Source organism: Doryrhamphus excisus, linkage group LG12 (genome assembly GCF_037039965.1).
Source record: "Doryrhamphus excisus strain RoL-2023G ecotype Guam linkage group LG12, RoL_Dexc_Guam_v1.1, whole genome shotgun sequence".
In the NCBI taxonomy this organism is placed as follows: domain Eukaryota; kingdom Metazoa; phylum Chordata; class Actinopteri; order Syngnathiformes; family Syngnathidae; genus Doryrhamphus; species Doryrhamphus excisus.
The window spans coordinates 9,780,701-9,842,670 of NC_136368.1; the positions used below are offsets into that span (position 1 = coordinate 9,780,701).

A 61,970-nucleotide genomic window follows, 5' to 3' on the forward strand; every position below is an offset into this window, starting at 1 on the left:
ATTTACTATGTTGTTTGCCCTCACGAGGGTCGCAGCGGTATGACAGCTGACTTTGGGCTAGAGGATTGGGTACACCCTGGACTAGTTGCCAGCCAATCACAGAGCACATAAGGACAAACAACTATTCACACTCACATATGGGCAATACCAAGTATTTATCTTGTCTATTACGAATGTTTCTGTCAGTTTTTACTGAATAAGCCTTTCACAAAATCTCTTGCAGACTTGGAGAATGGATGGGATCCTACTTCCTTTCAGACATGCTGAATTTAGCAAACGTAAACGTGGCATGTGATGTTCTTTAGTGTAACTTTGTTAAGCAAAATCAAATTAAACCATTACAAATTTACCGCTAGATGCAAGTTCACTTACATTTGCAAAATAGATCAAATGAATGTGCAGCAGTTGCAAGTTAGAATTGATGAGTGGAATGGGGGAAGGGAAGCCCAAGTGCTGTGGTTGAGGAGAAAAGTATGCATCTGCCTTTGCGTGAGTGAGGCTTTTGCAGAAACATGCACACACATGCAGACATACACTTATTTCTAGATGTGCGTTATCAAGGTTACACAGTGCCTGTGTGAGATGTCGATATGTGACCAAATCACACAAGGTCACATTTGAGGAGAGAAAGTGCACACTCAGCTTTGGGGGTTGAGTGATGAGTCAGTTTGAGGTTTACAAGATGCAGGTGCTTACGGAAGGTGCTCAAAAGCAGAAACTGGTTTGAAAAGACTAATTGGGTCTTACCTGGTGCTTCTGCCGTGTCATGGGAGTTTGACGCAAGTGAGCCATGTTTCTCTGTCGAGAAACTATGCTGCTTGTCGTCATTAGTGTCGTGAGGTTGGGGAGATTCAGGGTATACCAATCACAGGGCAGATGTAGACAACCATTCACGCTCACTTTCATTTAGCAGCTCCAATTATGGTGAATGAATAAATTAGTCAAATGCTTCCATCTAATACACTAGACTTAATATTTTTAAGCTTATTTATATGGGCTCTAATTTCATAGACCTGCCGCAGGTGCGCCGCAACTTTGCATATTCCGTGGTTAGCAGCTAGGAGACCCAAGTTCAATTCCACCGAGTTTGCATGTTCTCCCCGTGCATGCGTGGGTTTTCTCCGGTACTCCGGTTTGCTCCCACATTCCAAAAACATGCTAGGTTAATTGGCGACTCGAAATTGTCCATAAGTATGAATGTGTGAATTGTGTGAGTGTGAATGGTTGTTTGTTTATATGTGCCCTGTGATTGGCTGGCGACCAGTCCAGGGTGTACCCTGCCTCTTGCCTAAAGACAGCTGGGATAGGCTCCAGTACCCCTGCAACCCTCATGAGGATAAGCGGTAGAAAATGAATGAATGAATATTCACAATCCCTGATGAGTTCCCTCTTTATGTGTTTGCAATTCAAATTAATGACCTCCCATGCCCGTCTTTAAACTCAAACGTCGTTTTTTTATTTCTGTATTTGCCTGCTCCAAGATTAAAACTTCAACTCTGACATTTGGTGTAAAAGTGCAGGTGGTGCAGGTGTGAGGCAAATACATTATTTGGCTTCTCGCAAGAGTATAACATATTTTGATATGCTAAAGAACAATACTTACAGAAGCATGCACATCGATACTATAACCTACAATGGGCCCATACATACAAGTATTCTGCCAAGGAAAGGTTTAAAATTATGCCATAGATGGCAGACACTGCAGGTTTTCTTTCTTTCACAGGGTTTTGATGATCAACGCCTCATCAATGGAATCACCCGACGTCTCAGACCTCCACGGTCTGACACATGGTTTACAGCAACCAGACAAGTTAAGCTTTAAGAAGCAGTGCTCACTTTGTCCTTGGCCAGCTGTCAGTAAATTCACTTTGGAAACATGATTTCAGAACACACAATTATTTCAGCTCTAAGATGTGGAGCTTGAAAAGTGGAACTCATAAGGGAAAGAAGAAATTGATAAGGTGTAATTTGTGATGCCCAATTGGAAGTTTTTTGAACAGCTGATGTTAATTGTATTAATAACAACCTAATGTAGGCCAGTATAGACATCTGACAAATAAAAAAAGCTAAGTAATGAAAACCAGACCGATCATGTGAATTGCTAAGTATGCTACAGTGATGACATCTTGAGCAGTTTAAAACAAATAATTTACAAATAATTATCCTTTCAATAAAGCACTTTGGTATGACATTTATCAATTTAATGATGTCTTAAGTTTTACCACAAACAGTAATCGTGATTCTGGAGTAAACCACTGAAAATGATTGGATCAGGAGTGCTTAGTTTTCTCCATTGATGCACAAAACTTGTCTCTTCTCCTCTACATACATTCATATGCAAAAGTTGAGAGCTTCAGCTTTATTCAAATTTATTGTGTTAGTTTTCGAATCCCAGTTCCCAAGTCTGATCCCCATTTACAATAACATTACTGACACCTAATGACCTGTGTAGAATGAGTCTTTTGAATGCCATATACTGTATTAGTATTGCAGTTTGTTTAGTTATTTGTACGCTTGAAAATGCTTAATTTGGCAATAGAATAAATAACTTTTTTTAAATGCATTTTTTTTACTAATGGGCTGTATCCAACAACAAAACAGCATGGTTTATTAATGAATACATTTGATTTGACTTAACTTGTCAGCTTAGATGTGTGAGACAAAAGTGCAGAGATGCAACGAAACAGCTGAACCATGACTTGAGACTTTAGTTGCCACTGCAGTTGCTACAACAGTACATGGTGATGATGGTGAATTCCAGGTACATATATGCGGCTGACTGATGGCTTGATTGCTGGCAGATGTTGAAGCTCAATAGAAGACCAGATAAAGATAGGTCTCACATAAAAGCAAATAACAGCCTAACAGAAAAGAGCGGCAAGGAGATAGATGAAAAGGGGAGATGGGAGAAAACAGGTGAAATGGTAGTGGACGTGACAGTAGTGTAACATTCAGCTGTCTAAGTCTGTTTTAACACAGCAGATGTTTTTTAAATGCAGGCGACAAGTTTAAGAACTTAGTAGCAATGTAGTATATGTTGCTTTTGAAGAAAAAAAAAAACAAACGTATGACATGTTTTCTGCAGGAAAATAGCCAATGGTAACTGTGTGTGTGGTTTTTAAATTCACCAATTAGGAGAGGATGCAGCGCTTTAATTATGGAACTAATGTCCTAAATCCGTTCTGAAAGACTGCAGAAATTCCTCTTCCAAAAATTTTAAACTGGTATTGAACTCTCTTTGTATTTATACAATTCTGTGACATTTGATATAATATTTCATATTATCACATGATAATGTGACCTCAATGTTAGACTTTGAAAAGTCCCGCTTTCAACTGTTGTGAATGGTCAGTAGTTCACAACAGTCTGTAACATAGAATGACTTTCTCCCATGACGTCCCAAAGCTTTGTGTCTTATTTTCTGCTCCTTATGTGTGGCTTGTTGTTCCGGCAAGTTGGTTCCACATTGCCACACCATTGGTCTTACACAAATCCCGCATCACATTGTTCAGCCATTTAGAAGTATTCGTGTGGGTTGTGGTCAGCTGCCTCGGCCTTGTCCTCTCTATTTGAGAACATTGCAATCATAAATCTTATGTATTGTAGTGTCGAATGAAAAAAAAATAGCTGGGACACTTTAAAGGCCCTGTCATTTGTTGTGTGGTGAATATAAATGTCACATCCCCCTTTTTGACGCACATCCCTACACTGTAAACCTATGAATCACTGTCAGTTTCTCTTGCCCTTATAAGTGTTGTTTGGGTAAAAAGAATTTAGGCCTTGACAGTTCACATTTCAACAAAGGCTGACACTGACCTCAGGGCCCTTTTTTACACAAGTGCAACCACAAATGCAAATGGATGTCAGACTGTTTGAAGACTGTCAGCCCCTGGTCCCCTCCCTTCTTTCTGACACCCATTCCTGTACCCTATACAGTGCAACCTTGGTTAGCGTGTTTTTCAGTTAATATTAACTTGCTAAGGCAAAGGAAAAGGGATCTATTCAGAAAATTAAGCGAATATACACACAGATGGCACAAGACAAAAACGAATACCCAAACACAGGGAGACTCGACCAACTGAATTAAATACACACATTAGGTGTGTCTCCAGGTGTGCATAAACAGGGAAGCAAAATCAGTGGAAACAAGGTAGCACACAACAGGAAGTGTAACAAAATAGGGGCATGAAAAGTGGAATTCAGACAAGAACAACATCTGAATGGGACGCTAACGAAGGTGATACCACCCAAACGACCATTGGTGGAGAGCAGAGGCTCATCTCCATTGTATCCTAACAATCGTCATTTGACTACTAAAGAGACAACCATTCCTGTCTGGACCTGCCTCCTCCTTTTAGAGGATAAATAGACTGGATCTTGCACCAGGCTCTCAGACAAGAGCTGACCTATCTCGTCTGACTGGTGTGAGTCCATGCATGCTCAAGACTAGATGTCTTGAGCATGAAATGATGATACCTACTTGAATGGGAGGCAAAACGTCTTCTCGAACAACCTCAACAGTCCAGTTGCGAATGATTGAACAAGAATACAATGACCTGGATGAATGACTAATATATCTGACTATATTCACAGACATTAACAGATAAAGTGAAGAAAATGCAAGTGTGAAAGGGCCTCTATTATGCATATTCCACTTTTCTGACCTATAAATGTAGTTAGAATGTTGCATTCTTCACATTACATGTTAGCGATGCTGTAGAAAATGCTGAATACGAAAGACTTACCATAACTTACCATAACCTAAATAATAAATAATAAATAACCTCTTTTCTTGAGAAACGTTGGACTGTACAGTCTGTACAGTCTCCACTTCAGGGTCATATTAAAAAGGTAAATCAACTCCTATAAAATTGGCAACACAAACCGGAAGTGGGTGAAATCGCAGTTTATTATCAGCTCTTATACGGTTTAACTCATAGTTAAAGGTTAGCTGCACAAACCCGAAGCGTTTCTATGATCTCGGCAGTGTGACCAACCACAGCAGAGTGGGCGTGCCTGGAGACGGATGGAATACAGATCGTTTCCACGGAACCACAAAATCCAGAGAAATACAGCAGAATAGGTACAGATTCAGGAAGAACTATAGGAGTGATATAGGAGTCCACCCAAAAAATTCACAATAGGTCCCCTATAACACAGGGAGTGACAAAAATGTTCACACAAAACACACTTTTATAGTTTTCAAATATAGTTTTTCATGTAGAAAAAACATTGAACTAGATATAAATGATGAGTGAAAGGGACAAATGAACATTTAAGGTTACTTTTACCTTAACTGAAGATGTGCCACACCATATTGTACGATAACTGAAAAATATATGCAAAACAAGGCAACACATCCAGTAAACATATAAGTACATGCTCATCTAAAGTGTTTCTACCCATATAGCCCATGGATATGGTGTGAGGGAGAGATGCCATAGAAAGAGGTTTGCACAAGTGAGAGGTTCAGTGGTTTGGTGTTTTGAACAAACTCTGCAAGGCTGCAAAGCATACTGGTGTTTCTCCAGCTACCACTTCCAAATGTAATATTTCTGGTCCATTGTATTTGGTATGCAACAGTCCTTGAACTCACACTTGTCACCATGACTTTCTTACACTCCTTGCCCTCTTACAGTAAAAGTGTATCTTTTAAGGTTTATCATTGCGATGGTGCCTATAGGAAAATAAGTTTAAAAACAAGAAGGGTTGTCAAATACAAATACCGATCAAATACAGATACTTGCACTGATATTGTTACAATAGATATTGGGATCGATCCGCCTATCCCTAATGGAAAACAGTGTGTGTATTTAAACACAGATCTAAGATGTTAGAAATGAAAACTTGCATGCTTCCCAGAAAAGTAATGTTATGAGAACTTCGTCTTCCTTTCCTGCATTTTTTCCAAGTTACAATTCCCAATCTTAGCATGGGATGTTATGCCTTTAACTTGAATTTATATTTAGCACAGATTCCAAAAGGGAAAGCGTTGTGAGAAAAGTTGAGATGACGTGAAGGAAAGACAACATGGTTCCTTACTGTGCTTCAGTGGGATGAAAATGCATGCAATCCTAAAACAATAGTTAGAAGCAGTCAGCTTCATTTAGCGTGATAAAGAAAAACACTGTCTCAGAAAATGTTGGTGGGTGAGTAGGTGATAGAAAATGTTGTTTCTAAGGAGGAGCAGGAATACATTTACACATTATTTTTTCTGTTGTTTTGCATCTTTACATTTAAGATAAATTACCAGATTTTTTTCAGTGGTTTACTTTTGTTAATACGAAGGGGTTGGTGTCCCTGCGTTGTTTCAAATGTACTGCATGTGTGAATATGCATGGAATTGATGCAAGGGCCACTGATATTTTGTAAAGTAACACATGTACATGTGTGATGAAAGTATATATATATATATATTACAAGGAAAACATGAATTTCTACTTGTGAAAAGGAGGTGAAGAAGCGTGTGCAGGCAGGATGGAACGGGTGGAGAAAAGTGTGAAAAGGTGTGATGTGTGATAGAAAAGTTTCAGCTAAAATGAAAGGAAATGTATACAAAACTGTAGTGAGACCAGCCATGTTGTTTGGTCAAGAGACAGTGCCACTGAGGAAAAGACAGGAAGCAGAACTGGAGGTAGCAGAGATGAGGATGCTGAGGTTCTCATTGGGAGTGACCTAGACGGATAGGATCAGGAACAAGTACATCAGCGGGACATTACATGTTAGAGACCTTGGAAATAAAGTCAGAGAGGCCAGACTGAAATGGTTTGGACATGTTCAGAGCAAAGATAGTGAAAATATTGGTAGAAGGATGCTGTGTTTAGAGCTGCCAGGTAGGAGGCGTAGAGGTAGACCAAAGAGGAGGTTTATGAATGTAGTGAAGGAGGACATGAGGGCCGTTGGTGTGAGAGAGACAGATGCAGTAGACAGGGTTGGATGGAGATGGCTGATTTGCTGTGGCGACCCCTGAAGGGAAAAGCCAAAAGAGAAAGAAAAAGGAGAAAGAGCGCATTAGTATGAACGCACTTTTCCTCTTCTTTTCCCCATTTCCGTAGTTGTTTTTTTTCTTTTTCAAATATTTAAACCTTCTTGAATAATTTTTGTAATTTTGTTTTCTGTAAGATATGAGTCAATTTTTCAAAATATTTGTGTTGGTTATTCCACTACAAAGAAAGAAATAAGAGCTTGTGAAGTACCATTTTAGTATCCATTTTACAATAACCTGCTGAAAAGTTTTGTTGTGAGGTCATTAACCTCAAGATGCTGTGCTGAAACTGCAGTGTACAGCAATTCCAATGCTTGACTCCCAAGTGTAAAGGCAAGTGTATCAATGTGAATGATGTTCCATGGTGTTGAAAAGCAGCAAGCATATCCAGTTAGGACTCTGCGGATATACTTTTTTCTTACAGATTACATTTGGATAATCCTTGTTAAACATTACTGCTTTCATCATATCACCCAAATATGACCAATAAAAATCCTGAGGAACTCTAGCAAACCACTACTGTGAAAAGTGCCAGAAACATGCTGAAGTTGTTTACCAAGATGATCTCAGCCATAAAGAATATTGACTTAATCCACAAGGCAGTCATTCGCATGTCATCCCATCTTAATACATGACGATTATGAGATTAGCATCAGTGTGACATTACCTCAGGGTACCTGATGAAATGCCCACTCCCGACACATTGAACATTTAGAGATACCCATTGCCAAAACATATGGTTATTGTTGGCAGGCACGGGATGCTGTGTCTTGGGTTCCCACCACCTCCGTACAGTGCGGATGTTGGATGTTTCTTTTTGGTTTGTTTTTGGGATGGGCAGATACAGAAGCCAGTAAATCAAACTGAATCGAACATAAAAATCTTCAGCAAGGCATCCAGAAACCACATTGGTTTTGGGGGTGCAACAATTGTATCAACAGACAAAGGCTTGGTTCACATTGCAGTGTATGATGCCCAATTAGGACTTTTCGCTAAACATTGATCGTCGTTTGTAATACCAAAAAGATGTGACTTGTCAATGTGAAGGCAAAGCGGAAATGATGTGCATTTATAAGCTTATAACTCTGTAGTTGTATGCTAACAAACACAGTTGCAAAAGTCTCTGCTTTTCTTATTGATCATGACTTTAAAACAACACAAACTGGAGCCAAAGAAAGTTGCGTAGGTGAAAATCCCGACTGAATTCAAGAAATAACTCATGGCAATACACAGAAGTGGAGTGTCTCATAACCATCTTTGTCAACAATCAAGTCTTCAACCAAGGTAAAAGTGACGTTAAATATTCATTTGGGATGTCTATGCATCTAGAAGAGTTCTTACAATTGTAGAAAGCTCTATGTGTTAACATCACAAGGGGTTAATAGGACTTGCTTTGCTTCTTATGGGAAACATGTATTTGGGTTTGAGTCGGACCATTTGAAACAGATTAATAATGCCAACTGAAGTTTCACTGTACCTGTAGTTTTTGCCAGACACTGTGATAGCCAGTATAAACAACAAAAGAATAATATTAAATATGTACCATGTCTGGGTTACAAACCAGGGTTGCCTGTGTGGAGCAACAGCGTGATAAGTAACATCTGCTCACCAGAGATGTCATCTCCCTCTTCCTCAGTCAGCCATTGTGGGTGAAACTTATCTCGCTGAATAGTGTCACTTTGATAAACCAAATGGGACTGGGGGTCCGCCTTTTTGCCTTGGTTAACCAATCAGAACTGGGGGGTCTGCAAGCTGGCCCTGAGAGGTGAATCAGGTGTCTGATTGCCTAAAAAGAACAAAACAAAAAAACAGCCTCACTGCTAATGGTGTCTACTGTGTGTGATAGTGACCAAGATTATATTGATATGTAAAAATCTGAATGGACAAAAAAAATCAAACATACACATACAATACTGGAAGCACTGCAGCCAAACATGTGACAAAACAAATAGATTGTTGGTAATAAAACAATTTAATAGAAAAAAATACTACAATTTAAGTTTGAAATGTGGATGAGTGCTTCTGGTAATGGTCAGGTCAGCAAAGAAGACTGCAAACCACTAATGTACTGCATAGGCAGTATCAGAAGTGGCAAGATCTGATCCAAATTGTCTATTTGGCAGAAATTTAAACAAACATGGAAAATCATGAGTTCTACCTCATACTGAGATACTTGCTGTTAATGTGTTAGCCTTGGCGGAGTACTACGCTGTCTGGGTGCTCCCATTTCTTAGTTGTTTTTTTTTCATCTTTAGTACATGATGCTCAAATCAGGTTATTTGGCAGATATGTGACTTTTCAACGTGATGCTGCAACTCACCCACTGAAGGAAACATATTAAAACATTATTTTTAATTTATATTTTTGAGAAGGGGAACCTCTGGATCATATGGAGGTGAAAACGAATGCCTGGTTAGAAAGGCTAGTTGGAGAGTGCAAATGTGAAACACTTGCATAAACACAGTGCAAGGATGAACATATTATTTTTTTCACTTAGACTTTAAGAAATCAGCCAAAATGTAATTTTTCTATTTTTTTTTTCAATTTTTCTACCTGATACCATATGGATATGGTATGGTATGCTATGGTATGGTGTGGTATGGGTGGCATACAGCGCTGCTGGTAACTCAGTGGTCGAAGGGATTTGTCATCTCTGCAACAATGTAGCATTTGAGGGATAACAATGGTAAAAATAAATACACATGCTGAGTTCACTCACCGTGTTCTTCTGCCTCATCTTTGGACACTGCATTATTCTTCTCCATAGTCTCCAAGTTGCTTTGCAGTTATTCTCAGGCTCCTCATTTCTCTCCATACCATTGCCAACACAAAACATAAGAACCTTGCTCTCCTCCATTGTTAATTTTTTTTTGTCTTGTTATGACTGATACAATTTAATATGGCATTGTTTTCACGGTTTCCCAGGGTACAATTTAGAAGTGGAAAATCAGTGAAAAACCACTTGCCTCCAACTTCTCATAAAATGACTGGACTTATTTTATTGACCCTAAATTCAAAACAGGTTTCTTAGCCTTTTACTGCTAAAAGTTCCCAAGCAATTTATTACAGTATTTATCTTAATCTAAGCAAACGCTCTTGACAGGCAAGGCAGCAATGAAGCATCCTCCCATCACTCCTCGTCATCATCATCAATACATTGACTGGAAAGGACACTCATGACAAGAGCCCCACTATTGCTACCGGAGTTTTGAACTATTTTGGCCTCTTTTTGACCAGATTTCTCACGATATTACAGTTTGAAGAATCTATTGTTTTGGCAAATGAAAGACAAAAATGCAACACAAATACTGCATGACAGGGGTGTAATGATTCATGGTTGCCGATACGATTCAGGGACAATATTGGTTCATTTGGAAAGATATGATCCAAAACAATCAGTAATTTTAAATCAAGTCAGTAACTTTTAGCCAAAAATTCAACCAGTGTGACTATGAAATAAATACCTGGATAATGGAGAGTACAGGTGAAGTTTCCTGGATTCATGTTTTTTGTAAGGGAATCAGGTATAAATTTTCCATATAGACCTGGATCCCAGAATATCACACCGGACTCCCTCTCCAGGGTTTATGGTCAGGAACTCTTTTTTTTTTTCCTATTGATTTTTAATGTAAGACAATGCAAGGCCAAACCGCATGGTCTGACATCATGACATCCCAAGATCGATACTCTACCAAAGCTTAAGTTATTATTGTAGATGTAAAAATTGGTAACAGAATCCACAAGCAGTTTTCCACCAGATTCAGGCTAAAATGAGATGTTTCATGCTTTCAGGTATCCACTACTCAAGGACCCTATTGATTTCTTTCATACACATTGATTTATTTGTATACACATTATGTACTATGGTTCAATATGCAAAAACCCTTCTTTTTTTTAAACTACGAGTAAGAGGACTAAGAGGACTGATTTGAAATGTCAAATTATGTCTGCAACCTCCCCTGGAGCAATTTCAACATCTTTTTCTAACAGCCTGCACAATTGTTTTTGTAAAACTATTGATTTTAAAAGAATTTCTGTCTCAAAATATCTGTCCAAAATCCTGCCAGAAGCAGTTGGGGTTTTTTTTTTTGGCCTGTTTTTGGCCATTGGGGCAGATAGGATTGTTGATCTAAATGCCTTTACATGCTAAACAGATTTGCTCTGTGTCAGGAAAGGTGTAAGCTACAACTTCCCTGTACCGTGAAATTTTATTTGCCAATATTTGATGTTTTTTTATGCGGATTTGGAGCGACGGGACCGGAGCAAGAAGAAACGCAGAAAAGAAGAAGTGAAACTGGGATGGGGGGTCACTAGAGAGAGAGACAAAAACAGCAGCGACAACAATTCCCATAACAACAACAGTGACAAACAGGACTGTATCAGTTAAATGTCAATGATGGCTAAGGGTCACAATGGAGATGATATCACTGAAATGAAACAGTCGAACTTTCCAGTGGCAATAGTAACAATGAAGACATGAACAGTGATCGTAAACAGAATTACAGCCATACAGTTGCAGTAATTAAAATCTCACTGCTTGACAACATTATTACTGTAATAATAGCATACCAATAGCATATAGACATCAGGGATAAGATGGTAGATTGTGTAGAGAAGCACCCATGTGCTGTGAGTGCCCATATGGAGGTGTGTACTTCTGTATATATATTCATATATGTGTGTGTAAGTGTGCTCATGTGTGTGAATGTGTAATTGTCACTGAGAATGACAAAAGGAGAGAGACTGCCTTCTACCACCCAGTAAACTCCGCCCCGCACAGCCAGGTCAAGCCCCCACTGCCAGAGATCCACCGGCCCCGTGGTTGCGGGCAAAGCCAGGGCCGACTACCTAAGACTCACCCCCGAAGCATCCCCCCGAAGAGACCAGCAAGAGGCCATGGAGGAGCAATCCCAACCGGCAACAGGGCACCAGCAGGACGGAGGAGAGCCACACTCCTGAGACCGGCGGGAGACCATACCCCACTAGGGCAGAAGGGCATCGAGGGCCACACACCTGCGGGCTCAAGGGCGCCCCCGCCACTTCCCCATGGAGGACCAGGCGGCAAAGATGGAATGCCCTGCCAGACCCCCGCAGAGCCCACCCCCCATATATCTACTATATAGCTATACACACACACACGCTCACGCACACACACACACACACACACATATATATATATATATATATATATATATATATAGGTTCAATGAAGATAGCAAACAATGAGGGGGAGAGTGGACAACCTTGCCTAGTACCTCTTTGTAAAGTGAATTCTGGAGAGATCAGATTATTGGTTCGAACGGAGGCCTTCAGGGTGCTATATAATATTTGGATCCACGTTCTAAATGACTCTCCAAAGCCAAATTTCTGTAGGGTTGCTAAGAAAAAATTTCCAGTTAACTCTGTCGAATGCTTTTTCAGCGTCTAGTGAGACGATTGTGGTTTCCAAATTATGGATGATAGAGTGATCAATCAGATTGGTTAAGCGGCGTACATTGCTAACTGAGTGTCTCCCCTTGATAAATCCTGATTGATCGGGATGTATTATATGAGGGGTAACTTTTTCCAGTCTTCTAGCTAATACTTTGCATATTATTTTAAGATTCGCATTAATAAGTGAAATTGGACGATAACTGGAAGGTAATGTTGGGTCCTTTTCTGGTTTTAGCAGGAGACTGATTGTAGCAGAGTTCATATATGGGGGTAGGCGTGCATTTTCTTTTATTTCCTGAACCATTTTAAAAATTACTGGAGCTAGCAATGACCAGAATGTTTTATAAAATTCGGCAGGGAACCCGTCCGGTCCTGGTGCCTTGTTATTTGGCATTTGCTGTAGAGCATCATAAAGATCTGTTAGGGAAATGGGTAAGTCCAGGGTTGTCACCTGATTTTTTTTTTCTAATTTTGGTAATTCTATGGTGCTAAGAAATGTTTCAATGTCTGAACCAGAAGGGTTAATCTGAGGTGTGTATATTTTTTTAAGTTCCTAAAAACTGAATTAATTTCCTCCGGAAGGTGAGTGACGTTACCTTCTGAGTTTCTAATGGAGGTGATAGAGCTTATTTCTTTTTAAGTTTTAGTTGGTTAGCTAAGTATTTTCCAGATTTGTTGGCATGTTCAAACTTCTCCAAACGTAGTCTTTGTAATTGGAACTGAATTTTCTTATCAGTAATTTCTTTTAAATCTAATTTCAATTTTCTAAGATTATTCAGAGTACTCTCATCTTGTGAATCTGCATAAGCGGTTTCAAGGAGTTAGATTTTTTTCTCCAATTCCAATAATCTTTCTTTCTTTTTCTTATATGATGAATACTACTTTTGCTGTCTCCCAGAGAACACAAGCCGAGGTTTCCGGTTGGTCATTCAAATCTAAAAACATTGTCCACTCTCTCTCAAAGTGTTTTAGAAAGTCTGGGTCTTTAAGCAATGATGTATTAAATCTCCAGCATTTAGTAGGTGTACTTGTGGTTTGGTTAGTGAGAAAGAGAGAGACTGGTGCGTGATCACTAATAATGATAGGGTGTATGTGAATATTTGATATGTCTGATGAGATTGAGCTACTTGTTAAGAAGGAGTCAATTTGAGAGTAAGTGTGGTGCACTGGTGAGAAATACGTATATTCTCTGTGAGTAGGGTGATAAGAGCGCCAAGCATCACAAAGACCAAAATCTGTCATAAATTTCTTCAGTGTTGTTGTTGATTGAGAATCACGATGATTAAATACTACGTTGAAGTCCCCTCCCAAGATCAAGCTTGAATCCAGGTGTGCAGAGAGAGAAGAAAAAAAGATGAGAAAAAAAGAGGGGTCATCAACATCAGGGGCAATGCAAAATTTTACATTGTCCACAGATATGTTAATTATTATATATCTACCTTCTATGTCTGTAATATTGTTGTGCAGTGTAAAAGTGACCCTCCTGCTAATTAAAATGGCTACGCCCCTCTGTTTGGAGTTGTAATTTGCTAAGTATATGTGTGGAAACTGTGGTGAGTGAAATGTATGGGCAGCTGCTTTGGAGATGTGAGTCTCTTGCAATAAGACAATGTCTGCTTGGATATTCTTTAGATTGTTAAAATATTTTCTTTTTTTCTCAAGACTCGACTCCCCTGACATTCCAAGTGACAAATTGCAATGAGGACATCCTAGACTAGCTTATGGTGATGTGTGTGTATAGATGTGCAAGTGTGAAGTATACGTATGTACCTGAAGGTAATGTAAGCATATACATTTAACTATATGCTTAAATTGCACATAGGCATATTATAATGTAGTCCTCCTGATCTGACTAGTGAAGGTGGCAGTGATGTAGGATTATGTGTCAGATATACAGTACGAGCCACCTGTGTGCATGCATGTGTGTCTTTATGTACAATGTTTGTATTTGCCGGTTTGTGATTATGTGAGTGTGTGTGAACTGTATAGACATGTTGGTGCAGAAAACAGACAAGTGACAAACAGGAATATAAGTGAGTGAAAGAGGGGAAAGACAGTGAGAAAGTGTGCGAGACAGGGAGGAAAGGAATGAAGTGACATGCAAGGGAGAGAAATGGGGGGTAATTTGAAAGCAGAGTGCAGGCGTTAACAAGTGATGAGCGCGTTATGATATACGAACCTTCATCATGTTGCTGTGAAAATGTAGGATGTTACCTTACCTTACCAAGCATATTCAGTTACCATGTTAGAATTATTTGTCCACTGTGATGACAGCTCGGCACCCCTCGTTGATGAACTTTTTTCGGCTAGGGAACAGGCGACGGCGTCTGTCGAGGATCTCCCTTGGAAACTGGTCGTTCACGCTGAACTCCGTCCCCTTCAGCTCACGGCCTCAGCATTTCACCTCCTCCTTCTGCTTGAAGTGGTCAAATTTTGCCACGATGGGTCTCGGCCTTCTATTTTCTGGCTTCTTGGCTCCCAGGCGGTGGACGCGGTGGAAGGTGATGTCCCCGATGTCAGCTGGGAGCTTGAGCCGTTGCGCTATGAAGGTCCTTACGGATTCTTCCGGGTCTTCCTCAGGTTTCTCCGGAAATCCTGCAAAAACGAGGTTGTCACTCATGCTGTGAGCCTGAAGGTCCAAGATCGTTTCCTTCATGAACTTGTTTTCCTGGCGGAGTTGTGAAACTCCGTCGGTGAGGGACTTCACCGATTCGCGGAGGGTTGCGTTCTCCGTCACCAAGGTGATTATTTGTTTTTGGCTGAAGTCCAGAGACTCACGGATGGCCTGAAATTCTTTATGAAGTACCTCGACAAGAGCCAGGCGGCCGTCCAAGCAAATCAGCCTCTTGTCGATGGAATCGAGGATGTCCTTGATGTCTGTGTCTGGTGGCGACGTCGCCCCAGGGGAGTCCTCTGGATGGCTACGCTTGGGTAGTGTCTTGGGTGACTTGCCCATGACGATACTATCGAAGCACCCGTCGATGTACTTCTCCAGATCTTCCAGGTTTTTTTTTGTGAACTGTAACTTTTCCAGCAGTATAATATGTTGGTTTATATCTAGAGATACTTTGCGGATGATTAAATAGTTAAGGTCGTTTGGGAGTGCTGTATTCCGCTTGTCTGACTTGCGTGCGTCACGTACCCTCTCGCGAGATTACAGCATCACGCACTCTCACTGGTGGAACTCGACGAACATACCGTGTATTCCATCATACCTGTAGCCCATGTTGTTGCACCCCTCCAGTAGAAGGTGGAGAAAGGACACGCCCAAGTACTTGAGGACGATTCTCCTGACAAGCTCTTTGGCCTTGCAGACACACAGATAGACATACTGCAGTGGGGAGACCCCTCGAACGTTGAACTTAGTAACTACTGTATTTTTCCATTCCATTCTCCTCCACTTATCTGGGTCCGGCTCACTAGGGCAGCAGTCTCAGAAGGGAAGCTCAGACTGCCCGGTCCCCGGCCACCTCTTCCAGCTCCACCCGGAGGACACCAAGGCGTTCCCAGGCCAGCTAAGAGACCGTCTGGGCATGCCCAGAACACCCCACCATGGAGGCGTCTGGGAGACCTCTTCGCAACGGCGTAGAGCTGGTCCAGTGTTCCATGACCGGGATGAAAACCGCATTGAACCTCTTGTAGCAGAGGTTCAACCACCGGTCGTACCTTTCTCTCCAGCATCGAGGACTGTGATCCCACTATAGTTGGAACCTTATTGTAAAGTGAGACCAAATGCGTTACATTTTAGGCTCTTTTATAACGTTGCATGTACTTGTTCTAGCAGGTGCAGATGTGTGTCTCTGTCAAGGCACCCTATGACCTCTGAATGGCATATTTTCCCATCATCATGTGTGATTTACTGCAATGCTTTTTTACTGTGTCAGTTTTGAGATTCCCACTTCAAAAACCAGCAAATAAGGCAGCAACTCAGATGGTTCTCATAACATTGTTGTGGCTCCCCTTGAACTCTGTCACCATTGTCCCAAACATTACCATAATTTTCCTTCATTTTGACCACAATGACAACACTAAAATCCATCTCAATTGATATTGATCTAAAACAGCCTGAGTGTACAAAATTGTAGCACCTGTAGAAAGTATACTCACATCAGAAAAGAAGAATGTGAGCAAGACACAAACATTGAGTAACCAATTTATTGCAAACAAGCATTAAATTAAAATAGAGGGTCTCAGTGGTAGTCCCCAAACAATATTTCACCGCACCTGAACTGTTTAAACATCACTCCTTTGGGTGGACCATTAGATGATCACCCGATGAATAACGTATTTCAGTTTAATAGTTTGTTTGCTATAAATTGTTCATCAAAATAATTTTTTGTTTTCTCCCATTCCGTTTTTGCAATTTGAACGTCTACTTTGAACATCCTTTAGATCAGTGAAAAATGTAAATTCTTGCAATTTTTCGACTGGTCCCAAAAGATTGATCAGGATTATTGTATTTTCAGGACTATTAGTCACACTTTTTTTAGTAGGTTGGCTGTTCCTGCGACTTATACTCCAGAGCGACTTATAAATGAAAAAAACTATTGATGTTACATAAACACTGGACACCTTTTCTGTTCATGTTTATTTTTTGTGTAGCTGAATAACCATTGTGTTAGCATATCTTACACCTGTTCAGCCTGTTCTCTAGTCTTTAACTCTATTCTCTATTCTCTATTGTTATTGTTAGAACTTGCCTTCCAAGAGGACGTAATGTCTGTTATGGTCAAATAGTTTGTAAAATAAATTACCCGCAAAAAATGCGTCTTATGTATGTTTTTTTTCTACCTAACTATGCATTTTTGGCCGAGTGCGGAGCGGCTTATAGTCTTGAAAGTACAGTATATTTTGGGTGGCTATCAGAAATGTAAACAAATTTTATATACTTTCTATAAAAAAGTTTACCTGCTGTAAAATGTTCCTTTATACGCATTTTCACTTGTGATTATGATTAATTGCAAATTTCAATAAAATAACAATTACCAGATCTAACAAAGGAACAAACTGAAGAGATTTTTAGAGCAAGGGGAAGTGTGCTTCTTTATCCACCCATTCATGAACACATTCTTAATGTTCCCCTTCTCCCATGTAAGAGGGGAAGGATGGATTGGAGTAACGACTGTATATACATTAAAAGTTATATTATACTAGCAGGAGATTTGAAGCTTTTGAAGTGCTCTCTTGTTTATTAAAGAAAATGGCAATCATTGCCAGAGACTCCTTGTTAACTGGTTTTCAAAATGAATGCCTTTATGTTTTGGTTTTGACCCACTGCATGATTTACTATATAATTACACACTCTGCCAAAGCTTCTGTGTCCTCTTGGGCCTATTTGGGATTTATCATGGCATTGCAGTCAAGACCAGAGCCTTGACCAAATCAAAATTTGAAACCACTCTCTAATCAAAGAGCTACGAGACGCACATTCAGAGGGAAATTTTTGCCTGCAGCTTGCTATGTATCTTTATCCCTATTAACAAATGGGATGTAATTTCATTTAAAGCTTAACCATACATTTCTTTTTTACATGTAAGCTGCCACAAAGCTCAAAAACCTGTACGTTTACATAAAATGTGTCCCATCAATGTAGTTGGCAGTGATTTTTAGAGGAAAAACCTTAATATATTGCAGTAAAATAACCGCTGCGGCTGATGGCATCTAAGTAGTAATTTAGAAAAATGAAGGAACCACATGTTGCCATATGGTAAATTACAGAATATACTTTTTCATTCTTTTAGGGGGATTTTTTAAATAAAATGTTTTATGGTGGGCTACATTTATTGCATTTGTTAACTTTTCTCTCTTGGCATGTTCACCCCAATAAAAACACAACAGAGACTGGTATGCAAGGAAACCCACACTCGCATTTAAATGTGAGTGATTGGGGATGACCTCGAGTTGACATGCAGCAAAAGAAGAAATTGAATCATACTCCTCTGAAGCATCAAGTCCAATTTTGCGGTCCATGACTAAACAACAACCACACTTAACTGCCAAAGGCGAATGCTGGTTTTGCATTTACCACCACTCAAGTCATGGTAAGTTCAAACGTCAACATATCATTCGCAACTGCCATGAACCACATGGTCAATCGTGACTTAGCTATATGGAACGCATGGTGCTAAATGCAGCATTTTTTTTCTTTCTTTCCAGAGACTATTCTCTGTTCAAGACAGATACATAAGTAATTCATGATGAGCACAAATAAAGTAATCTAACCTCGTCGCCCAATGATTCGGCTTTTAGAAGATTTCAGGTGACCATATTACTCCTTCAGAGGGCATCAGTTATCCATTTGGTCCAGTCAGCCTCACTTTCTGTTTGGTCCTGAACCAGTGTCTCCCAAATGAGTCAAGAGCAGTGATGGGAATAACAGCGTTACTAATGCTGTTACTTTTTTCAGTAACGGGTTATCTAACTAATTACTCTTACTGTCAGCATAACGCCGTTACCATTTTCGACACCCTGTTACTGCACGTTACTGAAGCTGCCTAAAAATATGTCACCGACTTCATAACTAATCTGCAACACTGTGAGAGTGTTGCAGAGTGACAAGGGAGGGGATGAGATAACCACATAAGCAATGAGGATTGGCTAAGGTTTAAAAGATTGTGTCTTCAGCCAATCAGAGAACTTGGTTGGGCGGGTGTTTAGAGCACATCCAAAGTGCCGGTAGTAGATACAGCATAGCAAGAGATGGCGAGTGAGGAGGACTCTAGTGAGAAGACAGTGTTTGCCAAAGGGAAGTACAGACACTACTTTAACCTTGTTGAGGTCAAAGGTAAAAATGTACACCTCGAATGTACATTATGTCCCCGAAAAAAACTTTGTCCACGTCTTGTGTGAGAAACTCAAACCTTCAGAAACCTAATGTGGGGGGGTGCACCACCGTCGCAGGCCAGTCTACCAAATTGGCTGCGCACAGTGTTGCGCTGGACGTCCGCCACACTGCACCACCTTCCGCTTCGCCACAAAATTAGAGCCCTATGAGTCTAAATAAAATATGAAAGCCAAAGAGGTCATTTTGATCAAATATGTGTCCATTTATGTCATACATTAACTTATGCAATTTTGCCAAACAGCATGAAACAACCAAAGCAAATATTGTTTAGTTCCAGCATTAAAAAACGCACAGTGGCCTCAGCAAGCTCCAAATTAAATGCATGGCAGTATTAACCTGGATTATATCACAGCAACTAACAAAATACCACCGGAAGAAAGACTTGTACAATGCCGAATCTCATTGTAGTCTAGACATGGAATGGAATTACTGCTGTAACTCTTTTATAAGAGCATGAAATATCACATAAAAGCACAAGAATCAGACTAAGAATATGCACAAATGGTCGAAAACCATGTAAAAACAACTGCAATAGGTTAAACAATATTTTATTATTACACATTCTCCTTGTGCCAAAATCACAAGTAAATGCGCAAGCAATTCTTAACTTCATTTATGTCGACAACTGCTTATGTTGACATCAGTCAGTCAGTCTGAGGGGCGTCAAAATGAACAGGTTTGAGTGTTACAAATAATAAACTGTTGATTGAGTTATTGTTAACTTTGCATATATTGTGCTGAACTGCGTGACACTCGTCCACGTCCCATTAAGTTCAACTTCTGTATTCTTTTTTGTCAAGTATGTCATTTTATTTTTCCATTACCCAGTGGTGGCGTCATGAAGAATAAACACACACACAGAAAAAGAGAAATAATAAACAACTGTGCTGAAGCTAACAAAATATGCTGAATTTGGCAATGCATGCTCTCAAACCTCGCATGACATCATGCAACTCTCTTTCGGAGGGGCAACACATTAAAACCTACAGATTAAAAAGGGGGAATGCCATTAAAGATGATGTGCATGTAAAGGTTGGTATCTCCTTTGGCAGTGTTTGTAGCCTGTCCTCCAGATGTTGTTACTGCAACTAACTTGTGAATGACAAAGGTCATCTATGTACTGTTCGAATACGGTTTCTCACCCCCACTTTACTCCAGTGGTGAAAAACTGTCAAAATCACATTTGGTAGTTACATCAAACCAACCTTTTCAACAGCCCGTCAAAATGCAGTGAGAAAAGTCTTTCATTGCAAACATTTGTTGAGAGGGGTGCTTTGTTATTATCGTACTTGCAAAACTATTTTCAAATCGAAGCTGCTTATTTGCAACAGGAGTCTTACTGGTAAAAAGCAGTAAAATATTGTTTATCCTTTGCGAATGACTAGGCGAACTTTCCAACAAATACAATGTCTGTCATGGAACTCCAACACATCTCCAACACCTTATATGTTAGGCACTAATTTTGTTGGCAGTGTTTTCATTTTGGAGTAGAGACTGCATTTCTTCAGTTCCATTAAAGTTGCCAGTTAAACTGGCTTGGGTATCTAGTCCAGAGGCCACCTGGACACCTCCCTGGTGAAGTGTTCCAGGTGTACCCAGCCGCTTTGAGACCGTAGAGCAAACCTAGGCTCAGCTGGAGGAATTATGTCTCAGTGTCCTCCTGGTGGCTCCTGATTCCCTACTGCGATTGAATTGGGAGACGGCTGCCCCCGCTATCCAGGACCAAAGAAAAGGAAGAAAATGGATGGATGGATGCTCCACAACGATGCAGAAAATAATCAAAGAACACATCCACATCACTTTCACCTTTGCTCCAGTCCTCTCTCGCTAACTTATGGTTAAATTCTGATCTCATAACATATACTTTACTTCAGAACTACTTCTAACTGACTACTTGCAAGTCAGTGAGGAAACAGCAGCAATTTGTTTGGCAGGAGCCTACCACAGGCTATCAGTGCAGTCACAATGAGCTTGTCAACCCATTGGAAATTGCAGGAGGTAATACAACAGTCCGAGTCACAGTGTCAACTTAGAAAGAACACTAAACTCATCACACCGCAACTTAACGCTCAAAAGGTATGCCTGAGAAATATACAAACATGTAACAATATGATTTGTGAGATTTGGGAAACCCTGGAGCTGCGGGGTTTGGCCACTGGAGGAATCAGTGGCGTCACACAGCTTGGCGTGGGAGCCGGGTCTTGAGAAACCCTGGAACTGCGGGGTTTGGCCACTGGAGGAATCAGTGGCGTCACACAGCTTGGCGTGGGAGCCGGGTCTTGAGAAACCCAGGAGCTGCGGGGTTTGGCCTCTGGAGAGGAACGTGTGCCGTGCTCCTCTTCGTATTGCGCGAGAGGCAACAGGGATGTGGAAGAGGTGGTCGGCTGGAGTTCGGCGTGTTGACGTGCTGCGGGGCCCACGGCGTGGGGGGTTAATGCCGCCTCAGCGTGGTGTGGCGAGGAGGAATTGATTGGTCTCACCCTCTGACGACGTGAAGCCTTCACTGGAACAGGTTGCCGAGATGTGCGTTGGCGTCGCGGACGTTCCGGTGTGTCATTGCCGGGTCCCTGGTACACCCACGCCATAGGGATTAGCGTACCTTCAGGCCCCCACACCATGTCCTCAAGTTCCTCCGGAGAGAGCACTCCTCCTCCATCACCTTAAATATCTGCCAGGTCCAAAAATCACTCTCTGCGAGGTCGCCTTCATCTGATTGCTGCATCTGATTGCTTCGGCATTGCAACACGACCCCAAGATGCAGAGAGCAGGAGATTCAAGTGCAGATCAAAAGTCTATTTTAATATATACCGATATGATATACAGCAGCAGGGTACAAGCAAAGACGGTTGGAGTAGCGTGGGGAGCTACAACAAACAATGCAGCAACAAACTAGGGAGCACGCACCTGAACTAAATAGGAGGGGAACACAATTAGCAACAGGTGCGAGTGATAAGGGAAGAGCAAAGCAGGCAGACAACACCGGAAATGCTACCAAAACAAGAGCATGAAACACGAACCAAGGCATAGAAGTATAAACCAACTAAACTGTCACACAGGCGAGCTTGCGGATCGTGACATTAAGTATATTATATCTGTTTTTTCCCTCTAAATTTAATGGGTGCAGATTCTACACAGGACTTTACAGTTCACTGACTGTACTGTCAATACTGCACCGAACAAAAGTAAATAAAACTAAGCCCCAATTTAATGCTCTAATGTTTAACAATTCTATCTGGAAAAGGGGTACATTTTTTTAGACAATTGTATTTGTATTTTTCAGCTGGTCTACAGACATAGCTAGACATTGACATATGGCACTTCCAAAATTTACACATGTTCAACATTTTCAACTGCTAGTTTTGGATAGGTTCTCATATGTTCTTTCTTCTGTTTTTTTTTTTTTTTCTTTCCTGTTTTAACCTTTACTCAGATGGAATCTTATCACTTTATAGACTTTCACTGTCACGATTCGGCATCACTGTGTTGCGGTGCGACCCCAGGATGCAGAGAGCAGGACCAAATGCCGGTAAATAATATTTATTTTTAGCATAAGTTGTAGCAGCGAGAAAAAAGGCAACACAACTTGCTGGCAGACAAACGATAATAATCCCACGAAGGGGAGATGCACACACCTGAACTAAATACCAAGACAAATTAGAGACAGGTGTGAATGATTACGGCCACACCAAGGACGACCGGACAAAACAGGAAGTTAACTACAAAATAAGAGTTCACAACGGAAACCAAAACCTAGACCGGGAACATAAACAAACTGTCACGCCGGAACTCACGCAGGGCGTGACAGTACACCCCCCTCAAGGACGGATCCTAGACGTCCAAAACAAATAGCAGTCAAAGAGGGATGGGTGGTGGGGGAACCGGAGGTGGGTCGCCGACGGGACCCTTCAGGGGGCCGGCCGGGGCGGCAGGCCCGGCGGAGCCAGCAAGACCCCTCCACGTGATGGCGGGAATGGTTGGGTCGGTACACACCCTCCGGGGGGCGCCCTCGACCAAACGCAAGGTAGGTGTCCTCAGGGGGGCGCCCTGGGTGCAAAACCAGGGCTCCGGCCGAAAGTCTAGAGGCCGTCCGGCCCCGACGCGGAGACGGCAAAGAAGCAGGCGTCCGATCCCGACGCGAAGAAGCAGGCGTCCGATCCCGACGCGAAGAAGCAGGCGTCCAATCCCGACGCGAAGAAGCAGGCGTCCGATCCCGACGCGAAGAAGCAGGCGTCCGATCCCGACGCGATGAAGCAGGCGTCCGACGCGAAGACGGCGATGAAGCAGGCGTCCGACGCGAAGACGGCGATGAAGCAGGCGTCCGACGCGAAGACGGCGATGAAGCAGGCGTCCGACGCGAAGACGGCGATGAAGCAGGCGTCCGACGCGAAGACGGCGATGAAGCAGGCGTCCGACGCGAAGACGGCGATGAAGCAGGAGTCCGACGCGAAGATGGCGATGAAGCAGGAGTCCGACGCGAAGACGGCGAAGCAGCAGGCGTCGTCCCTGCCAGAGCCTGTCCATCTGCTCCAGCAAGCCCTGCTGCTCGTCCTGCAGGTGGAGTGGGCTGTGCCTCCTCACTCCCCCAGCAGGTGGCGCCATCCTCCCCTTCCATCGGCGGGCTGGGCTGTGCTTCCACCGTAGCCCAGCAGGTGGTACTAGCCCCCCCTCTCGAAGGCGGATCCCAGACGCCGTAATCCGAGGGAGCCGAAACCAGGGCAGGGAGGAGGGAGGCTTGGAGGAGGGTCACTGGCTCCTCCAGGTCAGCAGTCCCGGCCACAGCCACTTGTTCGGGCCTGAAGCTGCGCGGCTTGGGCACGGGCGGGATCAGGGACGCCGCGCAGCTTGGCATGGGAGCCAGGTCTTGAGAACCCCTCGGGCTGCGCGGCTTGGGCATGGGCGGAATCCGAGACACCACGCAGCTTGGCACGAGAGCCGGGTCTTGGGGACACCTGGCGCTGCGTGGCTTGGGAACTGGCGGAATCTGTGAGGCCACGCAGCTTGGCACGGGAGCCGGGTCTTGGAACCCCCTGGGGCTGCGTGGCTTGGGAACTGGAGGAATCTGTGAAGCCACGCAGCTTGGCACGGGAGCCGGGTCTAGCGAACATCTGGGGCTGCGTGGCTTGGGAACTGGAGGAAACTGTGAGGCCACGCAGCTTGGCACGGGAGCTGGGTCTTGGAAACCCCAGGGGCTGCGTGGCTTGGGAACTGGAAGAATCCCGGGAGCCTCGCCACTTGCCACGGGAGCCGTCAGGGAACACCCGACGGGCTGTGACTCGGCAACAGCGAGAGGGTAGTGCTGTGCAGTGGCGTGACATGGCGAGGCGGAAGAGGGCGGCCACACCTCTTGGCGACGTGCCACGCGCCGGCAACGCCGCCGCGTCGGAGGGTGTGCAGCGGGTACCGGGAACACCGACGCCATGGGCACTAGGGTGCCGTCCGGCCCCCACACCATGGTCTCGAGTTCCTCTGGGGTGTACTTTGCACACTCCTGCTCCATCGCCTTAAAAAACTGCCGGGTCCATTCGTCGAACTCCGCGAAGTCGTCGTCGGATTCGTCGACACCGGCAGGGCATGAAGGCGGGTGCACCTTCGCTGGGAGTGGAGGGGAGGACGAGCTTGGCTTCGCTCTGTGGCGCCGCGGCTTGCGTCGGCGTCGCGGAGGCTTTGGCGTGTCCTCGGCGGGTCCGGGATACAGCCACGCCGTAGCGACGAACGTGTCGTCCGGACCGCGCACCAAGTCCTCCATCTCCCACGGCGGTATCGCCATCTCTTCATCCTCCATGGCCTTGAGGAGCTGCCAGGTCCGAAAATCGCTCTCCGCGGGGTCGTCGTCATATGGTGGGATTATTCTGTCACGATTCGGCATCACTGTGTTGCGGTGCGACCCCAGGATGCAGAGAGCAGGACCAAATGCCGGTAAATAATATTTATTTTTAGCATAAGTTGTAGCAGCGAGAAAAAAGGCAACACAACTTGCTGGCAGACAAACGATAATAATCCCACGAAGGGGAGATGCACACACCTGAACTAAATACCAAGACAAATTAGAGACAGGTGTGAATGATTACGGCCACACCAAGGACGACCGGACAAAACAGGAAGTTAACTACAAAATAAGAGTTCACAACGGAAACCAAAACCTAGACCGGGAACATAAACAAACTGTCACGCCGGAACTCACGCAGGGCGTGACATTCACGCTTCCATCATTACACAGCATGGCACAGCATGACAACATTTTGACAAGAGGATAAAAAATAAGGTTTTCACAGCTGTGGCATGTTATTTACTCACATATTTCATGTAGGTAGCCTTCTTGTCATCACGGCCTGCCTCATACAGGGCAGTAAGCCGCGTATGGGACTCAGCAAGAGCCTTGAAGTGTGATAGTTCTCCAAGATAAGAGTATTCCACAGTGATAGTGTTCCAAATACAGTATACATTCAAGTCCAGTTGCTGTGATAAAACTCTTCAGATTCCTTTTGATTAAGTCAGTAGACGATTACAAAAACTACAAATTTAAGAATAGTACAAATAATAATAATAATAATACAAGGTCATCTCTGTGTGGAGTTTGCATGTTCCGTGCATGCGTGGGTTTTCTCCGGGTGCTCCGGTTTCCCCCCACATTTAAAAAAAACATGCTAGGTTAACTGGCGACTCCAAATTGTCCAAAGGTATGAATGTGAGTGTGAATGGTTGTTTGTCTCTATGTGCCCTGTGATTGGCTGGCGACCAGTCCAGGGTGTACCCCGCCTCTCGCCCAAAGACAGCTGGGATAGGCTCTAGCACCCCCGCGACCCTTGTGAGGATAAGCAGTCGAAAATGAATGAATTAATGAATAATACAAGGTCATACTGTGGGCTCCAGTGAAATGAACCACCACTGATATAAACACAGACTTGTACGGGTTAGCCTAACCTGGACCTCTCTACTTCCTCTCACACCACCTGTAGCCCTTTCTCTGCATTTGCAGGGCAGTAGTGAGGCTGGAGGAAGGCTAGCTTCCGTAGTTCCCTGGCGTCCTTGAATTAATTACAGTGTTTGACAGCAAGTTCCGACAGTGTACATGTTATAGTAAGCCCAAAAATGTAAAGACATCGAGAGAAGGGCCCCTGCATCTAGTTGCGCCACCATCGTACCCCTTTAGAATAAACGTGCAAGACTGTTTTTGTATCATTTCTTTGACAAAGATCTGCCAACCACTAAAAATGGGTCACCAGTGAGAAAATCCCTGCCCTACGGGATAGAGGCCTTGGTTTATTAGCTGTTGTGGATGACAGATTTGATTAATTGTTAATATGTATTTCTGGAAACATGAGCTGACTAAGGAGGTTTGTGTTTCTTCAGAAAGATGTAACATAAATATGTGTTGGTTCATAAGTTAATAAATATAAAAGATACAACAGATGTGAAAATGAAAAGATTTATAAAGTTTGGAATGGATTCAGTCAAACTATCACAGTTTAGCAGTATGACCTGGTGACAAAAGTATTATTTATGTATCTCTCTGGCAAATTTTGCAATGTTCCATGTGTTTACATTTTCCAAATGAAAGGCAACAAATTGATGCTGGCTGAGCCTCTAAACCATGTATAATAAAATGATTGAATATATTTGCAAGACAAACAAAAACAGTGAAAATGTTTGTAAGAAAGTTATATCCAGCCTTTAGTCATCCCTAAGGTTAAAAAAGTGACTCTGCAGGGAGGATTAACCAAAAATACATCACTATTTAACAAAGCCCGATGTTCGCTATTGTAAGTTGTGCGTAAATGTTTGGCCAAGCACCAGGCCACAAAGCATTCCACAGCGCTCACACTCTCCCCTCCACTGAACTCTCTGCATGGCTTCATCCACATGTTTAAATAGGCTTTGTTTTGGAAATGCTGTTGGCCAACCATACATTAATAGGCTATAAAAAGACTGCTACTTGTGTACAGTGTTAAGTTCAACAGGCAGCTTATCTCAATCTGCAGTTTCCATCCCAATGCTGGCTGAGTCTCACATTACAAGATTATGCAGGTCCTCTCCTGGGCATCCATGCTGGTTGATGGTAACTGAAACCCACGCTATAGCAACACTGTGAACACAAGGGCGTAAAATGTACTGTATGTAACAGCAAGGTGATTTGTTTCTGTGATTAGATGTGATGCAATGCTTCAGAAAGAGAAAACCGCATTTGTGATTTCCAACATGTTTTCAATAGGCCAATGCACACAGCAAGTTCACATTCAAATTATTTCCAAAATGATTCTAATAATGGACCTTGGGACATATTTCACAAGTTTCCAGGCTGACACTGATATCAATGTTTTCGTATGGGAGTTTTCCGTGACTCATATTTTGTGATATATGATAGGGTGAGCGCTCGGTCATCCAGTGGGTGCTCAAAGTCGAGCTGCTCCTCCAAATGGAGAAGAGTCAGTTGAGATGGCTCAGGAATCTTGTTGGGAAGCCTCAGAAGAGACTCTGAGGACACCCTGGAAGGACTGTGTCTCACAGCTGACCTGGGAACGTTCCAGTGTCTCCCAGTGGAGCTGGCGCTGACCTGACACAAGAGGTCTGGGCTTCCCGACAAAGGCTGCAGCTGAATAAGCTGAAGAAAATTAATGGATAGAAGGATGTGATTCACATTTTATTTTAGATTTTACAGGACAGTTAACCCTCACCACATCACAGTACATATATGACTTTTGTGCCTGGTCTACAATATGATTTTTGTAGACCAGGCACGTCGCACCTTCCCTGCGCTGCACCTGTCAACGCACTTTGCAATTTTTGTGTGCAGCGCAATTTGGTGCAGCACGCCACACCCATGCCTCCATCCCTCCCACCGGCGCAAGTGGCAAAGAGAGAGAGAGAAGGTGTGAGAGGGTCTAAGTGTAATCTTAACCAATCAAATGAACGCTTCTCATTGCCTTTAAATGTGCAGGGCCCAAGGTACTGCCCACCAGAGGCCACAATGCACGTCACCATGTAGACCACCTCGTTCCTGACAGTCACATTAAACACAGCTGCAGGCTAACTCAGTCATTGTGCTTGTGATCCACCTGCACTCATGTTCTGTCTTTGCCAAATAGGAGAGCCTTTGATGGTATATTTTCGGTATGTCCTCATCCTCATTGAGAAAAAATTAACAATACAAAAAAAAATACAGCCAGATTATAACAACCAACATTATATTAATCTTTGTTTTTAGTTATTAATTATTAGTTCTCTAATGGGTGACTTTCTCTGTTTCCACAAAGTTCACACTATGTGTTGGCTCATTTGCATACTAAATTGCATAGTTGTTGGATGAGGGGAGGTCAGGGAGGGGCCACAGCCACAGAGACGAGCGATGAGTGGAGCTCTCTTGTGCTTTTTCTCGGCCATGCCTATATCGGTGCAGCCTAGTCTACGACAGTGGTGCGCTGGAAAAAATAACACTGAGTAATGTGCACCACATTGCGCCAACCTGTGCTGCGCCACAAAATTAGAGCCTTATACAGTAGATGAAGCGTACCAGTATGAGTACTTTAAGTCCCAATTTGACTTTTTATTTGCTGAAAAATAGTGTAGGGTGTTGTTCCAAGCTGCTGTTTCGTGTGTGAACACTGGGGGGCAGTTGGGGTCAGCTTGCAGGTTGGAGCGGGCATTTAGAAGAAAAGGGAGAACAACAAGAGTTCTAAGGAAGTACTGCTGTGTGTTCACATGGGAGCAATGTGTGCCGGCAGGACAGTAAGTGCCTTATGTTGTTTTTGAAAATAAACGGCCAAATGAATACAGCCATCCTGACTACCTTTATTCAGTTGCCGCTACAATAGTAACGCAAAGTGACTGTGGATAAGTAACTTAAATCAGATTACTTGTTTTGAAATAGTAAACTTTAGATTATGCGTTACTGAAAAAAAGGTTATGCGAGAGTAACACGTTACATCACTGCCTACGACACAGTAGCTCGATGGGAATACAGGATTGTCGGTAACAGATTGCCCACAGCCAAATCCTACATTCGTGAAAAGTTTGGTATGCTTGCATTTTTAGACTGCAGTTATCTGCATAACATTCTCTGTGACTGAGTCTTTGTGCTATTTATGTACTCGCAGGTAACTGGCGGATAATGGCTTTGACTTTGAAGGGCGGGGGTGTCTGGATTCGACTACTGGCTACTGATCGGTTCTGTAAAATTTGACCAAATAAGACTCTGGTTTGTATTGCATGAATGTAAATGTTTGGTGCACTAAACATGCACCAAACAAATGAGAAAAAGAAAAACAGTCAGCCTATGCCGATGTGATGGCGACAATGTACAGCTGTATAGCTCAGCTTTGGTTCAACATACTTCAATTTTACCAAACATGCACTAGATAAACGGCCTTACATGGTAAAAAAAAAGGTGGCCTTTTAGAAAGCGCTGTTTTATAATCGTTGAACTTGCGATCAATTTGTGACTTATATAAACCTGTTTTTCAACAGTCACACTAAGATAATAAACAGAGGCAGTTGTGAGAAACATGTACTGTTGACCACCTAATGTAGTCTACAAAGCACCCCTAAATAATAATAATAATAATAATACATTTTATTTGTATAGCGCTTTTCAAAATACTCAAAGTATACTCACAATTACAACATTAAAGTGTTAAAATAATGGATAATTTATGTTTTTACAAGAATAAACTGTAAAATTTAAGAACATTTATTCATCTTATATACGCTGTTACACAAATTACAATAGAGGCCAAAAGATTAAATCTATCACACGATTGAAAACTTGGCTGAAGGTTAAAAGAAACCTCTTTGTGTTTTTTACAGCTTATACCTATAATACTGTTGTCACTGACTACAACAGGTACGACTAAACTCCTCTTGACTTATACCAAATACAAAAATAATAAAAATAAATTAAGGACATAGTGTGTTTGAGTCATCAAATTTTATAGTAATGAATGGATATGAATTAGAAGTAGCTATAAAACTAACATTTATCATCTTCACTGCTTTTCTCTTCAAAACCTAAACATTCTGATTCTTGAGCTTTCGTTTGAACACATCATAGCATTTTTGGAGGATATGCAGCGATCTCGTTCCTCATTTGACGGAGTCAACATTGAATGCATCATATGCAACGTCTCCTGGAGATTTCATCGCGGTTTAATCCACGTCCATCCGTCTGACAGCTTTGGAAGCGGTTGGAACACTACACAAGTACTGGTAAGTTAAATAATGCTTTTACAAATTAAACCGCTTGTTAACTCTTTTGTCCTAAAGATAAGATGCTAGCTTAACATTCGTCCTGTTGTTGCTAACTTTCTGGTGTGAAGATCGCTAGCTCTCCTCTACGCAGTAACACATAAATGTTAACGTTCCTTTTTCTTAAATAATGGCTTTCCTGGGAAGTAGACATTCTGTCAGCCTGTGGTTTTGTGTGTAACTGCCAACATTTCATTTTTCTGTGTATTGGTCGTTCCGCTACAGCATTTGACGATATGTTCGTGTACACGTCTTTTGTTCGCTTTTCAAATTTTGGCGCTCACTGAATGGATAGCTTCTGTTAGCTCGTTTTCGCCTGTAGCTGTGTGTAAATGCATCAGTAGTGTAATGGTCAAAGGTAAATACTTGGTTGGCGGTTTTATTTAATATAATTAGCTGCAGTTTTCATAATATAACTCTTGACTCGTGTTTTTTTGTTGGTTTAAATTACTTTTGCTGTTGCTTAACGGCCACAGTTGTCAAATGCTGGTGCATGCTGCCTTTACCTTAATTGGTAAAAATGATTACCTGTGCTTTTTGCAGTAAAACACTTGAGACAACAAGGGGTTATGTGCTGCATTGTAGAGTTCATAGGAACGAACCACATTGCATTTTCAAATGTGTCAGCTATGACTGCAAGCGAACATTTTGTAGTTATGCAGCTTTTAAAGCTCATTTTTATCGTGTTCACAATGCTCCACATCCCTCTGTTATTGCTACAGCAGCTGTTAGTGACCTAAAATGCGCCATTTCCTTGTGTGAGCGCCAGTTTCACACAGTGAATGAACTTGTAGCCCACTTAAAGGAGCATATTGTTGAGGGGCGACCTGTGACATGTCCCATAGCTGGTTGTAAAAATATTTTCACTGTGAAATCCTCCTTTACGGCTCATATGTCCAGGAAACATAGAACATGCTTGATCGATAGCATAAGTGACATGTACAGGGAAACTATCTCTCCGACTACTGTTGTCAGCGCATGTGAAGATGCTCCTCAAAGCTCAGATAATACACAAACAAATGAAAGCACTGAAATGCCAGAGAATTTTAGCGATACCTATCTGAAGAATGTGTGTTTGTTCTACTTAAAACTACAAGGGCAGCTCCTTCTTCCAGCTTCAACAATACAGACGATTGTTGAGGAGATTCAAAATGTCAATGAGTTGGGTCAAAATTATACACTAGACAAACTACACTGTCTGCTAAAAAATGACATGTGCCTCGCGGATGATGCTATCGCCAAAATTTGTGATTGTATCAAAGATTCAGATCTGTTCTCTGTTTGCCATCAGGGACCAATGAGAACAATATATTCAAGAACTCAGACGTTCAAAAAAATGTTTAAATACATAGAACCTGTCAAAGTACCGTTGGGAAATTATGACAATATGACACCACGGTTTGCTTACTATGTACCAGTTAAAGAAACACTAAATACCCTATTAGAATCCCACCTCTGGAAGAATTCAGTGTCACAACAGTCTTATGAAACAGATCCAGATGTTTTTGGAGACATAACTGATGGACAGAGTTTTAAGTCCAACCAGTTTTTCAGGGAGAACCCCGGATCCCTACAGCTAATCCTATACCAGGATGCATTTGAGGTTGTCAACCCACTTGGCTCCTCGAAAAAAAAACACAAAGTTGTTGCTGTCTATCTCTCTGTTGCAAACTTACCTGTCCATGTGCGGTCCAGTATTGATCACATGCCCCTTGTTCTGTTGTGTGTAGAGAGTGACATAAAAAAGTTTGGATGGTCAAAAGTTTTTTCAATGATGTTAGCGGATTTAAAAAATGTGGAGGAAAATGGAATAACTGGGGGAAATGAAACTGTGAAAGCAGCTGTTTACTGCATTGCCGGTGATAATTTGGGTTCACATGGCATTGGGGGGTTCAGTGAAAACTTCAGTCGTTCTCAGTATTTTTGCAGGTATTGTGAAATCACACGACATGAGTTTGAAAATAATGATCCTAATGGTTGTGGTTCACAGCGCACCCCAGAAAGCTACGATACTGCTGTTGGTGAGCTTGGAGAAGACTGCCAAGAAGTCAAAGGCATAAAGGTAAACTCAGTCTTTAATGCTCTTAAAGCTTTTCATGTTTGCCAGCCTGGACTCCCACCTTGTTTGGGCCATGACGTATTTGAGGGTATTTTATCCTATGATGTTGCACTGTACTTGAAATACTTCATTAAGAAAAAGAAGTGGTTTACATATTCACTTTTAAACCGACGGATTAGGCAGTTCAAGTACAAAGAAGCTGATGCTCTCTCAAAGCCATGCACTGTCAACTCAGATGCATCCAAGCTCTCAGGCCATGCAATTCAGAACTGGAACTTTTTAAGATTGCTGCCTGTATTAATTGGTGACAAAATTGAAAATGCAGAAGATGATATTGCAGCTTAAAGATATTGTTGACATGATTTGCGCACAAAAGATTTCACTGTCACAGGTAGCCTATATCTCGACATTATAATCCAAGAATATTTGGAATCACGACAGGGTTTATTTCCTGGAAATCCACTAAAACCAAAACACCATTTCCTGCGGCACTACCCAGCCCTAATATTGAAATTTGGCCCTTTAATCAGAGTGTGGACTATGCGTTTTGAAAGTAAACACGCATACTTTAAGAGATGTGCCAGGCACCTGAAAAACTTTAAAAACATCTGCCTTACTTTGTCAGAAAGACATCAGATGTTTCAGGCATTTCTTTCAAGGACAGTTGTACTTTTTATCCCAACCTGTACAGTGATACAATCAAACAAGCGGTGAGTGAATTTGGCTTTTCAGAACACAATACAAGTGTTTCCACAGAAATACAGTATAAAGGTACATCATATAAAAAAGGCCATTTCCTTGTGGCAAAAAATGAAGAGTCAATGGAATTTGGAGAACTTCTGATAATCTTAATTCAAAGTGATGCATCTGTGTATTTTGTGATGGACATGCACAGTGCTAGCTACCATTCTGACTATCATCTGTACTCTGTGAAAAAACAGAGTACAAGGTTGCAGTGTCTTGACATAGACAACTTGGTAGATTTTTATCCGCTACCATCATACATTTTCACAAAGTCATTCCTCTGAAACACAGTGTGTTGTCAAAATAAGCACAATCTTGGCTTGTTTGTTGGGAAAATACACTAAAGATACACAGTGCGAATGCTGAGACAAAATGGCAACTTTTAAAAAGAGAAAACAACAAAAGTTTGTTTCAGATTTTTAGATGCAGAGGAATAAGTAGTTCACTACCGATTATGCACAACTGACTTGACTAAATGCTGCATTGCTTGTGTTCTCAAGTTTTTTGGATCTGAAGAAAAGTATCATTCTTTTTCAATTACAGAAAATATGGACTTGGAGCAAACAAATCTCCGCATTGCCATCAATGAGGTCTTACCTGACCTTCCAGAAATGACAAAAGACATTCTGGAGGAAACCTTACAATCCCTTGGTGTGGAGACATGTGATGATTTTTGTTTTATTAAGGAGGAAGATTTGCTGTCAGTTCTGAGGCCAATTCAAGCAAGAAAAGTCATTGCTGCTTGGAAGTTGAGAAGTAAGTCAAGTTTAACAGCACAGACTGCAGCCACATTTGAAACAAACCTTTGTGCAAGTTAAATTTAACACATAGAAACATTTGCTTTTTGACTCAAAATTTTAACTTTTCTTGGTTGTGTGGTTTTCTCACATTCATACCTATGGACAATGGGAGTTTGTATGTTCTCCCCGTGCATGCGTGGGTTTTCTCTGGGTACTCTGGTTTCCTCCCACATTCCAAAAACATGCTAGGTTAATTGGCCACTCCAAATTGTCCATAGGTATGAATGTGAGTGTGAATGGTTGTTTGTCTATATGTGCCCTGTGATTGGCTGGCCACCAGTCCAGGGTGTACCCCGCCTCTCGCCCCAAGACAGCTGGGATAGACTCCAGCACCCCCGTGACCCTCTTGAGGATAAGTGGTAGAAAATTAATGAATGAATAAAATTAATAAATTTCTGGAGAGACTATAAATGCATGTTTTTGTGTTTTCTGGCACTAATCTCAATCTAAGATGACTCAAGAGGTGTAACTATATATTGATTTATTCAATATCAATTTAATATGATTTGAGCATATGATTTTAAAAATGTTTAGATTGTATTGTAAGCATTAAAATAGAAAACTGTTTATATGGCGGTAAAGTAAGTTTGTAAATACTGCATAATTTAGTACATTTTAATAAATATTTGAGTTTAATTTGCAAAATATATCAGTAATATATATTATATCATATCAGTATTTTTAGTTTTTATTACAGCTAAACAATGTTTTTTGCTCAGTGTTTTTCCATAGGGTTTAATAGTGTTTGATGTAAAATTAACAATTTTCTGCAAATATTACATGAATAAAACGTGAAATAACAAAATAACCATGTTGATTTAACAAAAAAATGTAGCAAGTTTGACAATATTCAGTGTATTCTTTCTGTAAATTGTAACAGTTTTAAACTGTAAAATTTACAGTTTACCCTGTAAGACTGTTTACATTTCTATTGTAATTTTTACAGGATTATTCTGGCAACCACAGCTGCCAGTTTTTTTCCGTAAAAACTACAGAATTTTTTGTACAGTGCACTTTACAGAAGAATGAAGTTGAATAAAGCAAGTCAACAGAATAAATGACACACCAAAATCCAACATTCATTTGTTAATACACAGTTAAAACATGAGTAAAAGCGGGGCGGGGCACAGCAGTCAGATATAAAAAGTTAGACATTAAAAACAGATTTAAAGAGGTGGGTTTTGAGTTGTTTTTTGAAGGTGGGAAGGTCAGGGCAAGCACGGAGTGAATGGGGCAAAGAGTTCCAGAGGGTGGGGGCAGCGATGGAGAAGGCTCTGTCTCTAAGGCTCTAAAGCACATTTAAAACTTGTGCCATAGTGGGCTGAGACACTGCAGGTTTTTCTTTCCCTTCGGTCACTGAAGCAGGTGATTTTAATGATCAACGCCTCCTTCAATTTGATAGCAGGAGCTCATCAATGAAAATCACCTGCTTCTCCGGTTGGAGAAAAAACCTGCAGGGTCTCAGCCTTACATGGCCTGGGTTTGACACCCCTGCAAAGTTTGGACACATGGGTAAAAATGCATACAGGAGTTCTGAGACCCACAAATAGCAAATAAGTAACAGTCATAATAATATAAATTGTTAACATTAATAATGATTGGATTATGCTGAGCATCAATGTGCCACAGGAGCAAAGACAGCTCGCTCCTCCCCCTCCAAACCCTCCTTGACGGTTATGTTCTTCCTCAATTTTTGATCAACATTTATAATAAAGGTGACTGTAGGTGACTATCTTAAATTCACCTTCAGGACCATTCTTCATTCAGGTCCCTCTTCACTTACCACTGTTTGCTCACTGTTTGCACTTATTACACAATGTCAAATTATAAAAGTATAGGCACTCACCACTAATAAATGGCAAAAGCTGATGAATCGAACAGGTGGAATCTGAGGCATGGTCTAGCTTTTAGCCTGATCAGTGCTTACGTCTGTTGTATTAATGACTCCAACTCCCTCTAAAGACTTAGACTCCCTTCTTTTTGTCACTGCACATAATAACGCAGCGGTGAAATTTGGCAACGAAATGTAATTGCTTGACTTTCGGATTACAGCAGTCACTAAAAAAACAAGCGCTAAAACAAGAGCTAAACAATGAGCGGCTATAGCGGAAGTACCTGGCTATGCTGCCCGCCAAGCTGTCGGACAAGGTAATTCTCCAAGCCACTCCTTGCTTGTTGTAATTCCAGTTACAATTTACGACCATATATTAACTTGTGGTCACCTTGCTGCAAGTTTTGAGGCCGGATTGCACAAAAGTTATGTGCATATGCAGTATTGTTTGTGTTTTTTGGTTTGTTGTCCTTAAGGGAGCATCCCCAGAGTTCAGCAGTCTCACAGCTGTGGGGAAGAAACTATTCCTCGGCTGTTTTGTCCTGCTCTGGATGATCTGCAGCCTCCTTCCTCATGGAAGCGAAGCTGAAAACAAGTGGCCCTTTTCCTACATCTGGAAGTAAATATGTCAGCAATAGAAAGAAGGCTTCTCCTGAGAACCTTTTGTGCAGCCTTCAACCTGTGCACAGCTGCCGTGCCACACATTATGCTCCAACCATGCATCTGTAGAACTGCGTTAGGACTGAGCCTCTTCGACTGGTGTTTTTTAGTTCCCTCAGGAAGTAAAGGCGCTGACGTGCCTTCCTAACCAGACCGGAGTTGCTTGAAACTGGAAGCCACATCCACTTTTTCTTTAAATCATTCAGTCTCTGGAATGAAAACACTCTGGCTCATGCATATGTGCCTATTTTTAGATTATATTGATACAAGCTGATATTCATTCTCTGTATACTTCCTACGATACAGCTGGACATTATACAGCATGTGATGAAATTGAGCTTCATTGTTTGTCAGTGTTAACAGTGCCGTCTAGTGGTCAATATGTATAATGGCAAGATTCAACCACTCCTAATAGATGCTTGGTTAAGATGTAAGGTCAGATATAATGAAACGTATAATTTACAAGTTTGGAAATAGAGTGCAGCCGTTTATCACAAGATGAGTGTCATATATGAAGGACATACCATCCTGAATGGGGAAAACACATTTCAAAAAGCGGCTTGGATGGAAATAGCAGCTTTTTGCTTGGCAGGCTGCAGTGACGTGCAGCATAGCACACGCTGAAGCAATCAGGTATTATTGTCCATGCACAGAGCTCTCCTTGCACTTAACTTGTCAGGCTTGTTGCCTCCAATCTCACAATTCGTGACATCTTCCCCCCACAGATCTCTTTGTTTTTCTTTCCTCTTGCATGCACATGTGTGAAGAGAAGAGGACAATGTTGGCCACAATTGGAACACAAATTGTGTTCAGCGGATGCAACAGGTGAAGGTGACTTTTGGGCATGATGGTTGAGTGTAGAAAATAACACACAAATCCATGTGCAACCTGAAAATATTGTAGCATACACAAATATACACAAATATCTGTTTGTTGTTGTTCGCAAATATCGGTTCAACTGATCCGTGCTGTTTCGAACTGGACTTCAGATACAGAGAGGTGTGAAGCCGAAAAACAGTTGGAGCCTCTTTGATTAGAGTCACACAAAATAATACAAAGCCAACTAAGGAGAGAGACATAATTGAAAAAGGCAACAAGGCAACACTGAAAAAATAAAGCAAAGCCGAGCAACTGAGCATACCACTGGAGAACCCACAACTATTAAATATCCAGAAAGTAGACATCAAAGAAGACAAAAACAACATCTTGAAAAAAAAACAAAAAACATTTAAGTAGCCAGACAGCCAATCAGTAGTGGTGCTTGGTTTCCAACACAAAGAGATGGTGAGGCAAGAAGGGCAAAACGTGAAAAGTCAATATCACAATTTGCAGTATGGCCAACCCCTAGTGGGCACATGCAAATCCTGCAAAGAAACATAATTCCTTAAAGCATGTTCTCTTTTCTTGAAAAATATATTCACGCTCATAAATGGAAAGAGGGTGGACAATTGTGCCCGAGTAAACGCCACCCTTAAGGTTTGTTATTTTGCTCCAAAATTTTGGATTAAGGTAATTATAACCAGAATATGAGAATAATTGTTGATTGTTCTATTTAGTATTCATTCATTCATTTTCTACCGCTTATCCTCACAAGGGTCGCGGGGGTGCTGGAGCCTATCCCAGCTGTTTTCGGGCGAGAGGCGGGGTACACCCTGGACTGGTGGCCAGCCAATCACAGGGCGCATATAGACAAACAACCATTCACACTCACATTCATACCTATGGACAATTTGGAGTCGCCAATGAACCTAGCATGTTTTTGGAATGTGGAAGAAACCGGAGTACCCGAAGAAAACCCACCCATGTACGGGGAGAACATACAAACTCCACACAGAGTTGGCCGAGGGTGGAATTGAACTTTCGTCTCCTAGCTGCGAGGTCTGCGTGCTAACCACTCATCTGCCGTGCCGCCTCTATTTAGTATATATTGTTAAATTGTTCACAAATGTTCTTGACAATGTATAAATATGTTTTTACTTGGTATCAGATTATACTGTTTTTACTTGGTATCAGATTATACTGTATCAATATAAAAACCCAAAAAACTAATTTGAGTAACCTCTGCGCAACCTGGATCGTGGTTTAAGTTTTAGTTTTGTTTTTCTTTCCCTAAATTACCTGTCGTGTTTTCATTCTCATTATAACCATGATAAAAAAAATCCAAGAAAAAAATATCACAAAATCATCCAATGATCTTGTAAATGTTCTAGTAAAAAGTATCAGTATCGGCAATACTGGCCCGGGTATTTACATGGTATCGGATTGATCCCAACATATGCAGTATCGCCCACCCTTTAGTGAAAGAGGGTTCCTTGCTGGGCTTGTAAAAAAAAACTGGCGGGCGGCCAAGCCACGGAACAAGTGCGCCTCCCTTTACTGCTGTTAAGTATTCATAGTTCGGGGTTTGGTCTGTTTTTAAAAAGCCAAGGCAGCTCTCAAGTTGATCAGTCTGCTCTGGAACTTCTGGTGAGAAAGTAGTGCTAATTGAAGGGGGAGTAGAGTGTAAATGTAAAGGTTTGCTCCCGCAGGGGACGTTTTTTTTCTTGTTAATTAATGAACTTTTTGCTCCTGTCGTTTACATTAGATGGCAACACTCTTGGATAAATCTTAAAATCGGATTATCTGTTTGAGGCATTGTGTTCATTAGAGCACTTTTCCCCCCTCCTCCTCCTCCTCCTCCTCTCCTGTGCGCAGTTTGATCTTGACGTTCTAGCAGAAGACAAGACGTCTGAAGATGTTCGGGAGTTTTTGCCTCTTGGTGACATTTCTCTCGGGACTGTCCGGCTGCTTGGGCTCGTACGTGCCGTGCGAGCCGTGCGACGAAAAGGCGATGTCCATGTGTCCTCCGATCCCGAGCGGCTGCCAGCTGGTCAAGGAGCCGGGCTGCGGCTGCTGCCTCACATGCGCGCTGTCCGAGGGCCAAGCGTGCGGTGTGTACACGGGGACGTGCGCACAGGGCCTCCGCTGCCTGCCCAGGAGCGGGGAGGAGAAGCCCCTGCACGCCCTCCTCCACGGCAGGGGAGTGTGCACCAACGAGAAGGGCTACAAACCAGCGCACCCGCCAATTGGTAAGACTGGCACATTCATGTTCCGGCGCGCACACCGCGGGGTCTGATATAAAGCTGTTTAATCAATTAATTAACCCACGTTATTGATTATTCCCCCCGCCCCCACTATTTGATCCTGCATCCAGATGGTGCTGCAATCTAAAAAAGTTGCTCCCTGACGGACCGTTTGTTTGACAGATGGCAGCCTATGAGGTGTCATCTGATTTAATTTAGCGCCTTGGAGCTTCTTATGTCTTCTCTGGTGCAGGTTGCACGCATGGATACTGTATAACGCGCGTTGTTGCATGATGGTACTTTATGAATGTGTCCACAAAGAGTTCTGAACAGCAAAACACTCCACTTCTGCTTTATTGCTGCTTGTTAATCTGCTGTGAGCCGCTAGACGCCTCACTCGTGGGATGGTCCCCGCTGAGATGAGCCTCCTCTGCGGGGAACTGGCTGTCAGAGGCTGCAAAACGATCCGAGACTCAGCTATACTTCATTGTAATATTGTACCTACTAGTATGTTCTATCCTGACACCCAATGTCTGTCACGTTTTCCTTAGATTCTGATGTTCTTCATCAGAGGACACCAACCACTGGTTTGGGTCTGTTCGGTACTGGTTCGCGTAAATGTTTTAACATCATTTTGTAAATAACTACATTGAAACAAAAAATACAGATACATATTTGAAACAAAAACCTTACTACAACAGTAATTTAATGCCACGCATGTCAGCCAAACCAAACCATTTGTGGTAGTTGTCAGCAGGAAGAAATTGGTTGTTTTGTCTTTTCGGATTAAAATGAAGAGAACTGCCTATAATGTATCGCAGTGGTATTAAAGGGGAACTGCACTTTTTTTGGAATTTTGCCCATCATTCACAATCCTTATGTGAAACATGAACACAGTGTTATATGAGCTAGCTAGCAATGGGCGCCATGGGAAATACCTATTTTGACACTAAAGCCCCAAACTAAAAAAAAAACTAAAAAAAGCTCATCGCTAGCCTCAGCGTCATTCACAGACGGACGAGGGGATACCTAGCTTTCCATTTTGACTCAACAAGATGCTTATTTGCCGTCAGCATTTCTTTACCTGAGGACTGGAGCACACATCTTGTGCTGGAAGACACAGCCATCCCAAGGAGAGCGGACATCGTAAGTGTTGTCGCTGCCGTTGTTGTTGACAGAACTAGCATAAGTATGTGTATCAATGCACCTGAAAATAAGTTTCGGTAGTGTTTTAAATCATCAAAATACGGCAAGATACTGGAACTATTACATGTTATCATCAGTGTACATGTTAATGCATGATCACCGCATGTATATAAAATGATGGAACGTTGTTAGATGTTATTGTTTTGAGGGATTCAGCGTCAAAATAGGTGTATCCCAATGACTCGTTTTCTCGTGTTATACTGAACAGAAAAGGGGGGAAAAATATGTGTTCATGTTTCACATAAGGATTGTGAATGATGGGCAAAATTCCCCAAAAAGTGCAGTTCCCCTTTAAAGTCGTTGCCATTCCTGTTCATGGAAGGCAAAACATGTGAGCCTGTCACATACCCATATGAAAACATGCTATCATCTTATCACTTGGAAAACAAACGCCAGACTCATACCACTTGAGAGTCTGAATTCATTCTGCGGCTTTTACATTGATTAAACATTATTAAATTGACTTGACTAGTTGATGCAGCACAAGCTGGTTCGGTATTGGCTCAAAAAGGTTTTAGACCACTATGCTACATGAGTCCAGTAACTTGCCTTGGTGTTGACATGAAAGCTATTGAAAGTCATAGACGAAAGAAAATGAATCCTTTTCATCACACATTTCAGTTGTGTCTAAGTGCATTTAAAAGGCAGGCTTTGCCTTACAGAGTCAGATTACCCCTAAATCTGTATACACGAGGGAGACACACAGGGAAACAAGACCGGGAGTCAGACAAAGGCAGAAAAGCTCTGAGCTCTGGGTTTAAATCATGTTAAGGCATTTCTGAGAGATGTAACTGGTCTGTCATTCCTCCTTGTGGATGAATAGTTGGTTGACACATGTATTGTGGCTACAAGGCTCATTCTAGACTATAATTTGTCTCATTGAGAATCTGGTGTATACAGTACACCATGCGTGCAAGTTGCATTTATTTTGTGTGTTTTGAAATGTTTTTTCTTTCTTTTGCATTTTTGAATTGACTGTAACTCTACAGGCAAGTTGTCAGACTTTCCCTTTGAAGTATGAAGCCAGTGAAACAGTCTCCACAGCATACAAATGATGCTTATCAACTGCTATTACATTTCAGTGACATACATACGAAACACAATCACAAACACTACACAGAGAACATGACTTTTTGTTGGCTCACAAATCACTGCAGGTTTTCTGGCACTCCGTTTATTGCGTGGGCACTCCGTCGCAACGCAGTGATTCAGCACAATGCCTCTGGCCTTCTCTGTCCTCTAAAAAGCCTTCTGTTAAATAGCTCCATGGATGGGAACTGGCGAGGCAAGCCTCTAGTTTCTTGCGGTGTGGGGTTGCAGCTGTGTGTATGCTATACAAGCTGAGCAAGGTAAACACAGGGAAGGGGAGCTCAAGTGTGCACAACACTCAGGAGACCATGACAGCAGCAGACTTCTAAATGGTGGGCCCAAACAATGGGAGTGGGGAAATGTTGCTGTCCAAAATTTGTAAGTAATGAATCCTAGCTGACACTCTGCATCTGGGCTCATGTCCCAGCAGAGCATTAATTAATGTTTTGTTGCACTGTGGCCTAAAGTTCTGTCTGATTTATAAGTCATGAGACATGCTCAAACTTAGTTAGGCCTATTGGAGTGATACAGCGCTTGCAAAGCATGCCAAAAACTATGATTTCATGGCAGCAGGCCCCTTATCCTTCAAGCTTCTGAGAGGACTTTTAGTTCCAACAGATTGGACTTTGCCAAGAAACAAAAGATGATTCGGCAGTGGTTCCAAATCCAGGAGACTTAACCCACATATAAACGGAAATTCATTGAAACCTTGTGTCTTTACCGACAAGTAAACATACTTAATGTTTTAACAACCATAAAGGATAGATCTCCATTAGAACCCCCTCTGAGGTCAAACAATCAGTATTTTGATCAGTATTTTTTATGATAAATGATGCCTCTAAAGTAGGATGGGCAGTATTTTTTATATACTGGTATAGATTCTTCCAATGATGAGAAAACAACAATCAGAGTTGGTGATTGTGCACCGCAGCGGATACATAAGATGAATGAAATGCTGTCATTGTGAGCAGAAGGAACGTTTGTCGGGAAGTATTTACTTGGCGGACAATGTATGCAGAGGCTGACATCTCATTAGTAAAGTTAGCCACTTTATTCCCAATAAATAAATGTGCTTTATAATTTCAGTGTATTTCATTATATGGCTGAAGGTTTGTAGCTTTTTATACGAGACTTGAATATACATTTTATATCGTTTTATGTCATCATATCGTGATACCTCCCAGAAATATTGTGATATATGTTAAGGTTCATATCACCCAACCACACTCCATCTTCTTCTTAACATGAGTGTACGACAGATTATTTCATTTTGACATTGTTTTAGGTGGGGTTTTTTTTTACCTTGATATGTTTTTCGATCCTGTCCTGGTCCTGAATCCAGGTCCTGCAGTTTGTCGGCCTTCGCTAGATGCCTGCAGATGACAGTCAAAAACTCCATCTATCGCATTACTCCATGGCCATTATGACTGGTTGTGCAAATCATTGTCGATTTAATAACTATAGTTAAACATTAACAACAGTAAACTGTGGTGTTGTAACTGATTATTATTGAAGGTGTTTTTCACAATATTTTAAATGGTTTCAAAACATGCATGAAACCATGTGTTCTGCATTGAAGTTGTTCTTTTCTTATATTTTGCCCAACAGTGTTAAACTGATGCACACACCAATGTACTAAACGTAGCACAGCACAGCCAACTGTAATGCAATCACGTCTCTACAGTTACATTTGGGGGTGCACACATGCACTTGTACAGCATGTGTGTGGGTGAAGGAGGGGGGCATTGGGCGGATGATGAGCAGCATAAAAACGTGCACATGAAAAAATTCAAATAAAGATGTGTCATTTAATTAATGAGATCACTCCTCTCTATGTGATAGAAAGCAGAAGAGAAATGTAATCATATTGAGACAGAATTGACAAAAATAAACGATTGACCTGTTCTATATAAACAGTGTCCTTAAATTACTTATTCTGGCATTACATCAAGAAAATGCAATTAAATGAATGTGTGTGTGCTTTATGTTGACGATAGCCACCACTGGGGCACAGGGAGGGAGTGGAGATTGGTTTGGGTTAGGGTTACTGTAACTGCTGCCTGACAGCTTCATGATGGACATGCAATGTGACTGTCCATCTGTCTTACCTTGAGCCACCAAGAAATGTGCAGTGAAAGCTTAGCATACTGCTCCGGGTTATTATAGGTTACTCGGAAAGTCATTGGGTTCATATTCAAGTGCATGAAGACTATAAGAAAAAAAGTCTGTAAGTCATGGAAAATGTCATGCCAGAAAACATATACATAAGCTCTGACTTTGATATTGTGTTACATTGTCATCAAAGGGACACACTACACCACCAAAGCTGATGCGCATGAGTGCTTAGTAAACCCATACAGCGGTGTTTGCTCGACTCAAAATCCCGCATTTGCGTAGGAATTGTTGATTTCAGTGATGCAAGAAAAACATGAGATTGCTAAACAATCCAGTGTTTATTGCTTAGCAGTTTTTCCATATGTTCACATTTAAAGGTCTGTACAAGACGTTAATCTGTTCCAAATGGTCAGACGAACACCAAAACATACAAAAAATAATAATTTTACCCAAATGAAATTAATCCACTGCAACACCAAAAAGTATTCACACAAAATACATTTTATAGAGAATAATTGTAGTTTTACATGCATCTGTAATGTGTTGATGTTTCCCCTTGCAATCTGAACTTTACATTATAAACACTGTAAGAGATGCTACCACAGTACTTTGTTACAAGTTATTGCTTGAATTCAATAGTGTTATTGTTATTTATCAAAGTTCTGGCATTAAAAATAAATAAAACCACAGTATTAAATCGCACCGATACCTGTAACACTCTGAAATATGCAGTGAGCATGGCACAGTGCTTGACTGATGCAAACTTGTTCAATCTTTCTGTGTGCGTTTATGAACACATACGCCACCCACACACTCCTGATAAAGATGATTAAATGAATCGCTGGCTGGAATCTGTCTATATATAACACAAAGGGTCACCTATGTGTGGATGCTTTGTGCACTGGACTAGTTTGTTAACCACACCACATGGCATACGATAACTGACATTTTTGTGACAATGATCTTTGCTGAAAACCAAGTCCTAAAAAAAACAGGACTTCCCAGAATTTTAGATCTCTACATGGGGAAAAACAGAATGACCTATTTCATTTCTGATAAATCTATGACATTTTCTATTGTAAAACTGTCTTTTATGATTTTATAAAGCATCACTTTCTATGTGCATGCATTGCTAGTTATTTGCAAACAATATTAACACATTATTTTCACAATCTTACATGCACGAGTTACAAATTTAAAGAATATTTTATTTGTAGACATCACAAGGGGAGATAATTACACCTTAAATGCCACACCTGCATATTAACACGGAAAAATTACAGATAAAAAAACACACAAAAGTCTCTAAACTGCGGTGTGCTGTTTATGCGCTACCTCGTGATATCACATAGCTATGTTGCAGCCAGTAATTGTCTTGTGGTGACAGCTAACCAAAAAAGAGGTTTTGTCCGTCAATGTAGCTCATTAAAAACCCAAACATAGATGTGGGAAGAGACCTCAAACCAAAATTTGGAGCATTGAGCAGAACAGCAATTCACATTCCTCTGATAAAATCCTTTGGTCATGGATAAATACAACATGTAGTGAAGGTTGAAAGGTTTATTCCATCAAGCTATTTTCCTTCTTGAAATATCCTCCATCCTCCCATATGCTCTGTTTGACATTTTGTAATCATCGGATTGTTTCCTGGTTTCCTGAATGTGTGGCATAAATAGCGACGATTCTGTGTGAACAATGCGATATGACGGTATTTCCTGCAAACTGTGACGTTGACTTCAGTAAACAGGAACTCACACTAAGAGGATATACCGATTAACACATTTATTTCAGTTGAATAACATAACATTAGATAAGACACAATTTAGTTGAAATAAAGCCATTTCAATTAGTCACTGCTGAGATGTGCGCCAGGCTTTGTGCACAGCAGGTTTTGTGGAGAGGAGGGTGTAACCTATTGGCTGCTTGGAACAAAACCACGACTACATAATTAAAATGTTATGTCACTCTTTTATTTTACCCCAGTGCTGCAAAAAAAGGAAAAAAAATGTCAACATTCTTTTCCAGCTGCTATAGCAATGTTTATGTGGTCATCAGAACCTCAATTCCACTATGCACCTTCTGTGCCACCCGAGAAACTGCAGGGCTATCAGGCCTTGGCTTAAAATATTAAATAGGCAGACTGAGGGTGAAGGATGGTTTTCTAGCGTCACGCTTTATATGACACAGGCCCTCCGGCTCATTTATCCCTATAATTATCTTGTCCTACCTCTGTTGAGATTAAACAGCAGTCTATTCACTGCTCTCTTGCATCTTGAAAAGATGTAATTTCAGATGCTGATCTGAGACTGGCTTTATCAAAGGCCGGACATAGCATGGTGGAACTCAGGGAATTGCAATGAAAGGTGTGAGACTCTATTGTTATTTGGTCACCTAAGTTGTATTTCATAGCACCGATGATCCAATAAAGATCATCATCCAAAACGAGTGGTTTATCAGGGATGCTTTGCTTGGGTTATTTATGGAGCATAATTATGTGCAGATGTTAATTTTTAAACAGAGACCTATCCGGTGCACCCTCTTTGGCTTCTCCTGTCCGAGTTGAAATCGTGAACTCAAGTGGAGGGGAGATGGCAGCACAGCTTTGGGCTCAAGTGAATGGTAGCCCAGCACATGACTTGGCTCACTTGGCATCTGTCCAGTGCTTGGCTGTGTTTTAGGGGTTAAAATATGGACCCTCTAAGCCTCCTTTAAAAGCTGGTTACCTGAAGCATGGAGGAATTGGTCATCAAAAGATTGGTTATCAAAAGATTTCACAAAAGTCAAACAATTCTCAACATAAAGTCAAAGGGTGCTGTATGGGGTTGTAACATATGACTACATGTCTATATATCAGAAATGTGTTGTTTCGATTAATTTAATAATTGCTTAGGTTCTAGATGGACCAAATTAGTTTTGTTCACGGCATTGGCTGTTAGCTGGGTGTCCAGCCCTCAACCTGGAGAAGTAGATTGCATTTTGTCATAAAATATCCTACATGCAGATTTTAAAAACCAACCAACATTATATTAATCTTTGTTTTGCGCTGTCTTTGCTCATTGGCATACTAACAGAGATTGGATGTTCACTGAGGGGAGGGGGCGAAGGGTGAAGACACACGCAGATGATGCCATGGAGGGGAGAGATGATTGGAGCTGTCATGTGTCAGTTTTCACTTGGAAAATTTGTATTTGGGGGACAATCCATTTATTTAATTGCCCTGGCGTAGAGCCGTTCCTGATCATTATTCTTAGCGTGATTTGAAAAGATAAAGTCACGCAAGGAGGATGAGGAGGAGATCCTGATAATATAGCATCAAAGGTACTCCTATTTGATGGCCACAGAGCAGGTGCCGGTGGATCACAAGCACGATGCCCGGATTAGCCTGCTACTGTGTTTAATGTGACTGTCAAGAACAGAGGCGTTCTACATGGTGATGCGTGGCCTCTGATGCACAATGCAGTGGGACCTGCCGGCAATGGCATGCCGTAGGCCCCGCACAGAGCAGGTGCGCCGCACCTAGTCTACGAAAATAGAGCCCTTTGTGGTTTGGTATATGTCCACCAACATATCAGAAAAAAGGCAAAGAAGTCCCTCACTGCTTTCCAAAGACAGAGCTGTGGTCTATGAATATCTAAAACACAAAAGATAATAGTTCTGCTTTCATAGACGATTAAAGGGGACCTATTATGCTTTTTCCACGTTTTAAAGCTATAAATGTAGTTAGAATGTTGTATTCTCATGTTAAACGATGCCAAAGTTTGAGAAAATGTGGTTTGCGCATTTCGAAGTGAGCCCTTAAAGAAATTTGGAATGGCTAAAAATGCAGGGTTTGAAAAGGCGTGGTAAAAATGTTCCTTTGTGACATCACAGAGGGGTGGACTTGTTTTATCGTTCATAGTTGGGAAGCACTTTGAGCGTGTGACCAATCACAGCGGAGTGTGCATGCCCAGAGGCGGGCCGTGGGTGGAATAAATTAACAGACTGTTAATTTATTGTTAACAGACTGCTTTGGCAGGAAGCACAAATCAAAGGAAATACATCTGCAAAATCTAAAAAGTTTTGTGTGCGGGTTATTGTGTGTAGCGCCTTTACAGGAGACTACAACTCAATACAAAGGGTCGAAAAATGACCATAATAGGTCCCCTTTAAGGAATTTTTTAAATATTCACATTTCAGATGCTGAAATCAGAAGCTATTTATATGTTTAAATCAAAAACCATAACCACTTGTGTCATATATACAGTACTGCCAAAGTGTTCAAACTGAACAATGCAATCAAAAGCTTTAATTTGATGTCTGATCGCACAACCAAATACAGTCAAACCTTGGTCGTCAGAAATTGTGTGGAGTAGAGGCAGCATTTGAACATGAAGTAAATCAAAAATAATGTGCAGAAGGGCAATGAACATCTGGGAAATAAAATCATGGAGTCTTAATGAATTATGACATATACTTTCACATGCCCCATCAGTACCAGAATTCTTGTTCCATCCATCCTTCCATCCATTTTCCTCCGCTTATCCGGGTCCGGGTCGCGGGGGCAGCAGTCTTAGAAGGGAAGCCCAGACTTCCCGGTCCCCGGCCACCTCCTCCAGCTCCACCGGGAGGACACCAAGGCGTTCCCAGGCCAGCTGTGAGACATAGTCCCTCCAGCGTGTCCTAGGTCTGCCCCGGGGCCTTTTCCCGGCTGGGCATGCCCGAAACACCTCGCCAGGGAGGCGTCCGGGAGGCATCCGGACTAGATGCCCGAGCCACCTCAACTGACTCCTCTCGATGTGAAGGAGAAGTGGCTCTACTCTGAGCCCCTCCCGGATGGCTGAGCTCCTCACCCTATCTCTTAGGGTGAGTCCAGCTACCCTACGGAGGAAACTCATTTCAGCCGCCTGTATCCGCGATCTCATTCTTTCGGTCATGACCCAAAGCTCATGACCATAGGTGAGGGTGGGAACATAGATCGACCGGTAAATTGAGAGCTTTGCCCTCCGGCTCAGCTCTTTTTTCACCACGACGGTCCTGTACAGCGACCACATTACTGCCGAGGCTGCACCGATCCGTCTGTCGACTTCACGCTCTCACTTTCCCTCACTCGTGAACAAGACCCCGAGATACTTAAACTCCTCCACCTGGGGCAGGACCTCATTCCCAACCCGGAGGGAGCACTCCACCCTTTTTCCGACTGAGAACCATGGCCTCTGATTTGGAGGTACTGAGTCTCATCCCAGAAGCTTCACACTCAGATGCAAACCGTCCCAGTAAACGCTGAAGGTCGCAGCCCGAAGAAGCCATAAGAACCACATCATCTGCAAATAGCAGAGATGAGATTCTAAGGCCCCCGAACTGGACTCCCTCAACACCTTGGCTGCGCCTAGAAATTCTGTCCATGAAAATTGTGAACAGAATCGGTGACAAAGGGCAGCCTTGGCGGAGGCCAACGTTTACCGGAAATAGGCTCGACTTACTACTGGCAATGCGAACCAGACTCCTGCCCCGTTTGTACAAGGACCGGATAGCACATAGTAGCGCGCCACCAATCCCGTACTCCCGTAAACCCCCCAAAGGACGCCGCGAGGGACACGGTCGAATGCCTTTTCCAGGTCCACAAAGCACATGTAGACTGGTTGGGCAAACTCCCATGCACCCTCAAGCACCCTCGTGAGGGTGTAGAGCTGGTCCAGTGTTCCACGACCAGGACGAAAACCGCATTGGACTTCCTGTATCAGAGGTTCGGCCAACGGTCGTACCCTTCTCTCCAGCACCCTGGAATAGACTTTCCCAGGGAGGCTGAGGAGTGTGATCCCCCTGTAGTTGGAACACACCCTCCGGTCACCCTTCTTAAAAAGGGGGACCACCACCCCAGTCTGCCAATCCAAAGGTACTGTTCCCGACTTCCATGCAATGTTGAAGAGACGTGTCAGCCAAGACAGTCCCTCAACATCCAGAGCCTTGAGGAATTCTGGGCGGAACTCGTCCACCCCCGGAGCTTTGCCACTGAGGAGCGTCTTAACGACCCCAGATACCTCAGCCACAGTGATGGCACTGTCCACGTATGTGTCCTCAGACTCTGCTTTCTCTATGGAAGGTATGTCAGTGGGATTGAGAAGGGCCTCAAAGTATTCCTTCCACCGTCCGACTACATCCCCAGTCGAGGTCAGCAGGCCCCCGTCTCCATTGTAAACAGTGTGGACTGGGCACTGCTTCCCTTTTCTGAGGCGCCGGATGGTTTTCCAGAACCTTTTCGAGGCCGACCGAAAGTTGTGCTCCATGGCCTCACCGAATTCCTCCCACACCCGAGTTTTTGCCTCGACAACCGCCAAAGCCGCAAACCGTTTGGCCTGACGGTACCTGTCAGCTGCTTCCGGAGTCCCATAAGCCATCAAGGCTCGATAGGACTCCTTCTTCAGCTTGACGGCAGCCCTGACCTCTGGTGTCCACCATCGGGTTCGGGGCCTGCCGCCGCGACTGGCACTGACTGCCTTGCGGCCGCAGCTCCATTCAGCTGCCTCAGCAATGGAGGCACGGAATATGGCCCATTCGGACTCAATATCCCGGTCCTCCCCCGGGATGCAGGTGAAGCTCTGCCAGAGGTTAGAGTTGAAGACTCGACAAACGGGAGACTCTGCCAGACGTTCCCAGCACACCCTCACTACTCGTTTGGGCCTACCAGGTCTGTCCAGCATCCTCCCCCGCCATCTAATCCAACTCACCACCAGGTGGTGATCAGTTGACAGCTCAGCCCCTCTTCACCCGTGTGTCCAGAACATGTGGACGCAGGTCTGATGATACGACTACAAAGTTGATCATAGACCTGCGGCCTAGGGTGTCCTGGTGCCAAGTGCACTTATGGACATCCCTATGTTCGAACATGGTGTTAGTTATGGACAAACTGTGGTTCGCACAAAAGTCCAATAACATCACACCGCACGGGTTCAGATCAGGGAGGCCGTTCCTCCCAATCACGCCCCTCCAGGTCACACTGTCATTGCCCACATGGACGTTGAAGTCTCCCAGTAGAACGACGGAGTCACCAGCTGGGGTGCTCTCCAGCACCCCTCTGATGGACTCCAAGAAGGCCGGGTACTCCGAACTGCCATTTGGTGCGTACGCACAAATGACAGTCAGGACCCTTTCCCCAGCCCGAAGGCGTAGGGAAGTGACCCTCTCGTTCACCAGGGCTGACTCCAACACAGAGGCACCAAGCCGGGGGGCTATTAATAAGCCCACACCAGCTCGCCGCCTCTCCCCTGCAGCAACTCCAGAGTAGAACAAGGTCCAGCCCCTCTCGAGGAGTTTGGTTCCGGAACCCAAACTGTGGGTCGAGGTGAGTCCGACTATGTCTAGTCGGAATGTCTCAACCTCTCGCACAAGTTCAGGTTCCTTCCCCACCTGCGAAGTGACATTCCATGTCCCAAGAACCAGATTTGGCCACCGAAGACCAGGTCGCCTACGCACCCGCCCTTGACCGCCACCCAACACACATTGCACCGGACCCTTATGCTTGCCCCCGTAGGTGGTGGGTCTACGAGGGGAGAATTCTTGTTATTATTGCCAATCTAATAGAGGTAGGCCATAGTGCAAAAACTGCAGACATCAGTAAACATCAATTTTCTAATGTCTATATTCAGTGGTTTAAATTAATTGGTCGGGCCCTAATCATTTTTTAAAAAACACCATTACCTGTATTTTACTATTGAAAATTTTGTCTTAACATCAGCATCAATCAGCCATGTTTTGGCAGTTTACTGGTTATCCTCTAATAGCTATAACTGGCGAATGAACCAAAGTTACACAAACTAGTCTGTTTGCTGCCTCAACAATAAGTTCCATCCTAGTGAACAAATAAAAATCAAGGAAGCAAATTTTGCAAATGGGGTATAGGTGGGTTCACAAACAATTTGTCTTCCCCTCACTGGAATCTGCAATAAAGGTAAAAGAAATGTTAAATGTTTTTTATCCATTTTATACATCATTAATAATTACTTAATTTTTTTTCCATGTAAAACTATAATTATGCTCTATAAAAAGTATTTTTTGTCAATATTTTGAGTGTCTTGAATGTATTCATTAGATTTACATTCTTGCCTCTGGGAAAAATTGCTTTGGTTTTCTTTGGTTTGGTTTTCTCTGAAACCGAGGTACCACTGTTTTTGGTAACATAACACAATGTGTCCCACAAGGATTAAACTGTACAGCAAAAAAAATTAAGTAAATAAAAGCAGTCAAGAACGGTATATACATTGGACTGCTTGTTTGACATATTTATATTTCGCAAATAATAGCTCTGTTGTCTGGGAGGGAGACACAAGGGCACATCTAAACACAAACCCAAGGCCTGCCAAGTCATGAGTTATGAGATTAATTTCAAAGAGATGGCTGTACAGAAGCCAAAGACCCAATTCCGGTAATCACCTTGTCCCCCTCCCTTGCTCGAGACTCCAGACACCCAAGCTGTGTCAGGCTCTTTGAACATCAGAACCTCATAGTTTGTGTCCCTGCTGCTTTTCTCCAGAAATAGTCGTCAAAGTTAGCAACTTGTTAATACATAGTTTGCAAACATTTTGTCTCACTTCCACGCCCCTGTACGCGTATGGATCTTGATTTGTATTTCAACAGCAGTTGGCCCACTGTCTGTAGCCAACATTCCTCTCTGGTTCAACGCGTCTGGCCCTTTGCACCACAGCGGGTTTCCTTGTCAGATAAATATAACCAGGGTCGTCCACTGGCATCATAGCTTCAGCCAAGGCCCTACAATAACTCAGTACTTGTGGTACAACTAAGCTGGGGGGCTGGTGGAGATGGTGGACAGAGGGTTTCTTTTTGTGGCCTCAAAGCACCTCTGGTGGGGGTCTTAGCTTAGCGGGGCTGAGCCCTAAATATAGGAGGGGGTGTATAAGGAGATGGGTGTTCAAGATAAGGGAACCCCAACCTGTGGCATGTCCTCCAATCTTAAATATTGTTAAATTCATTAATTATTATGATCACTTGCACAATCAAAAGCAGTCCAATAATCAGACAAATACTGCAATATGCAATGTAAGATATAGAAAAAGTATAATTTTTATTTAAAAAATGTCTCTACAGTCTGACTGACTGTCCCTTGATTCCAAGTATGGTAACTTCATTTAGCAGAATATTTTTAGCAGAATATTTTTTAAATTCCTTAAAGAGGACCCTTTATGTTCATTTCTTGATCCTTTATATTGACTTGTGGACTCCTACAGAGCAGCGACACAAAATAACCCGTAAAGAAAACTTTCTACATCTTCCAGAATCTGCACCTATTCTAGCTGTGTATCGTGTCCAAAATGGATTTCCAAAATGATCTGTTTTAATTTATTTCACGGCCCGCCTCTTGTCACGGCCACACTCCGGTGTGATGTCATAGGGAGCTAGTTTTAGAAAAAGCTCTCTGAAACATCCCAAACGTCTTTCACGGCTCACTTCCAAATGCACAAAATTATCTGAAACTTTGGCATTGTTCAACATGAGAATACAACATTCTAACTACATTTATAGTTCAGGAAAATTTAAAGTGAATAATAGCTGTTTATATTCAACTAGAAAATGACTATTTGACAGCACATTTCACTGAGGACTATTTATTTGGGAAATTTTGTGTCAGCTGTAGTTTGTCAGCTGTTGATTGTGCTTGTGCCTCTCTGTAAATAAACAGGAGGCAGCAATTGGTAGCACAAACACAAATAAATGACACCTGCTTATGTGTTGGAATGGCAGCAAATGCTAGCTACTGTCACAGGTTGTATCAAATAAAAAGTAGACTGTCCAAAAAGTAGCCACTATTTGCATATGTTGGTATCGTCATGACATTGTCATGCATATGTTGACATCGTCATCGTCATTCGGTCCATACAAACATTTTTTGCATAACTGCATGCATGAACACAGGCCGGTTTCCGGTAGGCAAAAAAAACCCATTTAACATTTACAGTTAACATTTAAGGAAAAGTCTTGAACTTTAATGCAAAATTTTTATTTTTGTTCTTCTACGCTGCGATACCCAGATTAAGCCTTTGTTTCACGCTATTTGCAGTGGAGTAATGCATGACGTTTTTGTCAACTCGGTTTCTCAACATGAGCTCCATTACTTTGGATGCACAGTTTCCATTTTCAACGAACAATCTTGTCGAAATGTGGTTTATGTACGTATGGACCAAAGTAAAGAATGAAAAGGATTTGCATCGTTCCATTTGATATTTTTGTCATCAATTCTAAGGTTGTCTGTTAAAATGAGTATGACATAATGTAAAGATAAAATAAGAACATGAATTGGGCAGCTTTTGTGACTAATTTTGTGATGTAATTCAAATTATTCTGTGAAGCACTTTGGTCCACTGTGGTTGTTTTTTAAGAGCTTTAAAAATAAAGTTGAATTAGTTTGGAAATGCTGTCTGCTTGATAGAATGAAAAATAAAATGTTCTATTTCTATATTCTGCTACTGTATTTCTACCAGCTCAGATATCACATAAAGCTTATACAATACATTATACACATTTGTAGAGGACAATATAATATATAGAGTCATGGCCAGAAATTTTAAGAGTGACTTTTGTGATCCCACAAAAATTCTGACAATATTAAGATTAGTGAGTTAAAATATGGGCATACCCTGGCACACCCATATAAGGAAGTCCACTGACACTACAGGGAACCAGGGACTATTAAAATGGCCCTTGCACCCTTTCATTTTTCAGTTTTCGGACACCTCTGCCCTAAACTGAAAATGCAAAACTGGAAATGGAACTTCTATAGCTGTAATTTTTACAATAGTGTGTTATAATGGTGATCAAATGTATGGTATTTTCTTGATTGATTAATTAATCATGGATTTTGGGGGGGAGGGACAAGGACACAAAAACCTGACAGCAAAAGCATGGTTTTATTGAGTGGCTCTGACATAAACTGTAATTGCATCCTGTAAAATTATTTGCTGCCCACGTTATTATTGATGTGCTTTTGATGTGCTACACAGTTGATATTGACAAAGTACAGGAACTTTGGAAGTCCAATAACAATTGTTGCATTTTATGTCTGCTACCATCACACATGTTAATTAGCATGAGAAGCTAAGCAAGAACCTAGGCTATTGTTATAGTATAGTTAGTATTAATGAAGGACGTGCCATTCATCAACTGTATCTTTTGTGGGGGTTGCAGTTCGTGAGTCTCGAGAACATGAGGACACCATGGCCACAGAGATTACAGAGGAGCTGCAGCCAGCTAAAGTTCCACTCCTTACCAAAGACATTGTCAACAGTAAAAAAGTCCATGCAATGCGTAAGGAGCTTAAGAGGAAACTGGGAAAGCAACGCTCCATGGGCTCCCAGATGGACTACTCTCCTCTGCCCATTGACAAACACGAACCTGAATTTGTGAGTATCGGATATTGGTGAAAGATACTGACTTTGTATCATCTTAAACTGTTATTTCACTTTACTTTGGAAACCACTAGTAATAAAGTATTCTACTGCAAAGCGTCCTTGAATAGAAGCTTTTGTACATTGTCTCACCTCAAAGGGACCCTGCAGGAGAAAGCTTGATGGGATAATTCAAGGAATGAAGGACACTTCTCGAGTAATGCCGCTGTCTTTGTATCTTCCCAACTGTGACAGAAAAGGTTTCTTCAAACGCAAGCAGGTAAGTTTGTATCACATTTTCCATTTTCTGTATGGTTATTTTACAATTGGTCAAGTTCCTCAAAACATGCATCCATACTGGGCTGCTATTAACATTATTGAATTTTAACATGATTTTACATTAGTTGTTGGTGTTTAGTTCCAGAATTTTCATGAAGTAGGATTAAATATGAAAAAACTTAATATTTTTGTAGTTCGAGCTTAGAAAACCTAAATATAGTTTTTAATATTATTAGAGCACTATAGAGATGAAATAACATCCCCATAGTGTTTCAAACAGAGTGTGGAAGAAGGACAAACTAAGAAGCTAAAAACTTACCAGTTCCACACAGAATGAGAGAATTTGTTTTCATTTAATCATGTCAGACATGCCATGGTTGACTATATGCAGTGTGAAGGTAATGTCATGTTCATCTCATCAATTTAACATTTTTTATTTGTTTTAACTCACAATAGGCCATAGTCAACTCTGAAGACGGTGATAATGTATTCATTAATTAGATTTTGCAAAAGTGCAATAGAGTGAAGGAGTGATGATTGAACCGCAATGTAGCAAGGGATAACTGTAAAAAAAAAAGGAATCAAACAATTTTTGAATCTGATTGGTTCTAAATTTAGCAGCCATTTAGAAGTGTGAGAAGTTCATAATTCAGTAGGTCTTGTTGTTCACACCCTTGCCCCTTCCACAACACAAGAATACATCAAGGAAGCGATTTATTCTTTCTTCACCCGGATGGATTATTGTTGATGTGGACTTCCCATACATCCCGCCGTATTTGGCCACATGGATACCGTCTTCATGATTTGTAATTTTGCACTTCTTTCCTGAATTCAAAAGTGTTTGTCACCTTTTTATCAAATTGCTCCCACTTACATCTTTCTTTAGCCTCGTGGCGGGATTATGAAACAGGCACATTCAACCAATAATGCATGGACAGTGAGTCACCAATGTTTGTTTGGGCACTTGTTATCACAGAAACAAAAGGCAAAGAACAAGTTTGTTTAACATTCTCATTTGAGTTTGCCAAGTGTAGTGCCTTATGGGATACCGCAGTATTGTATAAACTAAGCAATGCAATATTTGATGTGGGGTGTGTGATCCAAAATAAATATGCAATACTAGCAATTCACCCAAAGGGTAAATACTATAGTTTGTTGCTCACAATACCAATACCAAGTGGAAAACCAAATCATACAAAAACACTAGTATAAATAAAATAGACTAGGGATGGTTTATTTAAATCTTGGGCAGTCCTAAATGAATGAACTGTGTTCAGTCAGCAGTTGCATTTTGCTTTTATCTCCCAAGCTAACTAACGTAATGCACGGCTAACTTATTGAGGGCATACAGATAGCCTTGTAGCCATTTGTATGCAAATCATCTGTCAGTTTCACTCAAACGCTTGTTTCCGATCCCACAGTGCAAGCCATCCCGTGGCCGCAAACGGGGTATCTGTTGGTGTGTGGACAAGTATGGCGTTCAACTTCCTGGGACAGATTACAGTGGCGGAGACATTCAGTGTAAAGACCTGGAGAGCAGCAATAACAACAATGAGTAAAAAAATGGGAAAAAATGGACCACAATCAACCCCAACCACCCAACCCTAACTTCGACATGACCCAGGGCCCACATTTCCTCTCTGAATCACATCTTTAATCTCGCTTCACTTCAAGGTTTATTCTTTTCAGGTTTTAAGATAGAAATTCAACATGAAAAGACCAGGATTGAGAAGAAAGACTGCAAATTTTTTGACCAAACACTCATCTCCAAATGAGGGGAAAGGTTATAAGCATGTCTTTCAACAGCAGCGCACATGAGACCCTGTGTGCCAGCTGGGTACTCACATACTCATAAAAATATATGCACATGATGGTAATATTTTTATAACTGGGGCTTTTTGTGAAGCAGATGTATTCATATACATTGATGTTGTAAAAACAAAGCAGAAATAATTGCATTCAGAACTATTCACAATTGAACTTTGAATTGGCTGAGCTTTTGTATTTGCATTTTCCTGAAACATAACTGAGACGGGGATGTGCTGCACCAATTTTTGGGTATGTGGTTCTGTCCGAGCACTTATAAACAGGGCAATCTTCTTCGACGTGTAACTTCACAAAATAAAGTGGGCTTGAATGCGTGTATGTTTACAGTGTGAATGTGTGTATTAGCCTGCTTTGGTGTATAATGGAGTGAGCCTATTTCAAAAAAAAGAATGTCATTTTTTTTCTCTCTTGTTTGATTTTTGTCACAAGTACTGCTTGTAGCGCTTGAGGTGGTATTGAGACTGTCCTTTTCTCTCGTGTAAAATATGTTTTTGGACGTGGAGCGTTTGGCAACAAAAGAGGAATCAGATCATTACAGATGGATTTATGTACGTGGCTCTTTGACAATGTAGCTAGCCTGATATGCCAACTGTGCCTATTTGTGCAGACACTGCCATGCAGGGTGACAGAGCCACGCGAGTGCTGACTTTACTGGTGAAATAAAGCAACACTTTTCACCTACACTTTTGACTTCGACCTTTTGAGTTGAGTTGAGTGCACAATCGAACTTGCAAGGTCAGGCCGGTTGCTTCACAGATTCAGTTGAACGAGGTGTCGTTTTGTACGGTTTTGTTTGAGCTGTTTTATTTGCCTTCAGTGAAGTACAGACAGCCTATATTTTTGAGCCAAGTTCCATTTGATCAAGTGGCTTCCACTCAGTACTTGGACTCCAGTGTAATCTTGGTGTGTTTTAACATAGACATTGAATTGTATTCTTTCCTATAGAAGCAAGGTTTGATGGCAATATAAATGTGCTTGTAAAACAGCTGGAATGGATTCAAATATGTTATTGTGAATGATATAGTGTGGTCAAACAAGCTGGAATACCTGACATCTACTCAGTTTCAACTTTAGGAGTGTTATCAAAACAAATAGGTTAATTTAAATAGAATTGCTTTTTGTCTTTGTAAAAGTCTCAGTGCCTTCCTATATGCAAATACAGTGGAACCTTGGTTGGTGTCATTAAATTTGACACAGTTTTGAAACATACCCTAACTAAATCAATTTTTCCCCATAAGAAATAATGCAAATCCAATTAATCTGTTTCAGACGCCCAAAAATGCAGAAAACAATTCAAAATGCATATAAACTTTTATCTTGATTGTTGAAAAATACAGTAATATGTTATACGGCAATATATATCATATTTTGCAACAAGTTATTTCTTGACTTCAAAACTGTTTGTCACCGTATTTGGCCTCATTGTGGGTTATTTTTGAGCCAGGTTCAAAAAGAAAAGCGAAAACTGTGTCAGCAAAGAAATACAAAGTCAACCGCTGATGATGTCATTGACAGCCAACAGAGCTGGGGGGAAAGTGATCTCCGGTTTCAGCTAACATGATGCTAACAGGGACATTTTATCATAAAAATGCTGTAAGTTACAAGTCATGCAAGTCATGTAACACAGCTCACAGCAATGGGGAAATGTACATAAACTGAGGTAAAATTTTTGATGTAAACCAAAAAATACGCCACTGGGGCATGCCCTAATGCGAGGTTCCACTGTACACCTAAATGTGATGCAACAATGACACAGGTCACATCTTTTTCATAGCCCCTCACAAGGACTGACACATCCTGTAGCGCCAATAAGGGTTAGTTCTTGGAATAATTGAAGTGGTTGGTGTCAAGGCTATTCTGAATGTGAACTGCAGTCTGTTGAACCTCCATATATGCTCACTGTTTCATAACCGATAAGCTAAGATTCCTGTAAGCTCGTTTTTTTTTTTTGTTTTTTTTTTAAATACCAATGTATATTATTGCCACACAAGGGACTCCAAAGTTTTTATTTTTTTATTTTAGGTAAAACAACAGTTCCCTCTGCTTCAACAAGGAAACAGCTGCAAATTCAAAAAGGCCTCCAGTTTTGATGACATTATCAAGGCACTGCCCCACCCCAGCACCCAATCCCTCTTTGCCACTTTCAAAAAAAAAGCAGCTTGCACTTATTTCAAGTACTCACTATTGATATTGATAAATGACAATGACCTAAGATGTAGTAACATGAAGTCAGTAGAAGAAAAAAAAAATCTCAATGTTGTTTAATGTTGTGCTTACCTTGTAAAGGTTACTTTAGGTGATATATTGTTGACAGGGGCTCTGCAGCCCATGCCTGGGACCTCCACTACAGAAACCTAGAACAGAGATAATACTTTCACAGAGATGAGCGTTGGTGGTGGGGCTGGTATTTTGAGAAGCAGTGACATGGGAAGAGTGACCACCTTGTACAGTGGAAATATTCTGGGTCTAGCCACTTCCCCTACATGGAGTCAGCGACTGCATATCATTATATACACTTAGTAGGACAGTTATCAGGAGTCAGTGAAATCTGTGGAATGACACACAGCAGCCAGGTTTGGCTCAAATGCATTTTGTTGACAAAGGATTAAGCGGCATAGAAAATGCCTGATGAATTTTGTTGATAAAATTCATGTTACTTGGTTGCCGGTATTTTCGCGACTTCCTGCGTGTCCACAACTGGTTTGTATGTGGTGAGTTCCTCAGGTTTCACTTGCAACTCCTTATTGGTTTTAACTCACATGTCATACTTTAGGAGTACAGTAATTACAGGCTTTTCTGAATACATAACACATTCTGGATGTAATGAAACAGTACAATTGGTTATCAATATTTGGTGTTCTCTGGCTTGTGAAAAAGATCCACAGGTGGCTGGAGGATGGGGGGGAATGGAAATGGTCAGTATTTGGACCGACATAAAACATATAGGAATAAAACAAAAATAATCAAATTATTAAAATGAATATCACTGTGTAATATTTATTCAACTTGTAATTTATATGTACTCTTTTAACCTTTGTCTTTTTTGTTATGACAAAGCATTTATTTAAATAAAGTTATGTATTCATTTCTTCATTCTGGTGAGACTTTTTTTTCCTTGTGTTGTATTTGTTGTAGAAATGAGTAGACTTAGTTTGTCTTAAAACGCACAGTTTAAAGTCGATTTATCTCTGCAGTAAGCAGTGACTAATCTCCTCGGCTCGAGCTGATAAACCTCTTAGACATGAGTCTGAGACATCAGGACTCGCCTACAGGATATCATACAGCATTCAGGATGTGACTTTATAAAGCCTTGCCCTGGGGGCAAGTCACCTGGTATTCAACACCATAGTCAAAAAATTGCACAGGAACAGGAAGTCATTTAACATGAGTTTGAAGTTCAAGGAGAACAAAAACATCTACTGGAACAGGCTGCCTATTGAAAAGATGGAGAAGAGGTGATTAGTAGTCATGGGGACCTCTTGAAAATATACATCTACTACAAACTAATTAGGCAAGGGTAAATACTAACTAGGGATCTTTTTGGATGAAATGTCTGAATTTCCCCATGATTTTTTAAAATTATATTGACTTTTTGTCAACTTTACAATTCATACAATTCACAAAGATGTTTACTTTTTTAAAGTGCATGAAAAAAACATTTCCATATATGTTGCTATGTGTGAGTGTGTGATGCTGCAGGCACTTGAACATGCACTAACCTGGGTGCAGAATATTAAACTTTAAAAAAGTTTGCCTATGAGCTAGAGCATGTTAGCAGTAGTAAACTTTGCTGTCTCAGTGTCGATGTAAGCTATTTTTATGACACCCTTATTTGGTTAGCACAAGTGAACAGGATGTAGTGTGAAGCACTCTTATTTTGAAGACCGGAAGTGTGTTTTGTAGGTATAGAAGGTCTCTTGATTTTTGCTCAAGCTGCACCCTGTGTGCATGAATAAACTTGCATCTTGCATCTGTGGCTCCTGTCCTTTATTTACACCCCACTTCAACATCAGCAGGCATCCTGAAACCGTCAGTTACACTGGCATGAGTTAGATGTCAATTATTGTTTGACTGCTGAGAGGAAGTCTGACCTAACCCGTCAAAGACAGGACACTCTATCATGTCAATGGTTGTGTGCCAATCCAGAACATCCCAAACATGCTTAATGGGTGACATCAGGGGTGCCCTAACATTAAAAAAGGAATGTACCCCCTCCCTGGAGCTGATTGGTCCAAACGTTATAATTTCCTATAACACTGGGATTTGGTACATCCCCCTTCCAGCTGGTGTAATTGTAATTGTTTTTCTTTTTTGTTAACGTGTTTTGCATTTCTCAGCCAGTCTACTTGCAATTCCCTCAGACTTCCTGCAAAGTGACATGTCACTGAACACATTGCTCTTTACCTTCTTCACTCGGAGGGAGGGG

General features: G+C 41.7%; 1 protein-coding gene and 1 long non-coding RNA gene across 2 annotated transcripts; both read left to right on the forward strand.

The window, feature by feature from the left end:
• The first annotated feature begins 30,394 nt into the window (after window positions 1-30,394).
• On the forward strand, window positions 30,395-34,046 carry LOC144901538 (uncharacterized). Its single transcript, XR_013629588.1, has 3 exons — window positions 30,395-30,461; window positions 32,491-32,562; window positions 33,847-34,046. It is a non-coding gene; the product is annotated as an uncharacterized LOC144901538 (long non-coding RNA).
• Window positions 34,047-39,033: 4,987 nt separating this feature from the next.
• LOC131135786 (insulin-like growth factor-binding protein 5) lies at window positions 39,034-60,637 on the forward strand. Its single transcript, XM_058082075.2, has 4 exons — window positions 39,034-39,662; window positions 55,239-55,453; window positions 55,599-55,718; window positions 57,139-60,637. Exons 1-4 carry the CDS (start codon window positions 39,329-39,331, stop codon window positions 57,274-57,276), a joined length of 807 nt encoding a protein of 268 aa, XP_057938058.1. The 5' UTR covers window positions 39,034-39,328; the 3' UTR covers window positions 57,277-60,637.
• Window positions 60,638-61,970: the final 1,333 nt, after the last annotated feature.

Coding starts and splice junctions, on each gene's coding strand:
- LOC131135786 (XM_058082075.2), top strand. CDS start 39,329: ATGTTCGGGAGTTTTTGCCTCTTGGTGACATTTCTCTCGGGACTGTCC. Junction 39,663..55,238: donor ACCAGCGCACCCGCCAATTG/GTAAGACTGGCA, acceptor TGGGGGTTGCAG/TTCGTGAGTCTCGAGAACAT. Junction 55,454..55,598: donor ACAAACACGAACCTGAATTT/GTGAGTATCGGA, acceptor CTCACCTCAAAG/GGACCCTGCAGGAGAAAGCT.